General features: G+C 42.6%; 3 protein-coding genes and 1 long non-coding RNA gene across 8 annotated transcripts in view; 1 reads left to right on the forward strand and 3 right to left on the reverse strand.

Moving 5' to 3' along the window:
* Positions 1-14,532: 14,532 nt before the first annotated feature.
* On the reverse strand, positions 14,533-23,893 carry LOC125704184 (sorting nexin-33-like). Of its 2 annotated transcripts, none has more exons than XM_048969541.1 (2): positions 21,499-23,893; positions 14,533-15,706 (listed from the first exon to the last, which is right to left on the reverse strand). In XM_048969541.1, exons 1-2 carry the CDS (start codon positions 22,667-22,669, stop codon positions 15,453-15,455), a joined length of 1,425 nt encoding a protein of 474 aa, XP_048825498.1. In that variant the 5' UTR covers positions 22,670-23,893; the 3' UTR covers positions 14,533-15,452. The 2 variants fall into 2 exon arrangements, with proteins under 2 accessions (XP_048825498.1, XP_048825497.1); XM_048969540.1 differs by having other exon boundaries at positions 21,259-23,893.
* Positions 23,894-35,014: 11,121 nt separating this feature from the next.
* Positions 35,015-59,483, forward strand: LOC125704178 (paired amphipathic helix protein Sin3a-like). 3 transcript variants are annotated; one of them, XM_048969529.1, is made up of 21 exons: positions 35,015-35,085; positions 40,328-40,540; positions 40,713-40,895; positions 43,242-43,348; positions 44,405-44,696; positions 46,009-46,260; positions 46,556-46,708; positions 47,051-47,206; positions 48,788-48,877; positions 49,294-49,412; positions 49,702-49,912; positions 50,417-50,533; positions 50,699-50,937; positions 51,361-51,544; positions 52,756-53,329; positions 53,774-53,943; positions 54,340-54,513; positions 54,602-54,694; positions 54,848-54,942; positions 56,367-56,568; positions 57,599-59,483. In XM_048969529.1, the coding sequence occupies exons 1-21, from the start codon at positions 35,023-35,025 to the stop codon at positions 57,827-57,829; spliced, it is 3,918 nt and encodes a 1,305-aa protein (XP_048825486.1). In that variant the 5' UTR covers positions 35,015-35,022; the 3' UTR covers positions 57,830-59,483. The 3 variants fall into 3 exon arrangements, with proteins under 3 accessions (XP_048825486.1, XP_048825488.1, XP_048825487.1); XM_048969531.1 differs by lacking the exon at positions 35,015-35,085 and adding an exon at positions 36,332-36,719; XM_048969530.1 differs by lacking the exon at positions 35,015-35,085 and adding an exon at positions 37,312-37,535.
* Positions 43,640-44,189, reverse strand: LOC125704190 (uncharacterized). Of its 2 annotated transcripts, XR_007381048.1 has the most exons (4): positions 44,078-44,189; positions 43,982-44,029; positions 43,838-43,933; positions 43,640-43,741 (listed from the first exon to the last, which is right to left on the reverse strand). It is a non-coding gene; the product is annotated as an uncharacterized LOC125704190 (long non-coding RNA). The 2 variants fall into 2 exon arrangements; XR_007381046.1 differs by lacking the exon at positions 43,982-44,029.
* A 6,247-nt stretch (positions 59,484-65,730) lies between the features above and the next one.
* The window catches only part of crabp1b (cellular retinoic acid binding protein 1b), a 9,354-nt gene continuing 7,817 nt past the window's right edge, over positions 65,731-67,267 (reverse strand). The window contains exon 4 of the mRNA XM_048969545.1: positions 65,731-66,117. Within this exon, the coding sequence (XP_048825502.1) occupies positions 66,067-66,117 (51 nt within the window). The 3' untranslated portion in view covers positions 65,731-66,066. The remainder of the gene's footprint in view (positions 66,118-67,267) is intronic.

Raw genomic sequence — 67,267 nt, forward strand, 5'->3', positions numbered from 1 at the left:
TAATGTGAGGAAAAATCTTCGCAGGTGCATGTTAATTGTGAAGAAATTATAAATGAAGTATGATTGCCAATTATTTCCCTTCATTGTTAAGTGCTGCTTTCACCAGAACTGGTCAAGGAAGGGCAGACCGATTATGGGAAAGTGGCACTGAGGCTGGGTTTGCTGTAGTCTGACCATCCATGTGGTAAGTAGCTAAGCAGAGCGTGTCGCAAGAACAGCCAAGGGCACCCCACCCCCCCACCCCCACATCCAAGGCAGGAGGAGCTGATCCGTTAAAGTTGGGAGACACCCGTGAAACCAATAGTGCAAAAGCAGAAAAAATACCACCAAACAAAAGAGGGAATAACAGACTGGGGGGTCGTGTCACGGCTGCAGGGCGGTTTTTATACCACATGGCTATTTCCATGGCATAGATGCTCAGCAAGGAAATAAATCCAAAGTCGGTCAAATGAAAGAGCTGCAAACTTCAGTTGCCTTTGTTCTCGTGATATTCCAGCAAAATGCCTCTGTATCCAAGGGACCCAGTTTCTCTTTGAATGATTTAAATCGTTTAGTTAACAATATGTAATATTTGAATATTGTAATTTCCTCAGCCTTTCATTTTTAACTTTACAATGAGTTGGAGGTAAAGTAGTTGTTTATATAATGCATCATATTTATTATTATGGATAACACGTCTCCACATGTCTGGAGGGTGCCCGAGGGTGCACCTTCTGAGCTGCCATCAGGGTCTACGGAAGGGTGCCATCACAGAGGTGACCTGCGGCCTTTGTGGAGGACTGTCTCACGGATGGACTTAAACTAGGACCGGATCACAGTTTACACCTTGCTCTTAGAAAACAATCTGGCTACTTCTCTACCTTTGTCCAGTAATGTTAGCATGCCCAGGGGGGTTGGGCTGCCAGTTGACCTTGGACCCCCAGAGGTTTTTTTTCTCCCTACTTGGGAGTTTTTGGTTCCTCTCCTCCGCTGTCCTCTGGCTCTCTTTGATTTTTCCATTTTCACTGTTTCTGTGTTCTGTCCTTATATCTGTTAAGGATCTTCCACAACACACTCCTGTAAAGCGCATTGGGGCAACTTTGTTGTGAAAAGCGCTATATAAAAATAAATTGAATTGAATTGAATTATTAATAATATAATTAATTAATAATATAATAATAATTAATAATAGTATGTGATTGTGGTTATGAGTGATGTCTATTATTTGATTATTTAGTAATATCTGTGTGGAATATAGAAGCCTGCTGACTGGGATGGGGGTTGTATTGCCGAGTGGATGGATTGTCCTCTCATGTCTACTCTGCAGTGTGAAGTAGGGCTCATCGCCTGATTCAAAGGGAAATTCCTTGCACTGCCCCAATGCCCTGATGGAATTTTTGTATAAACAAAAATGAATAAATAAATAAAATTATCATGGTCATTCTCATTTCTAAAAAGTGTTTTGCAGGCTTCCCTGGATGGGACACCAGGCCATCACAGTGCACATACAGCATGGTCAGAGCCATGAGGTCACAGAAATCACATATTTTTGGACTGTGGGAGCAAAGGCAAAGTAAAAACAAGGGGTCATGTATGCATATACATGTTTGTGATTGTATCTTTGTGGGGACTCGCCATTCATTTCTATGGGGAAACTCTAATCCCAACATGATGACCGTGACCCCCACTCAGCCCTGACCTTAACCCTAACTGTCCAAACATAATACAAGACTTTTGGCATTTTTACCTTTTTGATTACATTCACAGATCTTTGTAGGGACCTGAAAAATGGTCCGCACAGTGTGAAAATAACAGGTCTTTATTACATTGTGGGGGACATTTGGTTCCATAAAAAGGGATCAAATGTCCCCCCCCTTTCCCCTCCCACACACACACGGTTCCAACATGAATAAATGGCCGAGCCTGCAGGGAGGCGGCAGCAGAGACACCCTCAATGCCCCATCATCTTCAGCATGAAGAAAACAAACGACATCATCCTCAATTTTATCAGGAGTTCTGTAGTGCCGTGACTGATCACATTTGGGAAACCGATACCATTCGATGTTTTCCACTTAGGCACTCTTCAGGTGATAGGATTCAGTGCTTATATCCATTGCAGCGCTGTTTCATGAAGACAGCTTGAGTATGATGATTTTATGAGTGAAATCTCTATGGAGAAGTGCTGCTACACCCCTGAGTGAGATACTTCATTTCTGTATTCATTCTCTGGAGATCCAGTTGAAATTGATCTGAAAAATGAAAAGTCTGTGTCTGCTGGAACTCTGAGAAAAACACAAAGGAAACAAAGCTGGGGAAAAATATCAATGGCTGGAGTGTCACATGAATGGAATGGCTTGCTAGGGAGGGCCTGAGAAGAAAGGCTTGGAAGCCAGATCCTGACCCTGTGGCAAAATGGTTTGACTGGTGCAGTGGAGCTAAGAGATGCAGAGAGAAGGCATCCAAAGCTCAAAGAAACCATGTTTAGAGATTCTGTACCCGGCTTGGAGATCCTGTTCCCTGGTTGGGAGGTCCTGTTCCCTGGTTGGGCAATCCTGTTCCCTGGTTGGGAGATCCTGTTCCCTGGCTTGGAGATCCTGTTCCCTGGTTGGGAGATCCTGTTCCCTGGTTGGGAGATCCTGTTCCCTGGCTTGGAGATCCTGTTCCCTGCTATCCACGTAGCTCTGGCTGCTAATGGATGAATGCTGTCTTTCTGATTTTAGCTCCAGCTTGTTACTTTGCCAACACTACAACCAGTCTCTCAGATGCAGGTTCAAATCAAACCTGACATTGCATGATGACACTCTAACCAGTGTCCAATTTGCCATGTCTTAGCAAATTACTATAATGCAAATCCATCTGTGAAGATGGGGTGACATCAACACTCTTTACCAGTTTTGCTCTATAAAAGCTCTATGTTAATGATGGCGCAGTAGCTGTTCATTAGAATAAAATGGAAGCTGCATTTGATGGGTAATACGGTTTTCCTAAATAAGTGTTTCACATCATTAGAGGCAGTTTTCTCTGATGGTTCTGTTCCACATTACAAAAAAATGGACCTTTTCTGTTCAAGTTGCAGCATGAAGAGCTGATTATTGAAATTCCCAGGGTGTCTCTGTGCCCACTGTATGATGTCAGTTCATTTTCCTTCCTACCTATGTACCACACACCATGTGTAATAATTAAACCGTGTCAGAAAATCATTATTATGCCTGCTGGACCTCCAAGCCGAAGTTGCTACTTGCAGCTATCAAAGTTCTGTGAGTCTTTTATGGATGTCTGTGAGAGCCTTTTATGGATATCTGTGAGAGCCTTTTATGGATATCTGTGAGAGCCTTTTATGGATATCCGTGAGAGCTTTTTATGGATGTCTGTGAGAGCCTTTTATGCATATCTGTGAGAGCCTTTTATGGATATCTGTGAGAGCCTTTTATGGATGTCTGTGAGAGCCTTTTATGGATGTCTGTGAGAGCCTTTTATGGATGTCTGTGAGAGCCTTTTATGGATATCTGTGAGAGCCTTTTATGGATATCTGTGAGAGCCTTTTATGGATATCTGTGAGAGCCTTTTATGGATATCTGTGAGAGCCTTTTATGGATATCTGTGAGAGCCTTTTATGGATATCCGTGAGAGCCTTTTATGGATGTCTGTGAGAGCCTTTTATGGATGTCTGTGAGAGCCTTTTATTCAGACTTCCTGCCCTGCCGAATCTGGGCACCCCCCGCCCCATGCAGCACCTCTTCATTAGCGGCTGAGCTAGTATCTGTCTTGCCTTCATTTGCTCTGAGCCCTTTAATTGGCTTCCACTTCCTCTTTCTCTGTCAATTACAGGGCAGACTTTGATCTGAGTATTTTTTGGCCATGCTGAGTGTTGGAGCCCAGCCTCTGGATCCCCTTAAGCGGTGTGCACTGCACACTGAGAGACCTGGTCCTGCTCTGCTTAAGCTCTACTCTCCAGGCCTACACACACATTCAATCCCAATAACCATCAGTCAGGCTGAACTGTGTCCTTCAATGAAGTGAAATCACAGCAATAGTTCACTCTGTTTAAAACAGTGGGACAATAATTAGCTTTCTGGTCATTTGGGGCAGACTTTGCTTATGAAAGCAGAGGTACAAATAAGCTGCTGTGGCGCATTCAAAAACACAACTGTGTCCTTTCAATAAAGTTCCTTTTTCCAGCAATGTTTTGTTACTTGCCGAGAAACACTGACTTCGATATGAATATTGCGTATTCTGTTGGCAAAAAATGGACATAGATGCCTGAAGAACATCAAAGGAAGTCTGAAATTCATCCTAGAAAATATCAGTCTGGTTAATTGGGAAATCATGTTGTTAATAAAGATTAACCATGCCTGTTCAGACAAAATCAATTAAGACACTGGGTGATATGGGTTCCTATGAGTCACACTTACAGTCTATCAAAAAACCAATTAAAATATCTCCTGATCTGCTATCCCACCTTCTCTGACTCCTGGCTCCATGTCACATAGCGCCCCGTAGGTGTGGTGTCAGTTGCAGGCCGGGATGTGATTCAGAAATACATTTTATGGGACAGGAATTGTACCTTTATTTTAGCTCATGCCTTGTCTTTCCTCTATGTGAGAACGTGTTGCCAAGGAGAAAATGAGAGCTTGAGTACCCTTGGAGCTCTGATCTCTGGTTCTGTTTGTGGCGTTGGTGCCCTTGGAACTCTGATCTCTGGTTCTGTTTGTGGCGTTGGTGCCCTTGGAGCTCTGATCTCTGGTTCTGTTTGTGGCGTTGGTGCCCTGTGAGCTCCGATTTCTGGTTCTGTTTGTGGCGTTGGTGCCCTGCGAGCTCCGATTGCTGGTTCTGTTTGTGACGTTGGTGCCCTGTGAGCTCCGATTTCTGGTTCTGTTTGTGACGTTGGTGCCCTGCGAGCTCCGATTTCTGGTTCTGTTTGTGGTGTTGGTGCCCTGCGAGCTCCGATCGCTGGTTCTGTTTGTGACGTTGGTGCCCTTGGAGCTCTGATCTCTGGTTCTGTTTGTGTCGTTGGTTCCCTGTGAGCTCCGATCGCTGGTTCTGTTTGTGACGTTGGTGCCCTTGGAGCTCTGATCTCTGGTTCTGTTTGTGGTGTTGGTGCCCTGCGAGCTCCGATCGCTGGTTCTGTTTGTGACGTTGGTGCCCTTGGAGCTCCGATCTCTGGTTCTGTTTGTGACGTTGGTGCCCTGTGAGCTCCGATCGCTGGTTCTGTTTGTGACGTTGGTGCCCTTGGAGCTCTGATCTCTGGTTCTGTTTGTGTCGTTGGTTCCCTGCGAGCTCCGATCGCTGGTTCTGTTTGTGACGTTGGTGCCCTTGGAGCTCTGATCTCTGGTTCTGTTTGTGTCGTTGGTTCCCTGCGAGCTCCGATCGCTGGTTCTGTTTGTGGTGTTGGTGCCCTGTGGTACCTGCCCCGATGACGGTGCACTGACAGTGTTTGCTACCTCAACAACGTCTGATTGCTTTCTCCCGTGGTGCTTCTCCTCTCTTCTGAATGCTGCGCGCTTTTATAATAAGGAGCTGTGGCCACGCAGCGGCACTGGGCTGCTCTCACTGACGCTGTCCAGGTGCTGAATTGCAGCTTTTCAGACCCTGTCCCAGGGTGGCTGGTTCCCACGTTCAGTAGGTCAGGCCAACCACCTGGTGAGGTCTGCAGTCACAGGAAGGTCAGACCAGCCTTAGGCAGCAGCACAGACCTGCAGGAAAGCTTCATGTAAGCAGCTTACTAACCTTTCCGTGACCAATCAGAAAAGATGTAAAGCTGTCATTTAAATGTTCTCCTGAGCTTGAGTACTTTCCAGCACAGCGTGATTTAACGACCGAGGCTTCACTATAGTTACATTGGGCATGCTCAGCATTTAATTGATTTGGCCTATACTGTACTGTGCCTTAATACTGAAATAACTCAGAGTTTTGACAGTTTTTTTTCCAATTTTATGTTGCCAGAAACAACTGTCAAAAAAAGAAATATGTTACAATGCACTACATGAGAAGAGCTTTATGCCGTAGTGTTTTTCTGGCAGAATATGCTTTGAATTACAGCTCTGACTTTTGAAAATCATCATAGAAATGGTGGCATGTAGTCACTCAGCAGGAAGCTGTGCCGCATCGCAGGGCTGCGGGTTCGAGCGCTGCTCCTCCTATCTGCGTGCATAGATTACACGTGTCCCCTCGGGGTCCCACTACATACTCCCACATTCTAACAGATGCTGTTTTCGGTACATCTACAATGCAGAATTACCCTTAATGTGCACCTTTGTCAGAGAAGGCAAAAGAATCTACACAAATGGGATAGAGTGCCATTGCATGTGTCACCCTGTTACAGGCTGTGGATTGCAGACACTCTACATGGATAAACGGGTATTGAAAAGTGGCGGATAGATACACAAAATGACGTGTATATATCCAAAATGGATAACTAGGTATTGAAAAGTGGCGGATAGATACACAAAATGACGTGTATATATCCAAAATGGATAACTAGGTATTGAATAGTGGTGGATGAATACACAAACGGAAATGTGTTATATACACTGAACGGATAAGCAGTTATTGATAAGAGGTGGATGAATACACAAATGGAAATGTGTTATATACCCTGAACGGATAAGCAGTTATTGATAAGAGGTGGATGAATACACAAACGGAAATGTGTTATATACCCTGAACGGATAAGCAGTTATTGATAAGAGGTGGATGAATACACAAATGGAAATGTGTTATATACCCTGAACGGATAAGCAGTTATTGATAAGAGGTGGATGAATACACAAATGGAAATGTGTTATATACCCTGAACGGATAAGCAGTTATTGATAAGAGGTGGATGAATACACAAACGGAAATGTGTTATATACACTGAACGGATAAGCAGTTATTGATAAGAGGTGGATGAATACACAAACGGAAATGTGTTATATACCCTGAATGGATAAGCAGTTATTGATAAGAGGTGGATGAATACACAAACGGAAATGTGTTATATACCCTGAACGGATAAGCAATTATTGATAAGAGGTGGATGAATACACAAACGGAAATGTGTTATATACCCTGAACCGATAAGCAGTTATTGATAAGAGGTGGATGAATACACAAACGGAAATGTGTTATATACCCTGAACGGATAAGCAGTTATTGATAAGAGGTGGATGAATACACAAACGGAAATGTGTTATATACCCTGAACGGATAAGCAGTTATTGATAAGAGGTGGATGAATACACAAACGGAAATGTGTTATATACCCTGAACGGATAAGCAGTTATTGATAAGAGGTGGATGAATACACAAACGGAAATGTGTTATATACCCTGAACGGATAAGCAGTTATTGATAAGAGGTGGATGAATACACAAAGGGAAGTGTATTATCTACCCAAAATGGATATGCAGATATGAATGCATTATGCAGGCATCTCTTATAGATCTCTTAGATAGCCTTCTTTCTTAGATGGAACACAAAGTGCTGACCGCATCATCAAACAGGCCAAGCAGTAAAAACTGAAGAAACAAAATATCAATTAATATTGTAAACACATCACCTTTGGACCTGATGCAAATATTATCCAGTTGAATACATTTTTAGCCTCTTGAAAGGTGCAGAGCAATGTTTACACTTACCTCCTTCATTCACATTTTTTGTGTTCAATCCCAGTATTAAATAAACATATTGAAGTGAATAAAAGGATGAGAATGTAATTCTTGACATTTTTAACATTGTTAACTTTAAGGCACTAGCCCGTGAACCCAAATCCAAATATCATACAATTTCCCTTGAAGCTACAGTATGTGTCACATGATTACCAGGATTCTTCAGCTCTTATTGCTGGTTGCTTGTTTAAGTGGACTGATGAAATTGACATTTAAATGTGATTCGTGGGCTGTGATTAAAAAATGAATGCAGTCCCTCGTGATCAGAATAAGCAATTTATATTCATATTACATTGTCATGACATTTTCAAATTTGTGTTTCATCTGAAGTGTTCTTTTATAAATAACGTTCTTCACTCTTACCTCAGGATTACATTTGTGTGTCTGTAGTAAATATTTTCTAGGTGCTGTGTGTTTATACCCACTGAAGCTCTTCCCACTGAACCTAATGCCACAGATTTATATGCCGACTGTACATGTCTGCTTGTATTTGTACGTGCGCTATAGAGTTTTTGTTTTTCTTCAAAATGTTAATCTTTAAGGTGACTTTTATATAAGCACAAAAATATCATTAGGATGTAGAAAGAAATAAAGAATATTAACAGGCATATAATAAATTAATTGGAATAGTCTGGGTGTCAATAATGAACAAAATTTGATTAGATCAGGTTTGTGTTTGCAGTAAGCTAGAATGTGACAGCCATTTTAGTGATCTTATTGCTTAGTAGCTTCTAGATCAACTCTGACCAAATATGTCCAACAGCTCCCTCTGTGGGTCATTTCCAGCATTAAGGCTATAAATGAATTACATTTGTTATCCAAGCGACAATTTTTGTATTAGTTACTGAAGACTGCACCAATATTTTCAGTTATATTAAAGAATTACAGTCATACTTAAATAATCTGGCTTCAGTTTCAATAATCACAGCAGACCGGCTATACCTGAAAGAAGCCCTTCATAGTTATAGCCCCAAACCCAGCAAAGGCATCCTTCACATATTAACTCAGGTAGTCCAAAGACAAAAAGGGAAGATTTTTACTGGCTGCTATTAAAGTATAAGGGAGCTAATGATAATGGACGTTCAAAGACATTAAAAGGCAAACGGACTGGGAAAAAGCAATCTGTTGCCCCTACACCACCCTCCCCCCCTTCCCCAGGATGTCCTTCTACTCCAAATAAAGGGATTTAAAGGGATTAGGGGAGAAATGTTTCGTCTGTGAGACACAGAGAACAGCAGTTGGTCCGTTTGCCTCTCAGTGGGTGAGATGATGTCGAGCCGTCTCTGGTATCTTTAAGCACTGTGTAGAATGCCGTCTTCTTGCACATAAATATTGCAAAGCTTGCCTGTCAGGACTCACACAGCACATTAAGTGGATCAATGTTGAGATGAAGGTGATACGATACCCACAGTCCTCTTGGGTGGCTCTCGGTAAGAAGCAGGGAACAGGAGCCTGTGTCAAAAGACCCAAATCAGACCCAACTACGTCAAAATTGGCAGCATTAAAGAAGAGAATATTTCTGCTACTGACCAGGTGGAAAGTGACTCATTGAATGGCCATTAAAAGCTGAAGACACAGCCTATTGCCGCTAGCATTCACTCAGGGAACCTTCTCATGAAGGCTAATCTGCAGTGCAGAGCATTTTTATGTAACATGTTGTCACATATCGCATTGCATATGTCCATGTATAAAAATTCACCATTTTAAAGGCACTTACCACATTACCACTTACCCAAGAGGAATCGGGGATATATTAGTTTAAAAAACAGTAACAAGACTCACTGTGGTTCGCATCAGAAAAATCATTTTTAGTAACGACACATAAAATAAATGACAGACTTGTCACTTTCAGTGTCATGGTTCATCGTTAATCAGCATTCATCTCACTCATAACCTACAAATACAGTCAATTACAATGATTATTCCTGCACAGTGAGTCATAAACCAAACTGTTTCTAAACATATAAAATACTGTTTTTAGATCTAATAAATAAGATCTTCCATCTTCCCCTCAAGTCGCCACCTGACTGTTCTGGTAGTTAGAAAAAAATACATTTCAGACAGACATTACACATGGTGGATGCCTTCTACGCATGGGAGGCAGATTGTGGCATTATCTCTGATACATAACAGGCAGAAAAAAATGCCCATATATAGAAGAAAAGAATGCAGTTCAATTACAGCCGAAAAGCTCTTCAAGGCAACAGTGATCTGCAGAAGGAAGCTGTTAGACAGAAATATTATACCTCATATGAATGGCACTGTTTTCATATATGAAACCACTCAGTGTTTAAGTATGACTGTGGCACAAGCCCTTTCCCCTTTCCCTGTGCTTCCTGGGATTCCAAACCCTTTCCCCTTTCCCTGTGCTTCCTGGGATTCCAAACCCTTTCCCCTTTCCCTGTGCTTCCTGGGATTCCAAGCCCTTTCCCCTTTCCCTGTGCTTCCTGGGATTCCAAACCCTTTCCCCTTTCCCTGTGCTTCCTGGGATTCCAAGCCCTTTCCCCTTTCCCTGTGCTTCCTGGGATTCCAAGCCCTTTCCCCTTTCCCTCTGCTTCCTGGGATTCCAAGCCCTTTCTCCTTTCCCTCTGCTTCCTGGGATTCCAAGCCCTTTCTCCTTTCCCTCTGCTTCCTGGGATTCCAAGCCCTTTCCCCTTTCCCTCTGCTTCCTGGGATTCCAAGCCCTTTCTCCTTTCCCTCTGCTTCCTGGGATTCCAAGCCCTTTCCCCTTTCCCTCTGCTTCCTGTGATTCCAAGCCCTTTCTCCTTTCCCTCTGCTTCCTGGGATTCCAAACCCTTTCCCCTTTCCCTGTGCTTCCTGGGATTCCAAGCCCTTTCCCCTTTCCCTCTGCTTCCTGGGATTTCAAGCCCTTTCTCCTTTCCCTCTGCTTCCTGGGATTCCAAGCCCTTTCCCCTTTCCCTGTGCTTCCTGGGATTCCAAGCCCTTTCCCCTTTCCCTCTGCTTCCTGGGATTCCAAGCCCTTTCTCCTTTCCCTCTGCTTCCTGTGATTCCAAGCCCTTTCTCCTTTCCCTCTGCTTCCTGGGATTCCAAACCCTTTCCCCTTTCCCTGTGCTTCCTGGAATTCCAAGCCCTTTCCCCTTTCCCTCTGCTTCCTGGGATTCCAAGCCCTTTCTCCTTTCCCTCTGCTTCCTGGGATTCCAAGCCCTTTCCCCTTTCCCTGTGCTTCCTGGGATTCCAAGCCCTTTCTCCTTTCCCTGTGCTTCCTGGGATTCCAAGCCCTTTCCCCTTTCCCTGTGCTTCCTGGAATTCCAAGCCCTCAGCTGCCCTGTACTGGAAAAGTGAAATGAAAGATGAATAGATGGATGATGCATTTTATTGGGTACGCCTGCCTGCCACTGGCCAGTATATGCTCTGATAGATTAAAGTTATAGGTATCAAAGGTAAGACAGAGAGCAGTAACAGGGGAAAGATACAGGATGGAGAGATGAGGGTAAGGAAGACAGGAGCTACCGTATCCAGGTTGATTTATTCTTTATTGTGATACAACCATCTAAAAATGCATCATGCTACACTCTGACAGCAGGATGGATCTGGAGTTAGAAGAAAAAGCATCAAAAGGTCACACAAGGTGCTTATGCAGCGTCAAAGTCAATGTGTGGGTGACTAACCAGCAAGTGGCACTGCGTAGCTGGTCCACAAATCCAGTAAAGAATCATGCTCAACACAATGCCAGTAATGTGTTAAATCCAACAGCAGATGGCACCAAGGAAGATGTTTTAGAAAAGCTATGCAAAATTTGTCAGCATTCAGTCAATTCAGTCTGGTTGACAATTATTACTTTGCTATATTAATGCATGAATCTTTGTCAGGCAGCATGAGGCTCAGTGGACTAGGCCTCAGTGTCTGTGATCAGAAGGCTGCCACTTTAAGCCTGGCCTTGCCATGTCTACAGGTTAGGGTTCATATTCATGCAAAATGTGTCACATTGCAGGACATCTTGGAACAAGTATGAATGTAGCCTGAATGTAGATGTCTGCAATTCAACAGCACTCCACAGGGTGGCGCACTAAAATAGAGAGGGTGTTCCTGTAGCATGTCTGGCAATGTTCTCAGTATGTCTGCCAGCCACATGACAGGAGGCCCAGCGGTCCTGAGTATATAAGCAGGCCAGGCAGACCGAAGGCCTCATTTTGAGAAGCTTTCAGTGATGCAGCTTTGAGCTTCACCTGCACTGGTGCCTTGATCACTCAGATCTTCTAAAACACTTTTTTTGAATGTCTAAAAAATTTCTAACATCAAAAATTGTTTTAAACTAAAATACCCAGGTAGGTATTTCTGGAATGATTCAACCTGAACAGCAGCTTAGGAGTCCTAAAGTAGTAAATCTCCTGGGAGCTGAAACCTAATCGTTAGTTTATGTCATGTGAAATCCTAGGCTGCTTGCTTTTCCAAAGAATTTTCATTGAAAATGATCGATATAATAACTGAAACGGTATGCAGGGAGATTCTTTACAAGTAGCAATTATATAACTGACCTGTCCCGGCATTTATATACATTTATCTTGTACATTTCCCGGAATAAATTTATAGTCGTATAGTTGAGTTCTTATAGTAGGAATAGGACAATGAATCTTAAGACGGGTGACTTGTGCAAACACAATTTTTGTTGGGAAAAAACAACCAATGATGGAATTAAAGCATTTTAAACATTTTCCCCAGTATAACTGGCATCCTGTTTACGGTGCTTAGGGTGTACCCCTGCCTAGGGTGTACTTCTGCTTAAGGTGTACCCCTGCTTAGGGTGTACCCCAGCTGTTTTGCCATTGGCTTATCCACCACTGTCACCACTGTTATCATCTGGTACCAATGCAATTTCCGATCACTGCTGCCAAATGTAGGTGGCAGCTTTTGTCCAGCATCTACTGTAAGACCCAGCTACCATGGGTATCTCAAGAAGAAATGGACATAACTCATACCCTCCCTAATGTAAACAAGCCTCCCCGCCCCAGAGCCATGAAGACATCAATATATAGGTTACTGCATATTTATATATATTTAATTACATACAACAATTCCACTCAAAAGACTTGAATTCCCTAGATCTCTCAACTAATTTAAATTATTTTAAAGTGACTAAATCCTTGAGTATAAGACTGTACTTCAAGCCACTGCAGGCGGCTTGTGCAGAAAATGTAAAAACTTTTTTGCTTAAATGTGTCAGAGCTTTATGGATAGAAAAAAGCACGCAATCCTGCGATCTAAACTCATTAGTGCTTCTGTTTCTGGGAGGCAAAAGCAGATAAATACCATGCGAATAAATGTTTAACTATCTACACAGAGGCCAGTCAGTCTGGAAAGCTGTAATTCTTACTGTCACCTAAGCCATGTTTCTGTTACACTGCAGACCTGTGAGCTTGGCCATAAACCACGACTTATCACCCTGTGATGGACCAGCAGTCGCGGCGCAGGGAACCAGCACCCCACAATGGTTCAGCGCCACTTTGCCAGACAGCAAGTGCTCCCACTCAATCAAAAAGTTCAATTAATTAAACATGTGAGAAAATAATAAAAGCTGGCCTCTCTCCTGGCCTCAGCCAGAGAGACAGGGATGCCACTTTGAAAGAGCAGCATCACTGTCGGTAAGAGGAGAGACCAGAGACGGTTCCCTGCTGCCGAGCTTGATCTCCCTGGCCCCTCCCTCGCGTGTCACCTGCTCACCCCCGGCACAGCAGACCCTGCACCAGACCGCACAAGGAAATCTCCCCTCCAGTTCAGCATCAATAAAGGCCCTTCTGCACCAGTGAGATTAATACAAATCCTGTAAAGCGACATTCTCTCAATAAACTTCTCCTTATTCCTTTCTATAAAACTAGGATTACATTTAGAAACTACATTTAGCAGCTGTCGCCGTAACCACGTTATTTTGGAAAAAACCACAGGAGAGAATCAAAAGTGGGCACTAGATTAAATCAATAAATGTAGATCTCAGTTTTGGCAGCAAGTTCACTGGAGGACAGTCACTGCCAGCTGATCTATAACATCTAATGTCCCATGCAATTCAACCATATTTTGTATAAAACTCAAGACCAGCAAAGCAGAGCAAATCAGACCCTGTGGACTTGCAGCAGACAGCAGCAGGAAATCTAGAGTCAATCAATGTTCAACAAAGGGTGTGTGTAAAAAACAGAAGAGGTATCTCCAAATTAAGTTTAAAAATGTGTAAAACAAGAAGAATTACCTATGAGGCTGGAAACTATGAATATGGGTAATAAGAAAAGACAGACACTTATAGTAGTGATGCAATCCTGCCCCAGCATGTGATTATGGGTCTGCTGCTGTCCCTCGAGTACCTTGACCCTTACTGTGATTGTCCTCATGGTTCCCGAGCAACGATGGGAAATTTTTGATAAAATGTACAATTTTAGACACAGTATATAAATAATTGCTGAACAATGGAACTCGTTGGGCGCCACTGGATCAGAGGTGGATAGTTCAGGTCCAGAAAATTTTGTTTTAGATTTTGTTTCCACCAGGTTTAAAAAGGCCACAGTGGGCAATTCTGAGCAGACATTGGGGCCAAACAGAGACGGTGAAACTTAAAAAAGATTTATGAAGGAAAACTGGTAAATGAATTACACTTGTCAATGTCACAGATACATTATTCAGCTAAATTACAGGCTATTATCTCAAAATGTACATTTAAAAATATACTGACAGGCCTGCATTTCAAACAGTATATTTTTTTATGTTTTCCTATGCTAGGGCGCAAATCTGTCAAAATGTGACTATTTTCAATACCAAACCAGATCGATCAGAAGCCATTAACACGGATTACACTGCTCCAGTTGCACTGCTTTTAAATGACATCAGACAGTGGGCACTTTTATGAATTATATACATAAAAAGTAGGTATCCGAACAGATTTAAAATACAGTACAGAAAGGTTGTGGTACGTGTTTATTTACTGTAAACTTCTGTAAAACAGTCCATGGTCTAGACAAACAATTAGAGCTCAGGCCTGACCAATCAGAACCACATGACCCATTCCCTATCCACACAGAGGAACAATGCAAAAAAGAAATTGTTTCTTAGCCTATTAGTACGTCAGGGGAAGCCCACACATACAGAAACCTGTGACAGGTAACTGATAACGGAAACGTTTGTTTCCAGGGTCACATCAGGCACCATACACCGTTAAATTAATCTGATTTGCTTATAACAATAGAAGCCACTTAGCAGACACTCGAATCCAGCACCCCACACTTTATTACACATTCTCACACATTGCTTAGAGATCTGCATATTTGTTACCTTCTACCACCAGCATACCTGGGTCTGCTTAGGAAGGCCTGGGTGAACAGTTAACTGCTTAGAACAAAACCACAACATCCAATTTGTCAGTATCTTATATTTAATATTACATACCGGTAACAGGCGCTATTCAAGAGACAAATTCCATCATAACATTATCTATTTCAATGGAATTCCATTTTTAATTCCATCCTGTTTTAGTATTTGCAGTTGGGAAACTGGAAACTTCTAACCTTCCATAACCAAAAACGCCCTTGCTATGGACAGGTATCCTGTCCAGGGTGCCCTCTGCCACATACACTGTACTTCCTGGGGTGGACTCCAGTCTGTCAGTGAAGCCATTCTGGATAAGTGGTTGTGCAAAATGGCTGCATATATAAAACATTTTCACAGTAGTAACTCAACAGAGTTCTGAATCCAAAGCAAAACGGACTGTATCTTTGTCACTGAATTTGAGAGAAAATCATTACAAGTCCATGTTTAATATCAACCCTCTTTATAGGTTTGGACATCTACAGAAAAGCCAAGTGAAACTGTGGCCTGAAGAAAGCTCTAGAAATGGTCATACATGTGGAGGGTGCTCTCCAGCTGCCAGCCCACGCGCTGGTAGAAGGCGATCTGCTCTCTCAAGTAGGCCTGCATCATCTTCTTGAAGTCCACCACCCGTCGCCTGTGGAAGTGGTTCATCTCTGCCTGAAGGGCAAAGCCCACAGTCTGGCAGCGCTTCTGCACGCCGTCCGCCTCTTCCCAGGCCATCTTCCCCTCCTTACTCATTCGCTGGCTTTCCTTCACCTTGCCGAATGCACCTGGAGACAAAGTGCAAGAGCCTGTGTGGGTGATACACACGGACAGCTTTAGATGTGTTGGGGAAGAGTGTTGCTCAAAGTGGCAGGTGCGTACGTGCCCGGGGGGGGGGGGGGCAGCTCTGACAGTAATCTTCAGATAATAATTACAGCAATATATTTTGATAAATGCCAAACTCTCCTAAGGTGTAATGATAAAGTATGATGCGGTTTGTTATGGGACTGTTGTTACGATATTGTTTTTGAATATCAGTTTATGTGGTTCGTCACGTTATGCTATAGTTGGTGTCCTGACATCGTGATCCATGCACCCTTGCTTAAATTTGAGCACCTGTCCCTCTAAAGGTCCTTGGACGGAGTTGCTGTGTATTATTAAGACATGCAGAAAGATTCAAGTAACACCCCTGCTGAGTAGAGCTGCACAGGCTAATCAGAGCCTCTTGCACCTATCACGCATAAGGTAGTGCTATATTTCCTGTTTTAACACTCATGCAGATTGTATAATTTACCATCCCATTTATAACAAAGGATGTGAACAGAACCATTATAATCCATTTAAGCTGATTCACTGCTACGAAGATCCAGGAAGCTCAGCACCAAGACCATACAGTGGAACATCATCTTCTACCTGCAATGTTTGTCGGTGGGTAAGGCTACCATTATACAATGATCATCCATACTAAAAATTCAAACCTTTCTAGATATAATTCATTCAACTCATCTGGCATCCAAAGCAAGTGTTATTAGAGGACAAAGGTTCTATAGCCTCAGGCTGGACACCAGTTTACGTTGCCAATGGCCTGTAAATGCAGAATTGAGAGGTTAGAAGATAGAGAGCTTGTTTGACTTGGGAGGAAACAATAGATATAAATATGGAAAGCTGTGTCCCCACTGTATTACAATGAGCTCCTTCTCAGCCGTGAGTGATACACATGTCTGAGTAAATGGATGATAGACCCTCCTCAATGTCCAGCCTGGAGAAATGCTGCAGAAAATGAACAGAGAGTAAGAAGAGTAGTAGCAGACATATCTGACAGGGAGGGGGAAGGAAATGCTGTGATGGATTAAGGATAAATGTCCAAATATTAAAATGTATGTTTGAATGAGCGGCTGCATTTCATCATTTACTGACCATCCTCCTAAAGGTGACATTGTCTCCTCGAACTTTCTTAGGCCAAGGGAGGAGCCAGACGAGATTCACGGCAAACACCAAAAGAGCTGTCTGTCAGATGCTTTATAGTAAGTCTACATCATATCATCATATCATATCAGACCAGTAACCCATCAATTTTCTGTAACTGCTTGTCCTATTCAGTGTCATGGGGGGTCTGGAGCCTATGGGCATAAGACTCGAACCCTAGTCCCTACAGTGTGAGGCAACATTGCTAACCACTACACCATGGTGCCACCCCCAGACCAGTAATACCCTTAACATGTTTATTATTTTCAAAAACTGCTGTCCCAGAATGCAAATGATGCAAATACATGTCTATAAGTATGCAGAACTATCAAAGCAGGGGGGGCACTAAAGATTTGGGCCTCGCAAAAGCATATCATACTGGGCCCCCAACCCAGTCCAATCCATTTATGTTCCAAATTTTTTATGGACCCTGTCACTGGGCCCCTTACAGGACCCCCCTAAAAGAAAATTTCAATACTCACTCAGTCCTCAACATACATTTGCCAGAAAATTTCAATGGACTTAGCGAGTTTTGAAAATTTAACAAAAGTTTTTAGTTGGAAGTTTTAGAAGACTGAGTGTGCTGAGGTTCCCAGTACTGTTACAGCGGATGGCACACCTGAAAATTTGATCTTCAGTTGTCTGTATTCTCTCTGAAGCTCTTGACATATTTGGTCATTCTGATGGATGGATGGATGGATGGATGGATGGATGGATGGATGGATAATATGAAAAATTCCTTATAATGTTTTTGCTAATCAATATACACCATTAACATTCAAACAGACAATTTTAAAATTGCTTTATATAAAATAGTTTTGTGGTCTGCAGGTCTACAATCAATGCTGCATTCAAGTAATCACATAATCTTTTTAACACCTAATATCCACCCCTGAGAAACACCCAACATCCTCAATGCATTATGGGATTTCCAAAACCTATCCCAGGAAGCCCAGAGCATGAACAGAGGTGACACCTTTGATGGAACGCCAGTCTATCGCAAGGAGCACAAACACATTGACACACACAGTCAAACACTATGGACAACAGTTCATGGCAATGTTTTGGGACTACAGGCGGACACCACAGTAGGCAGAGAGAATACCCACAATCATAGCATACAAAACCAGCACAAACAGAACTGGGGGCTATTAAAGCTACAGTGCTATCCACTGCATTACCACAAACATGGGGATAGTTTGCAAAGCCAGCACAGACTGAACTGGGGGCTACAGTGCTATCCACTGCATTACCACCAACATGGGGATATCATACAAAGCCAACACAGACAGAACTGGGGGTTATTAAAGCTACAATGCTATCCACTGCATTACCACAAACATGGGGATAGCATACAAAGCCAACACAGACAGAACTGGGGGTTATTAAAGCTACAATGCTATCCACTGCATTACTATATTTCACATAATGGGTGTGTATTTGTCTATATAAAACCCTGAATGTCAACAGTATGACTTGGAATAAATCTGGCTACAAAAATAAGTGTATTGTGCTGGGGGAGGAGGAGTGTCATGAGAGTCATGTCATCGGTGCCCAGCACTGCAAAGACGCTGCTGGTGCAAAGTGGTGTGATGGTTCACAGACCAACCCTTTGTCATCCCTCTGATGAAAGGTGGCTGTGCTGCTCCCTCTGTCCCGGACATGGGGGAACACCATCCCAGCTGCAGGAGTGTCTCAACAACTGGGTCAACAAACCCTGTTGGGAAATTCGCACCCTTTTCCTCACAAACATCGAGACTTTGCAAAAATATTCCTCTATGGAAATGCACAACAGCTCGATTTCTGTTTTCATGTTACTCAATTATCATGGTTAGTCTTGAAACCAATGTTTGATTTCTATGAGTTGGAAGCAATCGATATACATAATGAAACAGATCCCTGACATCTTCCATTTCATTTTCTCTATGAATAATTTGCTGGTCATTCATTTCAGGTGCTCCATTCAGTACCTAAGATGATCCCAAGTATGAAAATGAAGCAGCCGAAGACAACACCATAAACCTATGGATCATTTAACAAATGGGGAAATATAAAGCTATAAAACATTTTATCTCTCCTTGGTTGAAGACTGTCACCAAGAACAGAAAGAAAATGATGAGCAGTGAGGTTTAAGACCTTCTCAAGCCACCAGAAAGTTTTTATTTTTTACTCACAGTAAAACAAAGATAATTGTAACTATCAGCAACATGTTGTTTTGTTGCTGTTCTTGGGTAAATATGTGTTTTCCTTACTTTGCTGTGCTCAAATGGCTCTGCGGGCCAAGTCCTTCTGCAGTCATACACCATTCGAGGACAACTTCCAATTCTACTTCTACAAGCTCCATTTTTTGTGTGGACAGTGACTGATTCATTTTAACTCATTTCTCAAAAGGACTTTAAATTTGTTCATTTTAATTTTTTCACTTTTAAAAACTGCCACAAAAAATATATAATTTACATCTTTTATGAGGCATACAAGATATGAAACCCTGAACTGGGAAAATGAAAGAAGGCATATAATCCAGCTGTGAAGGTCCTAGAAGCCTGAAATACGGGCTACATCTTCTGCAAGGGGGTCTGTACCAGCCGCAACACATCGTGTACCAGAGAAGAAAAGGTTTAGGTCACTATACTGTGGGCACTTTGTACAGCACAAAGACTCATAAGACTAACAAAGTACACTATAATATGAACTTGCTCAATACTGTCCCATTACGTACCTCTCAGGCAAAACATGCAGGCAAATATTATCCATGTCATTGCTGTGCTGCCAACAGAGGGAATGTAACATTAGTTTCAGAGGAAATTTAATATTTTAAGTGCATGGGATTTTAACCAATCTATTACAGAAATGAGAGAAGGACTGATCATGCCTTGTACTGTGGAACAGAATACGATAATCATCATGACAACCCTACATGGGAGCTTCTCATTTATAATTTAGAAGAAGTTTAGAATCCTACAGTTTCTTCAAGGACTGGCAGCAACACTGAACAGATTACAAATATCTGGAACTTCAGCAAGAATCACAGCAAAGGAAGAGACCAGAGCAGGATATTAAAAAGCTAGGATATTACTGTCATCGTGTGACATTATTGGCCTCTGAATCTAAAGACACTTCTAACAGACCTGGAGACATGTTCTAAGTTTAAGCTTTAAACAGCTCACAGTCAGCTGTTGTTCTCAGCAATACATTAAATCCAGCTCTTTTCTCCATCATTCTCAGCTTCCAAAAAAGCATGAAGAAAACAAAGAAGTGGGTTTAAACGAGAAACCAACAAGCAACTTTCAACACTAGTAGAGAAGCCAGCATTTACTGAAAAACGCAGTACATTGCGGTAAATGTTGTTGTAGTGTAAGAATGGGGAGATAGAGAACAGCAAGGCAACTGAGAAACCTTCATCATTTTGCCCAAGAGCAAAACAAGGGGACCCAGCTGGCCATCTGGCAAACTTGAAGATTGTTGTCAAAACTTAAACAGGCAGCTACAGTAACCATACAATTGCTGGTGCCTCTCGGGAACGTTTGTCTTTTAGACAGAGGGGTATAAATATGATTTAGAATTGATCTGCCACTGCAGTAAACAGAAAAGTACTGAATGGAAACCGGACTCCAGTGGTCACAAACTCGATCAGCTTAACGTCCCAGAATCCCATGGTTTCATTGTATGACTTTGATAAGTAAATTGTGCGTTACTTCCTGCCTACAAAAGCTTCAACATAAACAGTAAAGAAATGGTGGTAAAAAAGGTAGAGATATATTTTATATATTGTTACTGGTTTATGCGCATTAGTAACTGTTTAATTTCATATTATATCTGCCTTTAACTGATACACATCATTAAAATCCTGTAAGCACAGCCTTTTACATTTGCTGAATCCTGCAAGCAAAGCAGTGGTTAGAACGGCAACTCAGCTTTCATTGTATGAATTATGACATGAAAACAAACATTAACTGGATGCAGTTGGACAACAATGTATTCCCAAGATGGCCCCATCACCCCCTCCTCCCATCTAACCCCTTGCTACAGTCTGGTAGGTTATGCCCCCACCTTGTGCCCGATGCTGCCCCGGGGCAGCTTCCACCCCACCCCGCCAGCCTACTCAGGATATGCAGTTAGAAAACTGATGGACGAGATTATAAACACTCTTTTTACTACCTGACAAATAGACATACCCAGAAGCAGACATCCTCCCTCTCTTACTGTTAGCCTACAGCTGAGAATACATTTCCAACAAAATATCTAAATATTACATATTTCTTTGTGTAAGAAAATTATTAAATAACACCAATATGGTATTTCAAAAGGCAATACATATGATAGAGAAATCTATGAAATTTTCTATTACGGCATACAATAAATACAAAACATTTACCCTTCTGTACATGAATGATGTCTGGGAAGTTGGCCAGTAGGCCCTGGTAGTATGAGAGTCTGTCCAACACATGGAAGAGGTCGTACTTGGGCTGTTCTGCAAACATCTCCCCAATGTTCTCAAAGGTCTGGCCTGTATGGGAGATGGCGCTGTTCAGGGCATCTGAGCAGTAAGGGGGGTCAAGGGTGAACGTCTGGCTAATGGACTGGAAGGCATACCCAAGTCTATGGAATGTCTTACGGAAATCGCCCACGTGCTTGCGGACCAGCTCTGACATCACGTGGGCTGACTGCATGATGCTCTCATCCATACCCTTGGCGAAGTTCTTGAAGATACCTATCCTTTCCTCCACTTTCCGAAAGTCCAGGGACTCATTAGGGATCTGCAAGGTCAGTAGGAAATGGGCACCTACCATCTCATCTCGTTCTGCCCTGCGCTTCCCCAGCTTCCACTGCCGGTGCTCGGTGCACTGGAGGAAATGCTGGAAGCCTTCATACTGTGAGAGCACTGGATGGCTGGTCATGTGATCCATCCACAGAGCCAGGCGGCGCTGGCGCTTCTCAATGAAGTCATCCTCAAAGCGCCCCGCGCTCTGTTTCTCAGGTAAGTGAGGCAAAGATATGATCGTAAACTTCTGCAGCAGCCTGGCGTACAGCCAGTCAAACTGTTTGTAGCGTCGATACACTGGACGACCTGTGTGACTCGGTGTTAGCCGGTAGGAGATGTATGTTTTGATACCTCTAAACTTGGTGTGCTTGGTGGGATCCTCAATGGAGCAAGAAAAAGGCTCGGGGCTATCCTTCCACTGGGGGCCTAGAGGCCCCATTTCAATGGTATAGGACTCTGCTCTCTTAGCCGTTAGGAGTACATCGCCCAGTACAAATGCCTCCACCCCGGAGCGCACAAAGCTTGAGAAGCGGTTCAAATTCCTGGTTACCAAGCTGCCCTTTTGTGATCTACACATTCTGTCAGCTCTCTCTGTGGGTCTGAGGTGATGGTGAACGGTGGGGCTGCTGCAGGGACTTCCACAGCTCCTCTCATTAGTGTTGGCACCTTGCTGGGGATGTCCCTCTTCCTCCACTGACAAACTGTCATCCCAGTCATCCCAGCTATTGTCATCTTCACAGCTGTGCTGGCCACCTGCAGGCATGCACTGAGTGGGCAGGAAGCACGACTGATCTCCAGAAAAGCCGGCTGGGCTTGGGGAACACTCCGTGAGACACAAATCAGGCCGGATCACCTCCACATAAGATGCTGGGAAGAGACCCATCTGCCCTCGACTATTCTCACCCTGTAACCAACCATCTATGGGATGCTCATCAAAAATGATTAGTTCCTCATTCTCCAAAATGCTGATCTCTTCTTTGTTTTCACTATGGAAATCATAGAGAGCCTTGGCTTTTAGTGACATATTTAATAAGTTTGTTTCTTTTTTTTCAAATAGAAAGCAATGTCACACTACATTTGAATAATGTATCACTCTAAGCTATACACTAATAGACATGAAATCTGCTGCCAGAATCGTCTTGCATGTGTGCAAACACACTTCTCTTTTAGATCAACACTTAGGCTCCCTCACACGTGACTGCTCTACCACATGCTCCATTTTTGGAAGTTCAGGTTGGAAATCAGAAACACAGATGAAATGCCCGAGAAGCTCATCCAGTTATAATAGCTCACAGTCCACAACTTATATAAGAACTTGTGCACTTCTTCAGCTGTAAAATTTAAATGTAACCTTGATGTGTGTCAGGTTTCACTTTAGAACGTGCAAATGGTTTCTTGAATATGCATTTTCCTTTGCTTTACATTTCAGATTAAAACAGAATAGTCAGTAACAAAAACAAATAGTAGGCCTAAATCTATATAATACAAGCGCTAGATAATTAAAACATTACAAAACCATTTTAAATTAAATTTTCATTACAGTTTAATATTAATTACTACTTTAAATATATTAGATTTAAATTCAGCTGCTCAAAAGATGGATATATGGATTTAGATTTACGCAAAACCGTGGTACTTCAGCACACAATGTCCCTAACAAAATCGAAAAGATCTCTTCAAATATTTATTTCACTTAATAACTCTCAACTTTTTTCTCGAATTTATTCTTACTTTAATTAATTTTTCCCAGCGGCTCCGGTAATTAACCTTCATCTCCCAAAGAAGAAACATTTGCCAAAGAATAAGCGGCCAACTCCAGTAGGCGAAATAATTCAGCCTGGACTGATAGTCCGTTAAAATGGCTGTATCACTTTAAAACTCCGAAAGAGAAGTCTTCAAATGTTATAATCCTTTACATTTGATGGGATTTGATAGATAAATCAGCCGCGAGAAAAACAACAAGAATCAGACAGCGAGGACCGCGACTGGCAAGCCGTATCCAGCATCCCACCATCATGTTCCAGTCTTCGTCAGTAAGTGCGCTCATTAATGTATGAACAGCACACTTACGCCTGACATACATTCCTTTTTTCCTGTTTGGGATGCTTTCATTAATCTGGATTTGCTTTCTTCTGGTAGATCGAATAGTAATGTGAAGAATACAGTCTCCAAATTACGATGACACTTTGATCCAAGTTATTTTTTATTCTTCTTGTACCACAATTCCCGACGTTTGTGAACGGAGAAGTCGGTCCACCCTCCCAACGCCGCGAAGCGAAATGCGGTAAATAGCGCAGCAGTGCCACCTGGAGGCAAGATGCCTCTTATTCTTATTGACATCAATTTATCTTTCAGGGACTAAAATTGTGCTAAAATGTTTTTTAAAAGATTTTTTACATTCACGGGAATTCGTTGTGTACACAATATACGGAAACATCCTGTAGAACATTAAAAAAAATTCAAATCAATGTCACCAAATCCAAGCACCAGCTTCACAGTTGTTCTCTTGTATTGCCCTATGTTTGTAATATGGGAATAAGCAATTCAATGGTTAAGTGATAATGTGATAATAGCGTTAATTCGAAGCTGGCCCATTACGTGTAGACTACCTCCCAGCGCTTGTGCCCCTTTCCTTTCCATAATGAATTCCTCCCGCCGCGGTCTAAAGACAATTTAAATTGTTCTATGGTGTGAGCACCTTGCCAATACTTGGTATTCGATCACGGCTGTATCTTGGATACTGAATCACAAAAAGCCGTTTTCCAAAATGACAGATGTTTATTCAAGAATTTCTATTCAGGGAAAATTTAATTTTCAACATATTCTCATTCGTTTCCGAAACTCCGAGAAGTAAGTTAGTCGTCCAACCTAATTTTCCGCAGGAAAAAAATACTGTAGTAGGATTTGCGATTCAGGTCATGTTTTAATAAAAGCAGACAAGCTCTATTACAAACCGAACATGTAAAACACTACACGGGTATAAAATGTATTATTTACAACACACAGATACAAACATCAAATAACAGAATTACATATATGAGCAGCGCCATGTAGAACATGCCGCGTCCTGGGTTGACCCGCCCGCGGCGTCATGCCAGCGTCTTATGAACGAGATGCCATCGTGAGGTACCATAGTTGCCTTAGATAAATTTGTGTATATATTTCTGACACATTATCAAAACAACATCTTAACTTTTAGCATATTACTGCATGCTATTATTTTTAACCATCACCTCCAATAAGAAGATTTTGTTTCTCTTAACAGTTCTTTTTGGAATTTAAAGGGAGGCTTTGTGTCGTATAAAACTTTAAAAGAAATACGCGTGATTAAACATGCAGCCCGTAGATGGCGCACAAAGTGCTTTATATCTCTTTAGTATAATAAAATCGCTGCATACGGATGAAGTATTTTATCTGCGTTCGACTGAAAATGTGACAAATTGATTAAGTTTTCTGAAGGCAACAGGAGCTCGTTTGTTAGCAGAGGAAGCGCTAGCACGTTTTACCTTCTTTATAAGGTGTTAAATTTGCTCCCTCTTTCTCGTATTGCGACCTTAATTCGAAGATGCCAGTGTGTTTAAACAGAGCCAATTAAGTATATAAAATAAAAATAATTATATTTTGAAAGAAAATGGCATTTCTTTTCCCTTTTGTTCTTTACTGACAATTTGCTAGGGAAATCTCCGCAGAAATTATTTTTGTCTTTGTAGAGTGATCATGCCCTCTGTGTGTTGTGCAGGACTGATCCTCATAGCCTTCCAACAGTCAGTGAGATAAATTGTCACCTCTATATGCTCCAGTTTGTGAATACGTTCTTGTGTATGGACTGGCATCCCACCCCATGCTGCCTGTACTGGTTAATGGTTGGAAGATGGATGTTCCGACTACTACAACCCAAAGACCATAGCACTCAACAGCAAGATTTTAATATTAAGACATATTTTACTCTTCAAGTGCATGTTTTATTATGTTCACATAAAAAACCAAAAATAAAGTAACACCCACAAGAGAAAACTATCACGGCAGGGTTACCAACTCTTACGCATCTGGCATGAAACTCACGCTTTTACACTGCCAGGCTCATGCAAAAAATGTTACGGTAAATATGCATTACTGCCTTATAAACCTAGAATTATCTACATCAAAAGTGTTGGGGTAGTTTGCAAACCCTACAGAGCATTTATAAGGTAATAAAACTGTTACATACATGTAAAAGTGTGTGCAGACTAGTCTAGAATTGAAAATCTCACGCCAGCCAGCCAAGTTGGCAGCCCTATCATGGAAAATCTATTACTCTTTAAAACGTGTCTCGATAGTCTTGATTAGACTACATGATCTCATCAGCATCACAATTTGCAGCACAATGGACATGAACTCTTCTAGCAAAGAAAATCTGTCTTCTGCAGCAATTACAAGAAAAATCAGTAGTCAGAGTCAATAGGAGCCATCTGTTGATGTCAGTGACAGCCATATACCTTCCACCTTCCCTGCTAGAATAAATTCACCAATTTCATTCAGACATGGTCGTTTGTCACAAAACAAAAATGGTGAAAAGATACATTGTCACAAATGACAGTAAAAGCTATCATGCCTGTCTACAATAGCCCTTGTTCTTCATCCACAATAAAAATCTATTGTTGATTGGATCAAGCGATATAGCAAGTTGTGTCGTACAGCCCAACTGTGGGAATATATTAATCAGCACAATCTCTTGATTTGATTATTCATCTTCTTTGAACAGAAAGGTTCAAGTTCGGGGATTACCACTGTCCCAGGCACCAACAACCTTACGACCAGAGCTCCACACATGGCCCATTCAGGCTCCATACCCCCTGACTCCCTCAGGATGCAAGAGAAATTCTGCTGGAGGTGAGAGTGAAAGATCTCCCAGATAGAAGCCTCCGCCAGACGCTCCCAGCATACCCACACTATACGCTTGGTCTACCACGTCTATCTGGCATCTTCCCCAACCATTGGATCCAACTCACCAGCAGGTGGTGATCTGTTGACAGCTCAGCTCCTCTCTTCACCTGAGTGTCCAAAAACTACGGACACAGATCCGATAATACAAATACAAAATCAATCATTGCACTGAGGCCTATTGTGCTCAGGTGCCAAGTGCACGCGTGAACACCGGATTTGGGGAAAAAAATGATCTAGATAAAGTATTTTTCCCTATTGGCCAGCCCTAATGGGAGGGTAACCAAAGAAATGACCTCATCATCTCCAGCCGGCTATTCCATCTAGCTGCATTTGTAGCCTGGAGCTTTAGTTGGCTCTCAAGAATTTCCATTTCCCTTGCAGTTTGGTACCAAAATGACAAAAGTCTCGGACCTTTTGCCATCACAGTTTTTATCAGCCTGTTCCAGAGTATCACGGACCACAAGCTGGAGTGTGTGAATGAAGCATAGCTGAAAAATATTCCAGTTTATCAGTTATACTGACCCACATGACCATGATCGTTCTCATCTCTATCACACAGTCATGAACATGCAGCAAAGAAGGAGTAAAGGAAAGGAGTAAATTCTTTCAGCACGTCAGCGTTATCAGTCACAATGTCAGACATTTTGTTGATAGTGTTGATGTTGGCAATGGTATTCTCATATTTCAGAAAAAAACAGTTGTGTGTTTGCCCTTAAACCTTTCACAAGCCCGCATTACTCTGGGAACTACTGTGTGTTTCTTTCCTGATTCCTTTCAGTCAGGTTTTCGTAAAAAAGATCCTACAGAAACAACTCTTTAATGATATTTTAATGGCTGCAGATAATGGTGACTGTTCCACACAAAATTTTAATTAACAGGTTACAACACGTGGTTGGGATCTCTGGTTCTGCATTAAATTGGTTTTCATCTTACTTATCAAACAGGTCTTTTTCTGTCTGTGTGGGGGGAGTTTTTTCTGATACATCAGCACTGAACAGTGGAGTACCTCAGGGATCTATCCTTGGGCCTTTCCATTTTCTATATACATACTTCCTTTGGCTGACATTATTAGGTCTCTTAAGTGTATTTCTTATCATATCTATACAGATGATATTCAGCTGTATATCTCTTTTAAACCCCACCAGCTTGATAAGCTGATAAGCTCTCTATTTTAACTATTTGAAAAATTGGCTGTCTAAAAATAACTTGTTCATGAATCATGCGAAGACTGACATTATGATTGTATCACCCCCATTGTTTGGGAGGCGCACCTAGTATTTGCATTTAGATTAAAATACAACAATTTTGCATCGATACATAAATACTTTAAAAAGAAACCTCTACATCTGCAGACACACTCATAAAACATACATGAGTGCATTTCAAGCATTAATACCTCAGTGTGACTACTCAGAGAGTAAAGTACAAACACTGACAGTATAAGCATTAGTATGCTGGGCTTGTCGTGTGTATGCCTGGGAACTGTCCCCTAAGTGAGCGGATTGTCACAGCGCCTGTGACCCATCAGAAGTTCAAGTCCAGTTTATTCCTATAGCACATTTCAGACAATCGAGGTTGACACAATTCTGCTGTACAAATCATAAAGAGGACAAACACATACGACATCATGACACTCCATTAAACACACTATTAAATTAAAAGCCAAAGCCCAAGGATCCCTTGGGCTTTTTAGCCAAGCTTTAAACGTAGACAATGTTGGCGGCTGCTGAATCTGCAGGGGCAAATGGTTCTACAATGTTGTCCCTGCAACCGCAAACGCATGATTTCCCCTAAGCCTCAGCCTAAATTTTGGGATCAGAAGAGCCATATCTTCCAGGGCTGTGGAAAGATGGGATTCTTATCATAAAAGGCATACATAACAGCAAAAAGGCAATAGCTGATGAAATAGGTGCCAGTAGGGTTTGCATGTGCTCCATGCATCATAAGCTGTAGTCAGTGCAGCCAGGGGCCTGGTTAGAGATGAATGGGGCGGAGTCTTTAAGGGCAGGTGGCAAACATATATAGTATAAGAAGCTATTCTTGACTTAAGCCAATACATACACATTTATTTGGGTGGGCTAAAGCCCTGCTAAAATAGGCCTAATGATGATGATAAGTGAGAGCAAGTTTACTTTTTTTATTCTCAAGAGATTTGATACAGAATTTTAACTTCTCCATAATGGTATCCAAACAGACATAGGTTGTGTTGCAAATGTCAAGCAAAAATTTTGAATAATTGAATATTTATGAATATAAATGTCAGCCACTTACCCAAAACCTAGCCATAAACTTAAACCATTTGTTCACAGTAGAGATTTAAAAAAAAATCCTACCTGTTTTCAGTCTTGCCACACTGTTCTAAATATAAACCGCAAACTGACATACACACACAGAATCACTTCTCCTGCAGAAAGGTCAGATATCTAATCAATTTGTTCTTGACATTTATTACACTTGCTTTGAATAAAATCTGAAAAAAATTTTAATGAGGAAGGTATCTAATACACAGAGCCAAGCTCAATATTCAGGTTCATGGTAAAGGAGAACTGAGGTTGTGTCAATCCAACCAATCACACTAATTTAATATGTTACCATTACCAGATGTCTTCAGAACCTTACTCTGTCAAGTATGGTGGTAAGAGTGTTATCAGTTAGGGCTGCCTTTTAGATTTTCTTTCGACCAAGATGACTCCCCATCATTCTGCATGACAATGTCAGACCCTCAGCGGGGCAAAATTGATGAAATGGGTTAGTATAGCTATATATTATTGCACTTTACATTAACTTCACCTGTTTATTGTACTCATTATGCATTCATAGAACATTCATAAGCAGCGTGTAAGTACTCCTTACTGAAGAAGTTTTGGAATGGCTGGTTCATACCAACAGAGATTTGGCCCACAAATAGCTGCGTATGCAAGAACCAAACATCTACAGCTATTCAAACAGACCAGGATGTGACAGACATAAACCATTATGACAACATGAGGGACTGATCAGCAACTATAGGAAACATCTGCTTGTAGTTATGGCCATATGTTTGAGCACAAAATATTGCTCAATGCCTATAAGAATCTGGAATTATTTCAAGATGTCTGACATACATAATGGGTTTGCATTATCGGACAGCAGATGAGGAGGTCACCAACGGGACAGCAGATGAGGAGGTCAATAACGGGACATCAGATAAGGAGGTCAGCAACGGGACAGCAGATGAGGAGGTCACCAACAGGACAGCAGATGAGGAGGCCACCAACAGGACAGCAGATGAGGAGGCCACCAACGGGACAGCAGATGAGGAAGTCACCAACGGGACAGCATATGAGGAAGTCACCAACGGGACAGCATATGAGGAAGTCACCAACGGGACAGCAGATGAGGAAGTCACCAACGGGACAGCAGATGAGGAAGTCACCAACGGGACAGCAGATGAGGAAGTCACCAACGGGACAGCAGATGAGGAGGTCACCAACGGGACAGCAGATGAGGAGGTCACCAACGGGACAGCAGATGAGGAGGCCACCAACGGGACAGCAGATGAGGAGGTCACCAACGGGATATTAGATGAGGAGGTCACAGTGGCATGATGATGGCGGAACGGCAAGCTCTGGCCACGAAACAGCAGCCAAAGATGCTGCCAGAAGAGCAGTGGCAGACACAGCATTTCCTGAGGTGGAACCAGGAGAGAAGGAGAGAAGTCCTGGAGAGAAGCTTGGCCTGCCTCCACTCACTGCTGCATTTCTCTCATAATGCACCACGCCGTCTCTGCCACTTGGGGATCCATGTCCAGGTGCTCCTGCCTGTACTCAGCCACTAAAAGGATGAGTGCCCTTATCCTGGGGATTTTTCACACTGCAGGATCGCATCTTCACCCCATGGGCGCGTCCAACAGGGCAAGGAAGTCTGCTGCTAAAAGACGGGGCGACACGACCAGTTCTGATGGTTCCGGTACTCTCCTTGGCATCTGGATTCAGGGAGCTCGAGGTACGAGATCTGTGGGAGGCGTGAAGGCTTTGAAGACGGCATGGAGACAAAGGCTGTTGGATATGTGTGAGAATCCTGTCATTCTGGGCACTCACAGGCATGGAGAAGCAGATATATACACACACCTAATAAGGTAACAGGTGTGGATGACTGGCAAAGGCTGATTACACGTAACGAGAAACAATTGTGGTAATGAAACTGACAGATTGCATGGCCAGCAGTGCCCTCTGCTGGCCAAATAGGAATAGACAGGACAGGTCATGACAGCCTACAGAAGGGTTGTCCTAGAGAGGGTGCAGGCTACCTGGTTTTAATACATTATTACTTTTCTTAGAATGATAGCCCCTTGGTACTCCTTGGGATCGGTTGTGTGATTCAGATTAAATTTGGTCTGGACTTAAACATACATGACAAACCTTGTCCCATATTGGTTGACAATGGGATACAGTTTTCAATTTTCAATACAAGATGATGCCATAAAATACAGGATGGGTGAGAACACTTGGTTTAAAATTTCATTAAACAAGCTTGGTTCAGGTCTCTTTCTAATAGAGGCCCCTGGGCTTCAGCCTGGGAAAGCCTATGCATTAGATCATCACTGGCAATAGCTACATAAGAATTACAGATCCGTGTGTGATCAGAGAAGGATTATTAAAAATGAGAAAAAAATATATTGAAAGTTTTACATGAAACTATAAGGAAATGTAATATATATTTCTATTCCCTGTTTAATGGCAGACTGCAGTCTCATGTCAAGTGGTATAGTTCTTTCAGCATCATGAGAATGTAGCACAAAGTGATTTCACTAGCTCTGGAAAGTAGTGAGATTTGGGTACTTTCTGATTGTTACCTTTTAAGAAGGACTTCGGACAGTATTTTCTTCTCGAGGATTTCTGATTACATAAACTCTGGATGGATGCAAATGAAAACTGGTTTAAAAAGTTAAATCTGATTTAACTGTAAAAATAATGTTTGCATTTTATGGCATACAAAAATATTTCTAGGAATGAGAATTATCTACTGCACATGACCAGATTCCTCTATATTTGGTCAATCTTGCAGTCAAACCATAATAACACATAAAAGGTAGGGGCTGCTATGGTTGGTATGGAAGCTGCAAAAATATGATTTCTTTATGGGAGCCAAACAATATTGGCTAAAGGCAGCGAGATTGTCCAGGCAGTATGTAATGTCAGCATGTGTTGTAAATGTGCCGCCAAGGAAAGAAATTACAAGGCAGACCAATAAGATGAGACCCCAATGTTTTCGGTAAAGGTTTATCATACTAGCATCCTACCGTTTATATCACTACAATTATGTTGAATAGCTAATTATCTTGTTCTGTTTTATTCCTTGGAGAGTAATGGTGTTTGAAGGAAATGTGTCATCGTTTGAAAGTGTAGATGGAATATTGTTAATTACGTGGGAAGTATGACGGGGAAAGCAGGACTCTTACAGAACATCTCCAGATTAATCAGTTTATTTTATTGGCATTATGGACTCTTGTGCCGTTCGCAAGGGGAAAGTTTGTAATTGCTTTCACACAAAATCCAAAAGGTAAAATTAATTTTTGCAAATGCAGATCTTTGCGCTTGACACCAAAGAGTTGTCATGGCAAGGGAGAAGGGGGTTTCCTGTTATTCACTTTGCTGGCGTATTCTGCTCCTGTTATTTGTATAACTGAATGATGATGGCATAGGACAGTTCACTAGACCATGAGACAGGAAATAGTCATTACTACTTATACCATATATGTTACATACATCCCTGCTGGAGGCTAGAAATACAAATATAACTACTTTTTTTTTTTGGGGGGGGGGACTGGATTGGTATTTTGTATTTGGGCCTTTAGGTTGCCATTTCAGGATGGTATAGCAGGTGGCACTGTCATGAAATTTGCATGTTCTCCCTATGTTGCACTGATTTCCTCCAGATACTCTTAAAGACTCTAATTTCCCTACTGTGTGTGTGTGTGTGTGTTTATATCTCCTGCAATGAAGTGGTCTCCCATCCAGTGTACCACTGCCCTATGCTGCCTAAGGTAGGCTCCAGTCCCCTCCCTCCAGATGGTTACCATCCATTAATCCATCCATCCATTTTCTGCCCCTTATCCGGGGCTGGGTCACAGGGGTAGCAGTCTAAACTCATGACCATAGGTGAGGGCAGGAATGTAGATTGATTGGTAAATTGAGATGGTTACCTTTCAGTTTATGTAGAATTTAAAATGTGAATACTTCCTACTTACGTGGAGACTGAGCATGTGTTTTATTTACATGTAATACATCATAGAACATTTAGGGTCGGACCTCTGCTATGCTAATATGTATTTACATACAGCAATACAGCTTCTGTTGACAGTGTGAATCATCTCCACCAAGAAATTTAGATGGATGCATTTATTTTTTTCATCTCAGTGCAATGATAATAATGTGGTAGTCACTGTCTTGCGCCTTTATTAAATCTTTCATTTCTCTTAGTATTTATAAAACTGAAAGTGTCATTTTGCAGAACTCACTCGAGTGGTGGGGGTTGAGTCCTCAGGAATATATTTGTGTCCCTGTGCTGCTAGCATGTTTGCTAAATCCAAAATTAAACTACAAATGAATGTGATGATGATGGATTGCAGAGGTGTTTCACAAATTCCCTTTGACTGGACCTTAAGGTCAGGCGAGCTTCAGCCAAGCACTATGCAAACCTTTGGCCCAGTATTATGGAGACCTTCAGCCAAGCCCTATGGGCACCTTTGGCAGAAACATATGGAAGCACAATCCATTATCAGTCGAAGAAAGCCAGTTTTTAAGTGACTGCATGCCTCCAGGATCATGGGTCTGACTGCCAGCCCTGGCTCGGTATTCATTGAGTGGGCATGTTCTCCCTCTTTCCTCCTACATGCTGTTGGATGAACTGATATCTCAAAAACGCCCCTAGTGTGCCAGTGTATGTAGACTGGCATTCCACCCGAGGTGTTCCCTGCCTCATGCTCTGTGTTTCCTGGAAAATACAGCGGGCTGGACATAAGAAACAGACGTATAAATGGAGACTGGCTACACTGTACAAATACATTTAATTACATTTCAGTCATTGGATATTCCATGTATTGGAAATGTGTTGATTTAGTTCTTTCCCACATGCAATGATAGCAATAATGTGGACATCTTCTGGTGTACAGGTAGTGTTTTGATGAAATCTTGTTTTAATGAAGACCATATTTTAAATTGAGGAAGTTCAATTTACTAATGTCTAACAGTCGATCTAGCAAGGGAGAAATTTCACAAACTAAATCTTGATCTTTAATTCACTGAACCATTTGTTCACAAATATTTGTAAATCTGACTGCCTGGCTGGGTGCTTGATTTGATATATCTATCATGCTACCTGAGGGTCACCATTACTGACCATTTCATACATAACGCACCTTATAGAGGTATGGGTATGAGCATGTACATGTGTATGTATATGGTTTTGCATTACCCAGCACCATTTGAATAGTAAATTGTAGCTATAGCAGTGGATATTTATTATTACTTGCGCTATCCATATTTCATACTGTGTATGGGTGTACATAGGTTTTATTATTATTGTATTAGGGTCTTATCTATCTCATTTTATATTATTTTTATTTTGTACTCTTATTTTGTATTTTTATATTCTCTACTCCTGAAACCTTTCTTGCTATCTGTTTGGAGCTGTGATAACACACAAATTTCCCCATTGTGGGATCAATAAAGTTTATCTATCTATCTATGGCAATGGCTCTGAATGAAATGAAACAGTGGATTAAGAGGCCTAACCCAATACTTTTGTCCAAATAGTGTGTGTGTGTGTGTGTGTGTGTATACACAAGTGTGTGTATATGCATAAATATATATGTAATGTTGAAAAAATGCTAGCTGTTGAAAAATTGTGTGTGTATATATATATATATATATATATAAAGTAAAGATATCTGTGCAATATATGTACAAAAGTGGTCAACGATTTACAGATCGTACTTCACGATGTAATATACAAGGACAGTGTTGTGTCAGTGTAGGCAAAACTGCTTCTGCATTTCTGAATCCAGAAATAAAAGTATTATTGACTATTATGCACGCCGACTTCAGGCTGTATAACTATAGATACTGCCAGACCTATTTTTTGAATGTAATACAATAAAATTCGGGTATTTCTTCAGTCTTCTTGAAGGTATTTAGAATCTGGTTCCGCAGGAGTGCCACTTTCCCTGATACTCTTACAGCCTAATTGTTAATTCAGCCTAAAATAAATTCAAGTGCTGCACCTGATACACGTTATATAAGTGATTATTTTTGACATGCTGAAAGACATGCATAATTTTAAAGCATACTCCCCGATTTTTATTCTGATTTATTAAACATTAGTCTCACAACAGCCCCCCATTCTAGTTTAGTCATTTGGCGGGTTATATTCAAATTGTATGACATCAGTAGCTATGAGAGCCAATGCTAAAGGATGGGGGCGTTTTCAACTGTTTTGTTACAAACACGAATCCGGAGTAAGAGGATCTTTTCCTGGGTATGTACCTGCCTAATAACTAGTCTATCAGAAACATAAAGATTGCAGTAATACGGTCACATGCTACTATACCCCGAGTGTAAAGTGGCTGAATGGAACTTGATATTTGTTGACCTGTTTTGATGTTTCACGATTATAAATGTACGATCGGGAGGTACCTTAGCCGTAACACCGAACGGTGTTTTTTTCCATTCAAAAAATGTACCTAGCCGATATATTTTTCGTTTTATTCTGTTAACCAAGCAGCAAGTGTATTCTCTATTGTGGAAACGCATTTACCTGTTCTGTGCTAACGCTGCTGCTACGATCAGTAGTCCAGATAGTTGCGACGAAGCAGAACATCAGTCTTTGAAATCAAAATAAAGCTTCAGCTACTACTGTGCTTAATTTTTCAGTATAAATTAATCTCTTAGTGCCTGTTTCGACCATAAAGGGATTGCAAAAGTGGAGGTATTCATTGCATAGATTTTACGGGTATGTGGTAATAAAGCAAAATATTAAAGGTGTTCAGTCTTAGGATAGAAAAGATGAGCATTAGGTAAAGTGAGAACGGTTTCTGGATTTGCCAGGTCTCTTGAGTGACGGTGAACTGTCGGAATCATTATGTTACACTCATATTATAAATCTGAATCGACGAATACTTTCTTTTAATAGTACTTTTTTTAATTTTATTGACGTTAACTTGCTCGGTATTGTTATTTAAACTGAAACGCAATTGTTCTATACCTGGCTAAACATTGCACATCGACGAATTTCATTGTCTTTGAAAGGAAACGTTTAAGAGTGGCGGTAATCGTCGTGGTATTCACAGTGTAACTACAGTATCTTTACCGACCTACCTGGAGAGAATAATTTAGCTATATTGTAAATGCTGTACGGTCAGATTATGAAAAAATATTAACCCATTTGGAATAAATGCTTATATTAAACACTGAAGCATGGATATTAATAGTACAGTACGAACTACATGCTTTCAGAAAATGGGCTGGTCGGAAAACACGCATGAAAATGGTTTAACTACGCATTAAGTGTAAAGGAAGCAGCGCCTTCATCTAAAGAATCTGTAGCCACACCTTCAAGGCAACCATAATTGGGTCGATGTCATCTATTCAGAAAGCCCAGAAAGACGCGCCAATGTACACACCTAGAAACGAACTTTCATTTTCATTTCAATTGAACAGCATTCATGGCGCCTACTTCGTGTTTTGTGTTTGACGAGATGGGGTCTCAGAGCTATCCCAATCCGAATTCACAACGTGTGCTACGCATAAAACGTTACATGCAGAAATTACACCCTCAGTCTCGCTGCAAGTGACGGAAAACTGAACTCGCTCTACGAGGAGAAAGACGGGAATCCCGATCAAGTGTTTAGACCTGAAGGACCTCCGGTAGATGTTGGCCCGAATGCTCCGCCCCATGGGCGAATGCCCTCAGGTGATTGGCTACAAGCGCCGATTTAGGTGGCGCCAAGCAAATAGCCCCTTTCGACGTACGTGCCTCCTTCAAATGGCGACTAAATAACGATCACGTGACACCAGAACTTCAGGAAGTTGTCTAATACGGTTGCTATTCATTGTGTTGTGTATCTCGAACTACTACAGCTGTTTATACCTGCAAATATATGACCGAATTAGGTGTGTTATTTACGTATGTTTAATTCTGCCATTTTAAATGTTTTTTTTTCTATTGCACCTATCCTTGCCAAATTTCGTAGTATATTCAGTTCTTATAGGCGCGACAAATTCAGGAAAACCGTTCAGAAAATGCTAAATTGACGTGTGAACCTCCACAATAGCTGTGTTCCGTACAACCTTGAGTTCCTAGTTGCAGCAAACATGACACGCATACAACGCCATGTATTTTTCGTTTGGTCCGTCGTTCCTGCGAGCCATAAAATGGAATGGAAAAAGGTTCAGCGTATTGGCGACAAGATATAGAAGTAATCAATTCAAATTGATCGACGGAGATTTTACCAATCCTCTTCCTTCTGTCTTTACTTCATGCGATTTGATCTCCCTATCAGGTTTTAGTGGGCTGTACGATTGCGAAGACGGATAGAAGTCCCGCCTCGTTATTATTTTTTTTCATTCAGCTTTGATTGGCTTGAGAGATTCCCAATCAATACCAAGAGATCGCCCCCCCTTTCGCGAGTCTGATCCAATAGCTATTTGAAATTGGGCGGGGTTTTACCCAACTTGTTAGAGCCACGCCTCCAGGACAAGACACGGACGGAGGTTGTTTTCTGATGAGAATTTTCTTTTTGCGGTGTGGCGCTTTGGCCATTTATTTTATTATTTTGCTTCTTTTAAAAGTTATACACCAGTATATTTCTCTATATGCAGAGTCGCTTATGCGTCTTCAGTTTTTAAGTCTCCGGAGTGTTTTAGGCAAAATATATATACACACAAATAGACAACGAGTTGTTCCCAGTTCACAAGTGTTACGAGGAGGTGAGTTCATTCGAATTGCTAGCTTCGCTGTAACGGGGAAATACCGTTAAAAGTGTCCGGCGAATTCAAAGTGGTTAGTCTGGGTAACGGGCGAATTTCAGCCAGTGATGCTAGCCGGTGAGTCGTGGTCTTTTGAGACCGTCCGGCGGTCTCTGATGTACATGTGCAGTCTGACCCGCCGTTACAGCACGATACTTCCCAGCCCTGTTTGTCAACGTCGCATTGAACTCTTGCTGCATTAGCCAGCTAGCTTGCTAAGTAGTTTTGTTTTAGTTTTATTCTGCTTTGTTACCGTGTGTGCTTATTCCAGACGTTGAACTTTATTCTTTTTCTTTACGGCTTTGAGGTACGATCTCTCCCAACTCGCATATTTGTTGTGTATCAGCGGGCTGTAAATTTGCACGTCGTCCCGCTGATGTATCTCCGGCTGCCTGGAGAAACGTAAGGATCGCTTTTCCAGCGGGTCGGCGGTACTCGAGGACGGCGCCTACCTTTTGTGACAGGCCGCAAAGCGAGGGGGGCGGCGAAAGGGGGACTGTCTGTTCTTCTTGGGTGAAAATAAAAATGCTGCAGTCGAGTTGCTGCTGGTACCACGAGCTAAAGATAGCATTTATTACATGTGAATGTTGATTCTGCAACTTAAACGACCGGCAGTATAATCATTGTTGTGCGTTTCACTTGATTTACCGCGTGTGGAGCGAAACGGACGGCTAATTATTTGTTTGTCCGTGTTTTTGTATTCTGTTTACTGTGATTTCCTGGTCTACGTGCTGTTCACATTTTCCGTGGTATAGTAACCGGTGCCGATTAGCTAGCTAGTTAGCTTTGAGGGGAAGTGTCGGACGGCGATTACTGATGACTAGCTACTTATAAACACGAGAATTGATGGTGCCATCTATCACAGCGTATGGGATTGTTGTTAGTAATACCGTCTGACTGGCTGACTGCAGAACGGAGCTGGTTTTGAGTCTGTTCTCTAGTATAAATATTAAGTCATAAAGCAAGGACATCCATTAACGTTGTTTATCAAATCTACTGTAAGACGAAGCAGCCTGTCGTGTCCGTCAACTGTAAAAAAAATTTAGCTCTCCAAATCTAATTTGAAGGCGATAGCTAGTTTTAATTGGCTTGCCGCTGACCCAGACTTTAGCTTCGAGTAGTCTGATGCATTTGTGCGAGATCAACAATAACTTTTTCTTCCTTCGAGCAAGCGAATATTGTTTCACATAATCGCTGTTTGTTTATCGGATTATCACCTAATAATGGCTATTCTTGATATTCGCGGCGACGTGTAGTTTTTAACGGGTTCGGAATTTAAGGGGAAAGTGAGTTGCTCCCTCAGCCCCAGCCGCGCGGCCAGAGGCGTCTCGGTGACGTCACCGGGCTCTGCAGCTTGGGTCCGTCTCCGCTGCTGGCTACGGGATCCGGTCCAGTGCAGGAGGCCGGTCGGTCGGTCATAATCCAAACCGGACACCGGCGTATTGCCCGACAGCGTTCAGCTATTTCAGATCAAATTATCCTACGTGAGATCAGACCCGGAGTGGCGCCGTTAAACCCCTTCTTTCCCTAAGGGTCTCAGTTTGGGCAACTAACAATGTTCCATCGCGACATTAGTACGACATTTCTTAATATATCTTAGGGTTATTTTTATTTAGAACATGTTTTTTGAGTTTGCCATAAATGACTTTACGACGGCGTAATGCTATCTCATTTGTTGTCGCTTTTCTAAACGGGCATTTCGGATAAAATCCGCGCATTTCATACAGATGAATGGTCTTCGAGTGGCTGTAGTCTTTAAGATGTTTCCAAAACTAGATGGCTTTAAGTCGTTTTTTTTCGAGGTGTGGATCCATCGTGTCGAATAAAGGACATGTTTAGTTGCAGTGTTTGTTGTGGCACAGTTTAAACTATTTGGACATGCAGGGATGAAGAATCGTGGTGTTTTTAAAGCAGTGGTATGTTACGCATCCTGCATGATGTCTGTGGCTTTCGGGATGTATGATATCGGCGGTTTTCGCTCTCTTTTCCTTGACAAACCTTTTTATGTTATATTGGACTCTGCTGAGGCCCCATGTACTACATCACCTTAGAGAAATATATCATCAACACGAATTGTATGTAAAAACCCGTCTTCAGCAATTTAATGTTGCAGCTGTGGCACTTTTACATATTTTTAAAGACATATTTTTCTCATCCAGTCGCAGTTATGTTAAATCGGCCGGCAATTTTAGTTATTCTGATAAGTACCAAGTTCTGTTTGAAAATTAATATTGACTGTGTCTCACAAATAACGTTGTCAGTTAAACAGTCATAAATAATGTCAGTATGTAATGTCTTCTTTTTTTACTTCTCTTAATTTGAGAGGGGCAGCATTTACTCAAGATTTTTTTTAGGTCAAAGTTACAGCTGATCTGTTGATTTAATTGTACATATTTAAATGTGGTGCAGGAGAGAAAATATGTAATTTCTAACCAGTTCAATTAAAACCTGGGTGTGGAAACAATGGTGGATTATCTACTTCATCTTTGTGGGAACAAGGATCAAGGCTCATTTTGCTTTGTAAATTCCCAAACCCTTGTTGTGGATGTCCTTTTTTTATATAAAAAAAAGTCAGTGTTCATTAATGTGGCTGTGGTTTTGCAGTTAAGTTGTGAATTGAAGTGAGGTTTGCAGCTGTGAACGTGTGACCACCTGCTGGAGTGGTGAGGATGTTGGCCCGGGAGCATCTTACCGATGGCTTCTGAGTCTGCCAGCCGCTGAAGTGCCTTGTTGACTGACCTTTGTCCGGTCAGGTATCGCAGCCCCCCCTTGATTATGCGTCCACAATGAAGCGGCGCCTGGAGGAACAGGAACCGGTTTTTGCGTCTCAGCAGCGTCGGCTCTCCGGCGGCACCGACGGTTTCCAGCACCGTGTCCTGGCCCCTGCACCAGCTGTCTACGAGCCCGTGCCGGACAGCATGCAGCCCAGTGCCAGCATCCAGTACTCTGTGCCGCCACCGTACCAGGTGCGTATCAGAGTCTCCATAAACACTGCACTCTTCACTACTGCTCTTTGGTGAATTTACGTTTTTGAACGGGAGGGAAATCCCACTACTCTGCATGTGATATTGAACGAGAGGCTTCACATTTGGTCGAATGTGTTTTCACATAAGTTGATGCTTCCTCTTTGTGCGACAGGTTCCCGCTGTGGCCCAGAGCTCCAGCAGCCACGGGCACCCCCCCGGGCCTGCGGCACATGGTGGGACACACCACCACAGTCCTGCCAGCAGCACACATGGGGCTCAGGGAGCGCAGAACCATCCGCACCCCCCAGCTCCCTCTGCCCCCATGCAGGGCCAGCAGCAGTTCCAGAGGCTAAAGGTTAGGGGGCGCCCAGTGCACATGCTTCTTCCCATACTAATATTATGTAGATGTATTTAGGCATCGTGGGGTTACATTTGTATGAGTGTCAGTTGGCTGTCACCTACTTTTAATCGGACACCTATGAATGTTGTGTTGTAGTTAAGGCTGGGTGATATGCCCTAGAAGTGATATCGCTGGATTTTCAGAAACTTTCACAGCATTGATATTTATCACAATATTATAAAATTCTTTTATAGGGAAGAGTGAAACACTGCAGGTGGTTTTGAAGTTTTCTGATTATGATAACCAAATTGTCTTACTAATAGTTATGGAGCCTTTGACCAGTATACTGATAAATTATGCTGGCAACATACCTTGATGGAATTTCTGTAAAAAATAGTGTATCATAACTGCTAATTATTCAAGAAAACAAGTGTTTCAACTATACCACGATATTCATGTAGGGCTGGGCAATGTCGATATTGCATCACGCATGTGCAGTAATCACCAGGACTTCAGATGACGGGCGAAACATTTGCCAGGCGCCAGCTTTTCAGTGCTATACGGACGTTTGTTTATGCCCACAATTTAAGCAGTTTAGTAGTATGGCTAAAATATTAATGAGACTTTGTGTGACGCCCAACAGTCATTATTAGTATAAATATGGCATATCCTTAAGATTAATAAACGTGTCAGACTTTGAACTGTAGAAAGCAGCGCCACACCGCCGACGTCTTTTATCCACAAGATCCCCTCTTTTAAAAGACGTCGTGGCTGCTCTCCTTCACCGCGACTTCAGTGCATGTTGTACTGAGGTATAGGCCTACTAAACCGTAGTATACCAGAACAGTATTATGTGGTGTGCTCCGCTAATCGAATTTGCGAAACATAAAGTTTGTGCAGAGTGCTAACTTGGGTATCACAAAATGAATCTCATTAATATTTAAGCCATACTACTTATCTCCTTACCAAATTATTGGCATAAATAAATGTCGGTATAGCACTGAATAGCTGGCGTCCGGCCAAATGCTTCATCTGTCATCTGAAGCCCTGGTGATTATTGCACATGTGCAATATAATATCAATATGATTTCGCCCCGCCCTATTCTCATGATATTCAAACTGATGGCGATATGAATGTTCATAATCACAGTACAATATTTTGCAAATATCGTCCAGTCCAGTCTGTAGTACTGCCAGGATTGTATTGTAACACTGGTGAGACAATCGCCTTATTTGACCCATGATTATGTATAGATGACATAGCTGACTGTGGTTGGGCTCTGCTTGTGTTTCACTCACTGTGTGTGTGCTCATGATTTCTGAAGAAACAAAACATGCACCCTACGTTTTCTGGTTTCTGTATTTTTTCTGATTGAATTTGGAAAGTAAGATGCATCATTAATATAGTACAATCAACAAAAGAATTATTCTAATGAAAAACTGGCTAATAGAAATACTATTGGACACTTTCATTGTGAACTCTAGGATAGGGGTTCTCAGCCAGTTGTCCGTGGACCAGTACCAACGGAATACTGGCCACGGAAAATGTGTGCTTTTATGGAGTAATTGGTTAATTTCCAAAAAGAAACAAAATATTTTCTTTTCTTTTTTTTTATGACCCCCCACATGTTCACATGTTCTGTTCGCATCTCAGAAATTGGAAATAATTTGACTTAGGAAACTGCTGATCAGACCGCCGGTACACACCCCACACTTCCCAGTCGTTTTTCCCAGTAGTTTTTGTGTGGCCTTACAGGTTAATAGATACCAAAAGAGTTTGGACTTTATTGAGAGCAACCAGTTCTGATTGTCACCAGTATGTCTTCCTTCACACTCACCCATCCCTTCACTGTAAGAGCAGTTTTGTCAGTCTCACTATGTGATGCTTTGATAACTCATTGGGCACCGTAATTTGCCCTTAATTATTATAAATTACTATAAGTTTGCCTAAAGTGCTGTGTTGGAAAGGGAATGAAGGACAGGGACTCAGTCATTTCTGAGCTTAGTCGGTGGCCAGCTTGACGTTTGTACCACAAAGGCCAAGGTTGTTCAGTAATATGACACATATTTTGCTGGTGAAAGCAGGAGTCTGGAGGAGGAGTGCAGTGTGTTTGGATGAAATATGCCATTTTGGTTTTACTGTGCTTTTAAATGTTTCACACAATATTCTATTAAAGGGGTTTCTTGCTTGGTCTGTGTTAATTACTTTGGCTGTTCATGATTGATTGATTCATACATGTTAACTGTACGTATCTTATAATGTTGTTTTACTGGGCAAACAGCATAGCAATGAAAAAAAGGAATTTTGGCTTGTTTTGGAATATGTGCTGTAAGTAATGAAAGGTGGTCTCTCATTTGCAGGTAGAAGATGCTTTGTCCTACCTGGACCAGGTAAAGCTGCAGTTTGGAAGTCAACCTCAAGTATACAATGACTTCCTTGACATCATGAAGGAGTTCAAGTCTCAAAGGTGATGTCATTTTAAATCTTTTTCGTCTTATCCTGTTGGGATTTGATTTTCATAAGAATGATGTACCCTCTTCAGTGAGGTAATGGTGCTGGCGGTGTTATTTATTTCTGACATGCCTGTATTTGCTGATTTGGCATGGTTTAAAAAAAGTCTTGCAAGTAAAAAAATCAGTGCTGTAATTGTCATTCTGTAGTGCATAAAAATGAGTGAGTGCTGATTGCTGTTGCTTTGTGCTTACAGCACTGATACCTGTATTGAAACCTCACTGCTGTTGCTTTGTGCCTACAGCACTGATACCTGTATTGAAACCTCACTGCTGTTGCTTTGTGCCTACAGCACTGATACCTGTATTGAAACCTCACTGCTGTTGCTTTGTGCCTACAGCACTGATACCTGTATTGAAACCTCACCGCTGTTGCTTTGTGCCTACAGCACTGATACCTGTATTGAAACCTCACCGCTGTTGCTTTGTGCCTACAGCACTGATACCTGTATTGAAACCTCACTGCTGTTGCTTTGTGCCTACAGCACTGATACCTGTATTGAAACCTCACTGCTGTTGCTTTGTGCCTACAGCACTGATACCTGTATTGAAACCTCACTGCTATTGCTTTGTGCCTACAGCACTGATACCTGTATTGAAACCTCACTGCTGTTGCTTTGTGCCTACAGCACTGATACCTGTATTGAAACCTCACTGCTATTGCTTTGTGCCTACAGCACTGATACCTGTATTGAAACCTCACTGCTGTTGCTTTGTGCCTACAGCACTGATACCTGTATTGAAACCTCACTGCTGTTGCTTTGTGCCTACAGCACTGATACCTGTATTGAAACCTCACTGCTGTTGCTTTGTGCCTACAGCACTGATACCTGTATTGAAACCTCACTGCTGTTGCTTTGTGCCTACAGCACTGATACCTGTATTGAAACCTCACTGCTGTTGCTTTGTGCCTACAGCACTGATACCTGTATTGAAACCTCACTGCTGTTGCTTTGTGCCTACAGCACTGATACCTGTATTGAAACCTCACTGCTGTTGCTTTGTGCCTACAGCATTGATACCCCAGGGGTGATCAGTAGGGTGTCTCAGCTCTTCAAGGGTCACCCTGACCTCATTATGGGATTCAACACATTTCTGCCTCCTGGATACAAAATAGAAGTACAAACCAACGACTTGGTGAATGTCACGACCCCGGGGCAGATCCACCACATAACCCCTCACGGCATCTCCGTTCAGAACCTTCCCATTGTGACCCCCCCTCAGCATCAGTCTCACCTAGCTGCCGCAGCTAGTACTGCGGCCCCCCCTCCAGCTGCCCAGCCCACACCAGCCAAAATGACTAAGGTACGGTTTACTGCTTTATATTATAGTGATGTTTCATGGTACAGTAGAACTTTAAGGTATAACCTTATTTCAGTTTTTCACTAATGTTACAGTTTCCTCTTTCCTGTATGCATCAAATAGTCAATAGTCAGTAGTTTCCTCTCCTGCTAAATATCATTGCAACTTCCACACATTTTCTCATTGGCTGACACTTTGGATACCAAGAATATCACAATGTCTTTTAATAAGTTCTCTAACTGATATCACGAGTCTAGTTTTTGTCTGAATGCATGTTGCAGAAATGCAGACTGCATGGTACAGTGCAGAAACCTGCTGTACTGTACATTCTTAAGTAGTTTATTGGTTGCTGAATGAATGGATGGCCCTTTCCTTCTTGTAGGTTTTATATGAGTTGCAGGTGGCTTTAACCAAATTATTTATTCAGTTTTGAAACTTTTTTTTTCACAAAAAACAACCAGTGGCAAGTCCTCCTTTCTGTCAAAACACCCAATCAAGTAGATGATTGGCAGTACAATGTAGGTTTGGTACTCAAGGTAAAGGTTTAGCAACAGTGCCTTTCAACTCATCAGATACTTTTTAAATACTTTTTATTTCCTGTGGATTGTAATTGATAAACTGCACATATTGTGCTCTAAAATTAAAGGCTTTTCCTTGCAGGTTAATTTCTGACTGCTTTTCACTGGATTTGTGTTACGAAGAACTGTCTGATTTTAAGTAAATTTGAGTCCAGTAAATTTTTTTGCTGTACTTAGAATAAAGTATTTTTATCCACTTCTACTGACAGAATATTGTAACTTACATTGTAGTAGGCTGAAGTACTTGTATGTTGCTTAGTATTTGGTAACTTTGAATTGAAACAACGTAAATCACTGAAACTGGTAAATATTAATTTCACCCTTTAGAATCTACATAATCTCAGTAAAAAATGTTGACTGACTCTTATTTTTTATTACTCTTTGAATTTTGCCTCTCATATATATATATATATATATATATATATATATATATATATATATATATATATATATATATATATATATATATATATATATATATATAAAAAAAATAAATATGGTTAATACTGATTAGGCTGAGCACAGGCAGCAGGGAGAACCCACCACTGATATGGTGGTTCTCTGGAAATTGTAAAAAGTGAAATATGGATGATTCTTTATTTCTTATGAAGTGATGAGGAATACCTCTGTTACCACTGTGTTTAGCATGTATGATGCTGGTATAGTATGGTCTTTCCGTTCTGGCTGGTTGTTTGCCTCAGCCAAGCGGATCCTCACTGTAGTCGTTCCCCCTTCAGCCACTGCAGTCTCCAGCGCTGACGCCCAGCAGCCAACCCAACCCCTCCATCCCGCCCTACGCCTCTCCCCGCTCGCCCCCCATGCAGCCCCACACTCCGGCCAGCAGCACTCCAACTGGTGCTCCGGTCCTGCAGAACAACCAGCCGGTGGAGTTCAACCACGCCATAAATTACGTCAATAAGATCAAGAACCGCTTCCAAGGCCAACCTGAAATCTACAAATCCTTCCTGGAGATCCTCCACACGTATCAGGTCGGTCCTGGGTTTGCTGTGCTTTGTTCTTACTGGCTGCCAATTTCCAGCTTCTTTTTAAAAAACGGACTGGGAACTTGCGCCTTGCAGGGGTGCAGACATCGGTTCTCCCTGTGTGTTCTGTATTTATCTGCATTACATGACAATGGGGACGCCAAGCTTGGACATGCGATTCCTTCGTAAAGCATTCTCAATTGTAAAGGGAAGTTCATTCCTCAGGCTTGTGAATTCCCCTTTTCTGTTCCCTCACACGGCTCGGAGCCCTTCCGTTAATGCCGGCTGCTTTCCCATGCAGAAGGAGCAGCGCAACGCCAAGGAGGCTGCAGGGAACTACACGCCGGCCCTTACGGAGCAGGAAGTGTATTCCCAGGTTGCGCGCCTCTTCAAGAACCAGGAGGACCTGCTCTCAGAGTTCGGCCAGTTCCTGCCAGATGCAAACAACTCTGGGGTGAGTCTAGCTTTTGTCCTGTTTCGTGGAGATGAACTTCATTTATTAGACTCCTAGCTGAGACTAGTCATGTAGCTTATAACTGAAGCCCTTTTGTCCCCAACACCGTAGTTGAGTTCTTTCAGGTGCTGATTATATTACTTGTACAGGAATCCTTGTAAAACTGCTTCTACTTAAAATAAATGGGCACATTTAGTCACCTGTCAAATATTGCACTAGTTTGCAAATTACATTCCAGGTTTTCAAGATGGTCTTTAGTTAAGAAGACCAGCAGTGCGTGAATTCCAGGTGGCTTTGGATATAAAGGTCATGTTTAATTGCTGTTGCTGTCCTCCGTTACAGGTGTTACCTAAGACGACAGCGGAGAAGGTGGAGTCTGTACGCAACGACCACGGGGGCACCGTCAAAAAGCCACAACTCAACAATAAGCAGAGGCCCAGTCAGAACGGCTGCCAGATGCGAAGGCACTCTGCCGGTGTCACCACGCCCCCTGTCAAGGTGAACTGCGCCTTACCCAGACTATAGGGGCACTGCTGTATGAGTGTATGAGTCTCAATACCCACCCATCTTAGAGGTGTAAAACTGCTACTGAACAAACCTGTAAGCTCACCAACTTGTGCAAAGAGTGAATGTGCTGCTGCTCATGGTGAGGTTGGAGCACAGATGAGGGCCCAACTGATATTAAGACTTTGTCTACCTGCTTCTTATTGGAAACATTCAGATATCACCTGATAATATCATATGATTAAAAAAATTAGACACCAATAGCTTTTGTTAAACAGTATCTTTTGCGTTGATTTATCAAAGAGCAGGAACTGGCAAAGTCTTAATCTAAATCTTACTCTAAATAATACAAAAGTGGCACTTCATAATTTAACCGTAAAACTTGGTTATTAGTCAATGCAAACTTTTTCAATGTGTTCTCAGCCGAGCACATTGTAAGAGTACTGTATGTTTTGAGTGTGGTTCTTCATGTCTATCAAATGAACTGTGTCCATACACTAAAACCACATTGGGTTATAAAGACTTTGTGTGGCCTTATACCATGACTAGCACCTCTTTGATATGTTGTATGATTTTGGGCTCTACCTTCGCCCAGGCCTTTCTGGGTTTTGCTCGATTTGGTATCGTATATCTGCTTTTCACCATTCACTGGTTAATTCCCTTTGGATGGTAGGACTTGGCCGGCTTTCGTCATTCACTCTCATGCTGTTTGTTTAGAGTACACAGGGAGTTAGCTGTAGTATATTGTCTCTTCACATCCTTTTCTTTTGTCCGGCGTAGGAATGCTAGCCAGTTTTTGCCTTTAGGTAGGTGTGGATTTTTGTTTGTTTTTGTAAAATCCACTTTTGACGCTGGGTGTCTGTCTCTCACACCACTGTAAATAAAACACAGGGCAGTAGGACTTTACTTTGGTCTTCCCTGTATATAACTAGGCACGCGTTCTATTACGGCGTTACCCTGAACTGAACCATAACACTTACTAATGATCCTAGGCTATGCTTTATAATGGTAGCTTCTCGCACTTCATGTCATGTGTGTTTTAAAGGGATTTTTTTGCACTAAAAATGTTTCTTTTTCACAGATAAATTTGTACCAGTAAAGTTGTGGAACCTTAATATTGGCCAGTTTTTTCTGTAGACTGATATATTCGGTCCTGGTAGAGAACAGCTGCATGTCTTCTAGACTCCCTCACCATTGCACTGGTAGAATGGGGAGACTTTCAGTGTCAAGCTAATTGTCTCTGTTTAATTTAACAATCACACTAGATTTCTGTGCTATGAATTTGCATACTTTAATAAAATTCCGCAGAAACTCCTTTTGTGCATATATTACAGGCTGTGAATTTGTTGAAAACGACATATTTTGATGTGAATGACCTGTTTTGGAATCGTGTTCTGTGTTTGCTCACGGTAATGTGCACCATTTCTGTGGGCTTTCAGTCCTCTTTCTTTGGTGTTGGTAGGTGCCAGATCACAGAAGATGCTGTAGCTTTACATAAGTTAGGCCAGACGTTCAGCTGCCACCGAGCACCTCAGCACATAATGTTTTCTATGCCGTCTCTTTTTCTTTTTGCAGAAGAAGCCCAAGTTGCTGGGTTTGAAAGACCAGCCACTTGCAGAAGTCGGTAAACATGGAATCGGCACTGAGTCGGTCTTTTTTGAGAAGGTGAGCAGGGATCCCACAGCTTAATGTTTTGTGCCATTTTGATACCGTTTACCAGCTGCAATCTTTAATCTACTCCCTAGACTCAAGATGTTTTATTTTCAATGTCTGACGCATGCAGTGCAGAGGTTCTCGCTCAGCCAGTCTACAAAGAAGTGTTTACAAATGACGAACAGATAAACGATTGCCATTACCCATCTAATTGTCTCAGTCAAGACTAGTAACAGATGCAATACTATTCACTTAAAATACAAAGTGCAGTAAATAGAGCTTGAGGAAAACGAACTGCAGATTCTATTTCATCTTCATACTACAGATCACATGCACAGTGTGCTTTTCTCGTGTAACTGTGGCCGTTCAGTGCACCATATGCACAGGCCCCTGCATGTGCAGCTCTCTTTCAGCTGTGTGCGTTGCAGGTGCGGAAGGCCCTGCGCAGCTCCGAGGCCTACGAGAACTTCCTACGCTGCCTGGACATCTTCAACCAGGAGGTGATATCGCGTGCGGAGCTGGTGCAGCTCGTGCTCCCCTTTCTGGGGTGAGTGTCAAACAAAGTGCAACTGGACTCTTTAGCAACACTGTGATGCAGGAAGACTTATAAAGACTATAAAATAGTCTGATGTTGGATTTCTGTATCAAGGGTATCCACTTATCACACTATTTGCACTTTGAAAATGTATTTTTGTCATGTCAACATTTTTTTTATTTTCTTTTTAATATGCCATCGTAACATTCTTTCTTTTTATATATTCGTTTTGCTTCTGAATGTTTTATGCTGCTGGACATACTGTTAAGATGATGTTGTATGTGCACAATTTTTTTAATAGAAAATTCCCAGAGTTGTTCAACTGGTTCAAGAACTTCTTGGGATACAGGGAGTCTTCCCACATGGAGAGCTTCCCTAAGGAGCGAGCCACTGAGGGCATCGCCATGGAGATCGACTACGCCTCCTGTAAGAGGCTTGGCTCCAGCTACAGGGCACTGCCTAAGAGTTACCAGCAACCGAGGTGCACGGGGAGAACGCCACTCTGTAAGGAGGTGAGCCCTGCCCGTAACCTGACCCCTTCTCTGAAGGGAATTGTGAGGCAGGAGCTTCTGGAAGGTGAACAATTTTTTTTTGGGATACCCCTTTCCAGGTGTAGAGCTGGAATGAAAATGTTTAACCAAACCTTTATTCTAAAAATGCGTAAAATGTATATTTCATTTGGGAAGCAAGGACACTGCTTGCATAGAGAATCCAGAGGTGTTCTGGGAATTCAGGTTTAACCTAAAGGGGTATTTAGTCTGAGGGTTGCTGTCAGAAAAAGGGAAATATTCACGTACAGGCACACAGGAGTGAGTAACGGGTAGGGTTAGGGTCCTGAGGCGGTCACCCAGCTCAAAGCGAGGGCCAGCACCTCCGCCTACCCACAGAGGAACTCGACAAGTGCCATGTTCTTGTGTATGAGAGAATTTTGGGTGTAAAATGTGTGTTCACTGTCTGTCCCTCAGCGGTGGCTAAGGAGGCGCTAACAGTGTCTGTCTGTACCGCGACCCTTTCAGGTGCTGAATGACACCTGGGTGTCGTTCCCCTCCTGGTCTGAGGACTCCACCTTTGTCAGTTCCAAAAAGACCCAGTATGAAGAGCATATTTACAGATGCGAAGATGAACGCTTTGAGGTAACCAAACTAGTAAATCATCAATTGAAGAAATGTTTTCCCCATTGTTTTTGCTTTATATACGTATTTTATTTATTTTTTTGGTTAATATGTAAAAACTATAAACAAGTTCCCAAGACCAGTGCTTTATATCTGCATGGAGTATTGAAGCTCTTCTGTCCACAGCTGGACGTGGTACTGGAGACTAACCTGGCCACAATCCGTGTGCTGGAGGCCATGCAGAAGAAGCTGTCCCGCATGTCAGCCGAGGAACAGGCTAAGTTTCGCCTGGACAACACCATGGGCGGCTCCTCCGAGGTCATCCACCGCAAAGCTATACAGAGGATATACGGGGACAAGGCTCCCGATATCATCGATGGTCTGAAAAAGAACCCCGCGGTTTCTGTGCCGATTGTGCTAAAGAGGTGAGGTGCTCCGGCCCACAGCTAAAGCCCAGGGCAGCTCCAGTGGCGTAAAAGCGAGATACCGGCACTGAGCTGATAGAACCACATCCTTTTTGCATGGAAAGGTGATATTTGTGAGGAAGCCACTCTTAGGCTTCCAGTCAGTAAAGTGTAGAGAAAGAACTGAAAGAAATAATTTAAAAATTGTGGGAAAATGGGTTTTGGTCTGCACACACTTAATCATTTGCTAGATTATTCCAAAATTTGACTGACCTCAATGATAAATTAATTTAGAAGTTAGAGCCTTTATAACTTTTTGAAGTTTCTGTTGAAAAAAGCGTGGCTAGGTTTCCAGTTTTCAGGATGACACAATCTGCTCTTTCATACAAGCCTGGTTTGTGCATCGTTTTATTAACCTCAGTTAATAATAAAAATGGTGTTCAGGCTAAAGATTAAGGAAGAAGAGTGGAGAGAAGCACAGAGGGGATTCAACAAGATCTGGAGGGAGCAGAATGAGAAATACTACCTGAAGTCCCTGGACCACCAGGGCATCAACTTCAAGCAGAATGACACCAAGGTCCTGCGATCGAAAACGCTGCTGAATGAGATAGAGAGCATCTATGACGAGGTACGAGACAATTTTGAAAACTATGGGGCCGCCTGACCTTCCAGGTGAAACGAGAAAAAAGTACCACTCCATAATTAATGAATTCACATTTTTCAGCTGAATACTGATTTTTCCAGTGTATAATAAATTCATCTAAACTAAAGAGTTCAGTCCTACACGCTCTATCTAATGGGTCTCTAGAGAAACTCCTTTGCTACTTTATGACTGTTTAGGTTTTTATGGAGGTTGAAAGCGGCATCATGATAACATGGTGCTGGGCTCGTGCTGGAAATGGTGCCGGTGCTGGGCTCGTGCTGGAAATGGTGCCGGTGCTGGGCTCGTGCTGGAAATGGTGCTGGAAATGGTGCCGGTGCCTGGCCGGTGCTGGAAATGGTGCCGGTGCTGAGCTGGTGCCTGGCTGGTGCTGGTGCTGGGCTGGTTCTCGCTTGGTGCCTTTTGAGAACTGACCCATGTCCCCATCGGTTTTAAAAAAGAACAGAATGGAAACATTATGTAACTGGAAGTGAGACTAAAGTGTAGGTTCTTAAAATGAGCCTTTAGTCTCATGTTTCTCAGAGTATGACCAGTTGTGCTCGGTCTCCATGGCCTGTATTCACGTCTGTCTCCATAAGGACTCTCCCATCTGCATGTGACTTATTTTCATCTGCTGTTTTACCGCTGTCCTTGTAAGGATCACGCAATAAAAGAGGCTGCTAAAAGTCGAGCTTTGCTGTCTGCCCCATGATCTCGCTACTCTAGCTATGTATTCAACTTGTGACATATTTATAATTTATTGTTAAATCTGACCTGATCTTTAGTTTTTCACTGAATTAAAAAATATGTACCATTATTCTGCTAATAAGCTGACAGGTTCTTTCAGTGCTGGGACCAGCAGTATTAGACAAAACTATATCGGTTATGGATTGATGGAATGCATTTTCTGGGTATGGGAAGGTTCAGACATGATGGTCTGACCACCTTTTCTGTGGTACCGTCCAGGAGTCATTTTCCTGGCCCAGGACCAGAATTTTTTTCCGGAGGGAAACACAGATTTGGAAAAAGCTCAGCTCCTGCTCCACGTTGGTGGAAAGTGGGGTATTACAGTTCTACTGGATGGCTGAGGTCATAAAACACTCACTTGTGTTTCAAGATCAGGCCTTAAAAATGTAATTATATTGAGAATTGTTTTGCTTTGGGGTTATTTAATAGTCAGTCATTCATCTAACCTGCAGCGCCAAGAGCAGGGGTCAGAGGAGACTGCTGGGCCACATCTGAGCCTGACCTACGAGGACAGTCAGATCCTAGAGGATGCTGCCGCACTCATCATCCATCACGTCAAGAGGCAGACCGGCATTCAGAAAGAGGACAAGTACAAGATCAAGCAGGTGGTCCATCATTTCATCCCCGACATGCTGTTTGCCCAGCGTGGGGAGCTGTCCGATGTGGAGGAGGAGGAGGAGGAGGAGGAGGAGGCAGAGCTGGAGGAGGGTGGGGCTAAGAAGCACAACGGCGTGGGCGGGGGCTCAGCGGGGAGCCCCACCAAGTCGAAGCTCCTTTTTGGCAGCACGGGAGCCCAGAAGCTGCGCTCCACGGACGACGCGTACAACCTGTTCTATGTCAACAACAATTGGTACATCTTCTTGCGGCTGCACCAGACTCTGTGTGCACGGCTTCTGCGCATCTACACGCAGGCAGAGCGCCAAATCGAGGACGAGTGCCGCGAGAGAGCGTGGGAACGCGAGGTGCTGGGCCTCAAGCGGGACAAGAGCGACACGCCGGCTGTCCAGCTGCGACTGAAGGAGCCCAGTGAGTACCGGCGGGGCCCGCGGCCATTCGCACTGCCACTCGCTAGCGTCCGCGCAGTTCATCTCTGCAGCTGTGTCTTTTTCACTTCTGCAGTTTATTCCACTGTTCATTTAGAAACGTCTAATGTGAAGGGACGTCCAGGCAAAGCTTCTCACTAAAACCAGAAGCTTACAAGTGTAGGAATTTTCCAATAAACATCTTTAAAATTTAATGCCAAAAAACCTGCATTTGCTCCATTTAATACGTACCAAACATCTGATAAAATTACGTCAGATGAATGGTTCCTATTGTGCAGCGTGAGAAAACGATCTTATGCAGTCGTACAGCTCTTGTGTGAGGCAGTTTGCTTGAGTTGTTCTCGTAATTGTTCTTGCTGGATTATTAAACTATTTCTGGCTAATCTGTGCATCCACATGTAACTTACATTGTCCATCCTGCTTGCAGTGGACATTGAGGTGGAAGACTACTATTCAGCTTTCCTGGAGATGGTCCGCAACCTTCTCGATGGGAATATGGATGCCTCTCAGTACGAGGACTCGCTGCGGGAAATGTTCACTATCCATGCCTACATGGCTTTCACCATGGACAAGCTGATCCAGAGCATCGTCAGGCAGGTCAGTACACCCTAGATGCACCCATGTGAATTGCTCCTCTGTGCTGATTAATTACAGAATGCATTCCTCTGTCTTCATGCTACTTGCTGTGGTATCAAGTTTCCTGAAGTCTGCTAATAGCGCCATGGTTACACTGACATATTTTGAGCGTGAGGGCCTGCATCACTTACTGACAGCTTGGTAGATATGCTGTATTCAAGATGACACAAAAAGGAGTCTTCCTGGCTAATGTGCTGTGGAACATGCTTTTTAAGGAATTATTGTAGATCATTATTGTACAACTCAGAAATTGGTGGCTTAGCGGATCTTCTCTCCATGATGAATCCTTTTTCCAGTTGATTACAGGCTCTTTCAGCATTAAGGCAAAAGATTCAGTGGATTCTTCTTTATTTCCAGCTGCAGCATATTGTGAGCGACGAGATTTGCGTGCAGGTGACGGATCTTTACCTGTCTGAGAGCCAGAACGCAGCCACCGGCGGCTCCCTGTCCACTCAGGCTTCCCGGGCAGCCCAGGAGGCAGCTTACCAGCGCAGGGCTGAGCAGCTGATGTCTGACGAGAACTGCTTCAAGGTACAGCAGTGGAGGCCCGTACACAGCTGGAAACATCTGATCGCCGTAGTGTGAACAGACTCACCTCTTCTGTTACCTTTGTGCAAAGGTGATGTTCCTGAAGAACAAAGGACACCTACAGCTGACGGTGGACCTGCTCGACACAGAGGAGGACAATTCTGATGAGCCGATGGAAGCTGAGGTGAGCTTCCTGACATGGCTTTCCCTCTGTCCAAACACACGCTTCTGCAGGCACTGAAAATACGGCCACTCCTCAGGACTGCCCGTCTCAAACGGCTTATGGTGCTTTCTTATTCTTACCTAATTAGAATCCCCTGTCGTGTTTGGTTTGCAGCGCTGGTCCGATTACGTAGGGAGGTACCTGAACTCTGACTCCACCTCACCGGAGCTCCGTGAACACCTCGCACAGAAACCCGTCTTCCTCCCCAGGTGAGAGTCTGGCCATGTGTGTCAGCAGCACAGTGCCCAGCTCAGTCCTGCCTCACTGGGGAAGCCTGCTGGCAAACCCTCTGTGTCTCTTCGCAGCCTGAAATCGGCCACAGCTCTGAGTGTCGTATGGCGTGTGGAATGGAAGTGTGTAAGACTGAGGTCGCATGGTCAGCTGGAACTGAAGCCTTAAGTGTGACACTTATCTAAAGATGAAACGCCTGAAGTCCCAGCTAAAACATGTCCCGAGTTGCCCCCCATTTGAGCTCATCCGCCACTGAAGTTTTACAGTTTACTGCTAACCCCCATAAGGCGCTATTCAAAAGCGACATGGCAAGAAATAACGGTGCAGTCAAACCTTCTACCTAAGTCACATTGTTGTAAGTTATTCATTGATTGCAAACGCAGGTTTTTTTTTTTTTATAAATCTGCGTGTAGGTGTTTGTCCTGCTGTGTAGTGATTAGAAATCTGAGTTCATTCTGTGTCACCCAGCTGTGTTGTGACTGAAAAGGTACAGTGCAGTCACTCCTCTGTGGGTTTCATTCTGGTCTTTTTTTGGGCTTTTGATCTACAAACTGACCATAACATTCTGACCTGGTTTCCTTCATGCAGCACTGCATGCATGGCAGTGCTGTAAATACAGTGTTTCTGTGAAGTGTATTCCCAAGATGACGCGCCCCTGTGTGATTTTGTTTGGACACTTGGCTGGATGCAGTTTTCAAATTTTCCATTTCTTGTTTTATTTTCCAAAATGTTAAAATTGTATATTTGGATTAAAAGATTTTTTTTGTTTTCTGCACAGTTCTGTCCTATATGGTTTGCTGCTGGATTCTATATTTATATTTGTTGTTTTATAACTTTTTAAGTAAGTCAAGATGAATCGTTGGCTCTTTTCAGTTTACAAAGTATTGAATACTTCCAGTGTAGCCTGAAGAACAGCTGCAGAGGTTCTTCCGTGATATCCTCAGACTATTGTAATTGTGGAGATCCTTATACCCATCAGGTCGAATATGCAACTTGTGAACATGTGGGCAGTTAGTAAGTGTTCATACTTCACCATGATGGTTTACAGCCAGGTTTAGTAGAAGCCAGAATGCAAACTGTGATTCGTGGGTTTTGCTGTTACTCATCTATAAGTGCAAATTATTGTCTCGGTTTGCCTGAAGTGGGGACTCGGTACCACTTGCTTTTTCTTTTTTCTTTTTTTAACTGCTTCCTGGGCTACCAAATGTAAGTCCTTATGCCGTGGAATTCGGAAGTGTGCCATGCATAAATGAGTCCTTGTTTCAGTTTGTCTCCAATTCCCTTCCCTGTCCAATGAAGTTTGCAAATCTTCAGGCCTGAGTTCCTTTAGAGGCGCTTGCAGAGGGGATCAGCATCGTTGCCCGTGTGTTTATGGCAGCTTCTGTACCGCCCCATAAACTAGGAACCTGCGTCGCATACGCAAGTACCAGCGAGGGCAAGAACAGCAGGAGAAGGAGGCTAAAGAGGGTGGGAAGAAGTCCCCCGAGGGTGCCGAAAACCTCAAGATGGAGTGCATGTTTAAGCTGAACTCCTACAAGATGGTGTACGTCTTCAAGTCAGAGGACTACATGTACAGGCGTACCGCCCTTCTGCGGGCTCACCAGGTGAGGATCACCCTCCGCCAGGGGTTTGCGATATAGCCAGAATATCATATCGCATGCGGCTTGTTATACCCATGGGCCACGATATAGATTGTGGTTGTTTTGTTTTTTGTGGTGTGGTTAGGAATGCCAATTAACCACTTAGCGAGCAAGACAACCTTACAAGAGAAACTGTTTGTAACATTATAATAGACTCAATTATTAGGATATATAAAATACGGTATATATAAAAAAGGACTGAGTAGAAGTGATAAAAAAAAATTCCCCCAGATCGTTACAAAAGTTTTTTTTTGTTTGTAAATGACAATTTGTTTACGGCAAACACACAAAGTTCCACATTTGCTGCACTCGTTCAGTACATATGTGTACTGAACCGACAGACTCGTACAGAAAGATTTCATTAGAAAGAAGTGTACCATTACACTCCTAATTTTTAGGCATGCTGCTAATCTGCTTACCGAATTGTGGTCCACAATAATGTCCATATAGTGCCATAAAGCCGGTATAAATTATCTAAAGCACTGCAGTTAATTGGTCAAGTTGATTTTCTGGAGGAAGATTATATGTTTAGATTAATCAATCAACTGATAAAATCATCGATTAGATTAATCTATACATATAGTTGTTAGTAGCAGCCCTAATTTTGTGTCAGTAAGAAGTGTTTGTGTATGAGTACTTCTGAACATGTGGAAGACGCTGCAGCTGAGGGCGATGTGCATGAAGACGCACATAGCAAGACAATCCGTATTTTGGCCTGATGTTTGCCTTACTTGCTCTTAGGTCGTTTTAGCAAAGGCATCTGCTAAAGAAAAGTAAATATAGGGCTGTATCACAATTCCTGCGACACCTCTGAAATGTATCGTGGGTACACCGGTTATGATAAAATATCGCCATTTTATCCATTACTGCTCCATACTTTTATTCTCTGTTTTTGTTTTTTTTTTTTTTTTTTGTCACTGTGACCCCATGCACTCAGTTGTGCTTTAAGGTTGCTGCTTTTGCCTGAATGTTAATGAGGGGCTTTTCTCCACAGTCACACCAGAGGGTCAGCACCCAACTTCACCGACGCTTCCAAGCCTGGGTGGACGAGTGGGTAAAGGAGCACGTGACCCCAGATATGGCTGCCGGCTGCAGCAGGTGGCTGATGGGAGAGGGCCGCGAGGGACTGCTGCCCTGCACCACCACCCGAGAGCCAGAAATCGTCCACTTCATGAGCATCAACAAATACCGCGTTAAATACCTGGGCCCTTGCAAAGCTCAGTAGCCTGCAGGTGTTCTGGGAAGCCGAGGGGTGGGTCTCTGTTAGGGCCTGCGGACAGGCTGGCACGACCAGGCTGGCATGACCAGGGCCGGGCCGTCCTTTGTACACCAACACCGCAGCAAAAAACAAAAAGATCTGGTTGCCACAGCTGGCGTGTCACGTTTTTCACAGTTTTAACTTTGATGACCTTTTAGCTGTGCCTGCGTGTAGCAGGCCCCCAGTGCCAAAACATGGGACTCCTCCAGCTGAACTGAACACCAACCAACTCTTTCTGCAGATTCTCTTGGCATAAGATATGGCTGCATACCAGATTCGAACCCAGGTCACAGGTCTAGGTAACTTCAGGTGCTCTGTGGTAGGTAGTGGAAAAAATGCAGGATGGGGTCCCCTGGCTGAGCTGTGATGCAGGCAAAGGCCGTGATGTCATGGCGCTGGAGGTATAAACGGCCGTTCGTTGACGGGCCTCATGCGTGAAGTCATCAGCATCACTTTGCCAAAAGACATGCGGTAATTATTACTTTTAAGAGTAACTTCTGGCTCAATACAATGATTGGCTGAAAGATGCACTTAACATTCTGGCCTGCGTGTTACCAAATTAAGATTTTCCCCATAGAAGTATTCAAGTAGCTTATTTGGAGATTCAGACTCAATAGAGATACAACACAAGCAATATCCCTCTGCTATTTGCCGGTTTCTGTGTCAAGGGATGATTTTTTTTTTTTTTATTATTTTTTAAAGTCTCATGGTATTACTGCTCTTTCAGAGGCAGCATTAATACATCTGTTATAAATCAGACTTGGTCTAAGTAGATGCTCTATCCATAGCAATTAATGTAAAAATATAGTCTCACTTTAGTAATTACTGGCCACACACTGTAAAATTGTATAGCTTGTGAATGTCAATATGACAGTTATATATTCTGATATGTATAATCAAAACTAACTGACCTCCATGATGCAGTACTTTCTGAATGTTCTGGCAGTGGCCTGAGAATCAGCACATCAGCTAGAACTCAAACAATAGGGATGGTCAGTAACTTATAGAACCCACACAATACTCACTCTTTGTAAATGAACTGTACATAGTGCAACCTTTTTTATTATTATAGAGATCTGCGTTGATTTGTTAGCCTGCATCACAAGCTTTCAGTGGACTTTAGTGAGAGGTGGCTAAAGTTAGTATATATAAGAAGCTAAATTGTATGACAGTTTATTACAGTTTTTACCAAAGGGAGTTTATTAAAAATTATAGTAGTTTTTTCTGTGTTCCTTTTTTATTTTTATTTTTTAATAGTGGAAAAAAATTTTCATTTGAAAGTAGAAAATTTTCCAGGATTTTTGAAATGGAGGTTTTTATAAAACATCCTCACGAAGCTGATGTTTTAATTGTGTGTTAATTTCAGACTGTAGTGACTCACTGCCCATTGGGATTATCCTACACAGCAAATGAGAATCCAAACTGAAAAAAAGACTTAATTTACACGTTAATAATTACTCTTGATAAGAGCAAAAAGGTATTGTATGTTGATGCCCATGATAGATTTCTGCTCAGAATATGGAGAATTTGTAAAACGTCATAAGCATGTCTTTTTCTGTGGATCTGTATAGCCCCTTTATTTCGGTAGTATTTAAGATTTCTAATAAAAAAGATGATTGTAGCTGATTTACCTTTATGTGTTCGGCCGGTTGTCCAGTTTCCTGTTCAATGCGCGTTTCGTGTTTCGTAGGCTAAAGGAGAAGCGGGGTTGTGTTCTACAGAACGAGCTTAAAATTGTCGCCTCACTGTGGGTTTAAGCATAGGGTGACCATGACAATTCAACAAAAAAAATTGAATGAAACAATCTGCCTGAAGTAAGACAGGGGACACAGTTAATATACCTATTGTATATGGTTATACATTTTTATTGTCTGGTTTCAACATATTAGCAGAAAAAAAGTTTTAATGATTTTAATTTTAATCAACCACAAGTTTGTATCATCAGGATGTACCAGTTTTCTTCCTGCCTGTAAAGGTTTGCAACTGTCTATTCTAATGTTGTAAAAAAAGAACAAAAGTCATTGTAGTTCTGCCCCGCCACTGAAATTGTACTTATGTGGCATGTTTCCCCACTTCTGCACACCTCTAGTCACCAGTAACGACAAGTTGCGTTTCTTTAATGCATCTTTTTTTTTGTTTTGAAACTCATATATTTGTCATTGCATTTGGGGTTTCAGTTGGTGGCTGCAGTCTTTTTTATCTTCTATGGAGAGATGTGAAGAACCCCCTGTGGCATACTGAACTTGTGCCTTCAAATCCATGCTTTGTGGCTGTTCCAGAAACCCCTTCCATGTCCCTTAGCCCTGTGCCTTGCGACCTACTGTGTGCATGCGTTTCTTCCACTCAGAGCTTAACTTTGAAACTATCAGTCGAATGAACCACAGAATTCAAGTCTCATTTTAAACCCACTGCATGTTTGAGGGTTTCTTCTCCTTTTTTTGTGTTTCTTTTTTCTCTCGATTGCTTTTATCCCTTAAGTGATGAGGAGCTCCGTGTTAAAGCTCAGTACCCTGTGGTGGCTTCCATACACAACCATAATAAAGGGAATGGAATGTAAAGCACAAACACAGCTGCAACACTTTTTAAGGTTATCGATCATTTTTTAAGAGGAGGTTATGGAATCGAGGTGCTTTCATTACCTTTCAGTTGGTTACAGGTTTTCCTTGCCTAACACTGCCTCTTTAACACCTTTATGAAAATGGCAGCAAGACTTAGGTTTTTGCAGTGGTTCAGTCAAAAGTCTAATTGAGACCTTTGCAAGATTAAAGAATTTCTTACACCTTGTGTTGTTGGAACCTGGATTTAGAGTGTCCCATAGAGTTCAAAGGAATGCATCCCTGTGCCACTGTTTATGGACTTCCCTAGTATTTTTAATGTGTATTCATTTGTTAAAGCGTTTTTAATTCTTTATTTTTAAATGAGGTCTATAAGAAAGTTAGAACATCTAAGTGGGGGAGAGCATCAAATGGAAACAAGTAACAGGAAATAAACACACAAAAGAGCAATACTGCTGAGCAAGTACTCGATATAGCTGAGCAAGTACTCGATACTGCTGAGCAAGTACTTGGTTTTGCGTCCTTTACTTTCCCGTATAATTGTGTTGAGAGAGCACTGGCGCAACTGCTGTCAGCCACCCGTTTGTACAGATGCAGTGTAGGAAATAAGCGGATGCACAATAGACAGTATGTTGGTCAGTCTGTACTATTTAGATTTTTAAGTGTTGTGATATTCCTGTTTTTTTTGTTTTTTTTTTAAGTATCATTATTCTACTTACACATGTCACACTGCCCAAACTATTTTAGCGTACTTTGAGTTATGTGCTAAATGTGTTGATCTTCCCCTGCATTTCCTGGCAGTGTACACGTGAATGTGAAGTCAGTTGGAGAGATCCTTTGGAAGTGTTGGCTCATGGTGCTGATAGTGTGATAAACCACAGTAGTTTCATTTTGGTAAACAAAGGTGGGGGGGTATCATAATCACTCCCGTTTAATTAGTTTAATTTGCTGTGGTGGTGAAATTTTCAGGGTGTACTCAGCGATTGCAGAATGGTCATGTTTAATTACACACCTGTCAAAATTGTGCATTTTCACCAGCCTTTGTCATTTCCAATTTGTTTATCGAAATCAATTATGGCTTCCAATTTAAGAATACATCGCACCATAAAATACACGAATTACTGTACAATAGTGGGGAAAACAGACTTTAGAAAATCCAAAATATGGTGCTAAATGTATCTTGCCAACTTTTTTTTGTTCCTAATCTGTGAGTTTGTTTTTCTCAAAAGGCCAGCCTTTACAAGTGGAGAAACTTAACTGCAATAAATATGTAGTACGAGACCGTTGAGTGAACTGTGGTGAACTCTGGAAAGCAAACCAGACATGGTCAGCGTTCTCAGAACGTCCGTTTGGCCACACTACTTGCGTGAGGGTCATTCTTCTACAGAGCGGCCAGGATAGAGTCCAGTGTGTGGAGCGTTGTAGAAGAGGCTGATATTCCTGGAATGACACCCCCCCATCCCCCCCACCCCCAGTGTTGTCCCCTGAGGGGAAATGACAGAGAGAGGGAGAGAACATTCCACCTGAGCTGGGGGAGACTAGCCCCCCAGAGGCTAGATCTGACTACTGCCACCAGCTATAGACAATCTTGGACAAACATCTTGGACAGTTTTGTGCCCAGGACTGCGATTTTATTTTTATATTTACTGTATAAGGTATAGAAAAAAAAAGCGAGGGGGGTCTAGCTTGTAAAAACTGCACTTGTTAAGACTGCTTTTTGTAATCCATTTTGTGTCCCCTTTGCCACCACATGATTTATATACACTGTTGTTTACTTGAGTGTAGTGCAGTATTTGCCATTAAAATACTATTGAAATGTTTTGAGCTCTGTGCTTTGTTTTGTATCGGGTTCGTCATTTTGCTGTGCTGCTTTGTCAGTGGCTCATCGTACGATGCTGGCTTCGTAGTGTTCATCTTTAAATTGAGTACTCAGTGCAACTTCTTTTCCTTTGTTTTATTTTTAATGGAGCTGCTTCTAGTAATATCTGAATGTTATCTGTCAGTGCCAGGATGTCGCCATGCCTGTTGTGTCAGGGAGGGGTGTCCCTCCTCCACAGCCCGAAAGCATGGCAAGGTGACATGGACTTGTTGAAATGACCCATAGGTATGGATGTGTGTGTGCGCTGCGATGAAACTATTGCCAGGTTAGGTTAGGTTTAACTATTGCCACTGCCTTGTGCCTGTAGTTTACAGGATAGGCTCTATGACCCAGCATAGGACAAGCAGGTATGGAAAAAGGATGGGATAGGTTTTAGAAGCCTGGAGTCCCCTACCTTTGAAAAAGCAGTGATGCAGTGTGGAGGTAGAGTAGTAGTACTTGTGATAAGCTGTTTCAAATTTAATACTGTTAAATACAAACTTAAACATTCAAATGACAAACCTGAGAGCCAACAGATTGTACAGGAAAGGCTGAACCAAGGGTCTGTGTTGAATGCCTACACTTCGACAGAAGATGGCGCTGAAACGCTTTTGGTTTTCGCTCACCATGTTCTGCCCAGATGAGAATTCAGAGGATATAAAACTGCCTGCAGAGGTGAGACACACGTTTATCTGACTAGGCTTTCTGGACAAATTTAACGGTTTTCTTCTTTTGAGTCAGATGTTAAGCTTTTTTTCACTTTAATCTGTGTGTTATGTGAGTAGAGTTTTTTTTTCAGCTGCGTTGTTTGCGGTGGTGGATTTTATGCGGCACCTTAGCATGACACACATGGCTGAAGGTGCACGGCAGCTCGGGAGCTGAAGCTCAGGGTGCCACCATCTGCTGAAACGCCTCCAAAACATTTCATTGCATGAACTGCCACTGCTCTTGTGTTTTGGAATAGTGAGTCTGATGGGACACGATAACCATCAGTCGTCTAATGCTGATTATCTGCTTCAGGCCTGATTCAGCGTGTTTTCTGGGTTACCACCTAGGTCCCAGTGCTCCGGTCTTTGGTCTGCTTCTGTGTTGAGGGTCTGCTACATGTTTAATTCCAGTTATAATGGTATTAATCTATCAAGTGTGCAGCATATCAGTTTTCCTCACAGCTATACTTTTTGGCACATAGCATTTTGGAGTTTCCGGTGCTGCGGAACACCCCCATTCATGATGCGAGGTGTAACAAGATGGCTGCCGTTGCGGGCTGTGTGACTTCAGGTTTATGTCCTGGGTTGTGCGTCAGTCTCCCTATTCTGTGCACAGGTCAGTCTCTCTGATAATTATGAAGTGGTTATTTGTGTATAAAAAGCCAGTCTCCATAAACCCTGTATTCTGAGCACCTTCCTCCATGCTCCAAACCCTGGGAGTGAAGAGTTTAGAGCAGGACTGGCAATGAGGTCACTGACAAAGTCCACAGCCCCCCCTCCCCCCCCCCCCCCCCGAAGGCAGGCATGGGACAAATCCCTAGCGTCTCTGCATAGCAAGGCAAATCACAATGCCTTAATTCAGACATGAACGGTGCTTGAAACCTCTGATTTGCCATTTAATTAATTTCCAGCCTTTCAGGGGCAAATGCATTACTGAATACCGGGTCAAAAAGCAAACTTCTGAACTGTAACTGGCAGCTGAGGAGTGAGAACCGCAGCACCAGAGTGTGACGGCTCACTGAATCAGTGCTGAAACACTGCAGCCTTTTATCCTTGGCAGGCGTGGTAACATAGACTGATTCTGTTTTTTTGTTTCCTCATTTTTATCGCCGTTGCAGCTGACCGTAGCTTATTCTCTGGGTGGTATTCTCACTGCATGCGGGTTCAGTGGATGCAGAGATGTTACATAGGAGCCAAAACCCTGGACGTAGAGATTTCTCCCCGCTCCTGTGAAACACTACAGGCCCTTATGGAGATCAAATTGGTAGAAACGGTTTCAGCCAAATTACTCTTCCGGCCCCTTTTGGAATCCCAGGACCAGGACTTTTGAAAATAAAACCACCTCTTGTGAATGACTGATAATTTTACGACGATGCGACTAACTGGCTGATGCTACGGCGGAAAAGTTCGCCTGATGGAAAAAGGACTTCGTCTTGGCTTTGCTTGTGTAAAAACTAGCAAGGCCTTCCAGTCGTGCTCTGGAAAGTAAAATAAAGTCTGCCATGATAAACTCTGACAGTGCAAATGAGTGGAAATGTAGCGTGAATCCTCAAGCCTGACAGGGCCCCACGGCCTGTGCTTTGCTCCTTGTGTGGCCACGTACGTGTGCCTGCCGGGGGAAGAGCGCAGCCGCGTATCGTATCAGTATGGTGAAGCGTCGAAGAAGATAATGGGGCAGACTTTGCAAAGCTCCTGAAAGAGCAGGTGCTGCTTTTTCTGGACTGATGTCCTTTAGGAACATCACCTCTGTCCCATGGAGACCCACAGATGACCCTTTAATTGGTCCTGCTTCCTCTTCCATGTGCTGTGACACACTGCCTATACACAGCACAGTTTTGAGCCAGTGGGCTCGATGTACTAAGGCTTGCTATCTACTTAGCACATGATGCTGTACAAAGGCTGTGCAATGTTGTATTTTTTTTTTATTACTGTCAATTCCACACAGCTATTTTTTATTTATTGATTAGCTCCACGCAGTTATTCTCAGCTTTATGTCTTAGAACATTAGGAACTCATCATGAAATATCGGTGACGTTCTATGTGTTCCTATGTGTTCTGTGAAGTTCAGTTCCATAACACTTATTTTAGCTCTAATTCACGTGAGACCCCTCTCAAGTATCTTGTTGATCTTTGCCACATAAAGTTCAGAGTGCAGGTTCTTATACCGAAGGCCTGAAATGGGTTTTCTGCTTCATTCCAGGGACTGTGGATCACGGACAGTATTGCAAATTTCTTTTTCCTCCCTCTCTTTAGATCTATGAACAGCTGAATTCTCCATCTGCAATATGGGGAAAATCTGCTGGTTTGCCAGGAAAGCAGAACTGAGGTTCTGTTTTTGCAGCTCTTCTTAAGCATCTTTGTCCAAGAGAGTGATGTGAGAAAGTCAATGCACCAAAGTCCAGGAGATGCCCACCCTTGATGCGGCCAAACCAAGAGCAAGCTTGGAATCCTGGTTTAGTGGAGACTGAACTGCACTAGTAAGGTCTTACAGCAAATCGGAGAACTGTACCATTGCTGCGGCATGCCAACATCTCTGAACACCAGATCTCCTCCCCGGACTGGCCCAGAGAGACAATATTTGTCTTAAAGTTCTCAGCTTTGATGAGAATATTTTGTGGCACATCAAAGAAAAATTTCCCTCTGAGCTCCTGCCTAGCTCAGCCCTCTGCATGCCTGCTGGTTTGGGTTATATTCTAATTGTAGGTGGAGGTTCTCACAAAGATAGGCAACTTGATCAGTAATAGGTGCATTTTTTAATATTTTGTGATTATAGTTTTCAAGATTGGCAAACGCAACGCAAAGCAACTAAAGACATAAGTCTGGCTAGCAGGGGTGATAGCAGTTTATTTGCCTGGGTATCGCTTGCACCTTTTCAGCAAGGTGCCTCCAATGTTTGGATAAAACATCCAGCTGTACAAATGGCCAAAAAAATCAATAGCTAAACTATCATGATTCGACATCGATAAATGTGACTGCATGTTTGGGGACACGTGTTACATTTGCGACGAATGCAGGTTTCTATCACAGGGAGGGAAGGTCCCAGTCATGATTGTGTCCTCTTGTCCGGGTGTCACTGCAGGTGCTTCATTCCCGAATATATATTCGCGTGCAAACAACATCGTCTGCTCCAAAGGTCTAGAGGGAACAGACAGATTTCCATTGTCATCCCTGTATTAGCCATGAATCTAGATGCAGGGATTATGCATATTTACTTCACTACTCAGCTGCTACAATTCAAGTTAGTATATTTGTATGTATACTGATGAGCCAAAACATTATTAGCATCCCCATGTGAAGCAAATACCTTTAACTATTTCGTAAAGACGTATCAAGGTCTGGGGTATATTAGATGGCAGATTCGCAGTCTACATTCTGCCTCCTACGGAATGCAAAGGAAATGGGCAAGAATAAAGATCTTAGTGACTTTGCCAAGGGTCAAACCACGATCGGTAGGTGATTGGGTCAGAGCATCTCCAAAATGGCTGTGGGGGCTCATGGTGGGGGCTCATGGTGGGGGCTCATGGTGGGTCCTGCTGAGTGTCCCCTGTGGGTGGTCCCAGGAGGAAAAACCATGAACCGTCAGCAGGATGTGAATGAAGGCTGTCCGATCTGGTACGAACCAACAGAGGGGCCTCTGGCAGAAATGGCAGATGGTTTTAACGCTGCAGATGGTGCTTCTGTAGCCCGAGATCAAACTTGTTGGTCCAATAAATCCCATAGACTGTCCACAAGGTGCAAAAGAAAACAGGATTCATCAGACCAGACGACCACCTTCCGTTGCTCCAAGGATCTGGTCTGACATTTGCGTGTCCGTTGTCGGCTCTCCCGGCAGTGGACAGGAGCCCCAGGCCGTCCTTTAGCTACACACGCCCACAAGCAGCCCTCTGTGTCGGGACAGTACTCTCGTTGATCAACATTAACCAAGTCTTGCCGTTTCATAGATGCTCTATGCAAATGTTAGCTTACTGTACAATATACCCCAGACCTTAACACACACCATTTTATTAGATAGCCAACATAATTTGTTTCATATGGAGGTGGTCATAATGTTTTGCTTAATTGCTGTATGAATAATATATATTTTACATTCATCCTTGTTGTGGCACAATGGCTCGGTGAGTAGCCTCACAGCTCCAAGGCTGCAAGCTGAAATGCGATCTCTGCTCTGGAGGGTGGATTTGCTTGTTTTGTGTCAGAAAGGATTCTTCCCACAATCTAAAGACGTGCACTTGGCTAACTGGCATCTCTTATGTGTTTCCAGGATGTACCCCAGCCTTGTGCCCTG

Source organism: Brienomyrus brachyistius, chromosome 11, assembly GCF_023856365.1.
Source record: "Brienomyrus brachyistius isolate T26 chromosome 11, BBRACH_0.4, whole genome shotgun sequence".
In the NCBI taxonomy this organism is placed as follows: domain Eukaryota; kingdom Metazoa; phylum Chordata; class Actinopteri; order Osteoglossiformes; family Mormyridae; genus Brienomyrus; species Brienomyrus brachyistius.

Excerpts from the sequence above, each read along its gene's own strand:
- LOC125704184 (XM_048969540.1), bottom strand. The coding sequence starts at position 22,669 with ATGTCACTAAAAGCCAAGGCTCTCTATGATTTCCATAGTGAAAACAAA. Across the intron at positions 15,707-21,258 it reads CATCATTCATGTACAGAAGG|GTGCATTCGGCAAGGTGAAG; the intron begins GTAAATGTTTTG and ends CTTTGTCTCCAG.
- LOC125704178 (XM_048969529.1), top strand. The coding sequence starts at position 35,023 with ATGGGGGCGTTTTCAACTGTTTTGTTACAAACACGAATCCGGAGTAAG. Across the intron at positions 35,086-40,327 it reads GTAAGAGGATCTTTTCCTGG|GTATCGCAGCCCCCCCTTGA; the intron begins GTATGTACCTGC and ends TTGTCCGGTCAG. Across the intron at positions 47,207-48,787 it reads TCACCACGCCCCCTGTCAAG|AAGAAGCCCAAGTTGCTGGG; the intron begins GTGAACTGCGCC and ends TTCTTTTTGCAG.